This window comes from Monodelphis domestica, chromosome 4 (genome assembly GCF_027887165.1).
Source record: "Monodelphis domestica isolate mMonDom1 chromosome 4, mMonDom1.pri, whole genome shotgun sequence".
NCBI lineage: Eukaryota > Metazoa > Chordata > Mammalia > Didelphimorphia > Didelphidae > Monodelphis > Monodelphis domestica.
Genome location: NC_077230.1, coordinates 447,857,180 through 447,929,268, shown reverse-complemented (window position 1 = coordinate 447,929,268; position 72,089 = coordinate 447,857,180). Strand labels below are relative to the sequence as shown.

The 72,089-nt window shown below is 39.9% G+C and overlaps 2 protein-coding genes across 5 annotated transcripts in view; one reads left to right on the top strand and one right to left on the bottom strand.

Moving 5' to 3' along the window:
• The first annotated feature begins 18,633 nt into the window (after positions 1 to 18,633).
• On the top strand, positions 18,634 to 41,187 carry LOC103096198 (zinc finger protein 260-like). Of its 3 annotated transcripts, none has more exons than XM_007492565.2 (4): positions 18,634 to 18,917; positions 27,945 to 28,068; positions 28,910 to 29,008; positions 38,781 to 41,187. In XM_007492565.2, the coding sequence occupies exons 1-4, from the start codon at positions 18,738 to 18,740 to the stop codon at positions 40,388 to 40,390; spliced, it is 2,013 nt and encodes a 670-aa protein (XP_007492627.2). In that variant the 5' UTR covers positions 18,634 to 18,737; the 3' UTR covers positions 40,391 to 41,187. The 3 variants fall into 3 exon arrangements, with proteins under 3 accessions (XP_007492627.2, XP_007492626.2, XP_056652837.1); XM_007492564.2 differs by having other exon boundaries at positions 27,942 to 28,068; XM_056796859.1 differs by having other exon boundaries at positions 18,796 to 18,917; positions 24,573 to 28,068.
• A 20,205-nt stretch (positions 41,188 to 61,392) lies between these two features.
• The window catches only part of LOC100028806 (zinc finger protein OZF-like), an 11,488-nt gene continuing 791 nt past the window's right edge, over positions 61,393 to 72,089 (bottom strand). Inside the window, exons 1-4 of one of the 2 annotated variants that reach the window (XM_056796862.1) lie at positions 71,325 to 72,089; positions 67,695 to 67,821; positions 67,104 to 67,199; positions 61,393 to 63,996 (exon numbers count right to left, since the gene is read on the bottom strand). The exon at positions 71,325 to 72,089 is cut by the window's right edge and continues 605 nt beyond it. In XM_056796862.1, coding sequence (XP_056652840.1) covers positions 62,930 to 63,996; positions 67,104 to 67,199; positions 67,695 to 67,815 — 1,284 coding nt within the window. In that variant the 5' untranslated portion in view covers positions 67,816 to 67,821; positions 71,325 to 72,089 and the 3' untranslated portion in view covers positions 61,393 to 62,929. The remainder of the gene's footprint in view (positions 63,997 to 67,103; positions 67,200 to 67,694; positions 67,822 to 71,324) is intronic. The other variant, XM_056796861.1, reaches the window with a different exon arrangement.

The following is a 72,089-nucleotide window of genomic DNA, read 5'->3' as shown; positions in this document are numbered from 1 at the left end:
CCAAGTCCAGTGAGCCTGAACATGTCAATCTGGCTATTAAAACCTCTGTGACCTCAACTAGAAGATGGACCTGCTTGAGGGACCCACAGGGTCATTGGAGAATTTATGGAGCCATGAAAGGGGAAAAGAATATGCTTGGAAAAGGGAAAGAAAAGACCAGAAGGGGCTGGGGGGGGAGGGGAAAGGGAGAAGAGTCAGGGGATGGCAAAGGGCAGAAGTTTTCTCCCTTCTCCTTCCTCTTCATCTCCTCCCCCCCAAGTTAACTCCTACCATCTTTGGTACCTCCTGGGCCTTAAGCCCAGGCTCTCCAAGGTTAAGTCAATCAACCAATTAGCATTTAACCTGATAGTAACCATTATGTTAAATGCTGGAGATGGCAGGAAAAACAAAAGATCCCTCCCTACCCAGCAGACATTTACTTATAATGGGTTAAACCAGAATCTTAACTAGATTCCAAGGAGGAGGAAGTTCACCCACCCAGCAGGGGTGTAAAGCCCATGCCCCCGGGGGGAGGGAGCATCTCATGTGCCCTTTCTCTGGATTCTGAGACCACACCTCCTGCCTTATCTGAGATTTACATACTGTACTCCACCTCTGGGAGTCAGTTTCTCCATTTTGTTTTGATATCCCTAGGGCATCTCTATCATCTAATTCAATTCCCTAGTTTTCTGGATGAGGAAACTGAGTCAGAATATGATTAAATGGGGGGCAGCAGGGTAGCTTAGTGGGTTGAGAGACCAGAGGTCCTGGGTTCAAATTTGACCTCAGACACTTCCCAGCTGTGTGACCCTGGGCAAGTCACTTAACCCCCACTGCCTAGCCTTTACCACTCTTCTGCCTTGGAACCAATACACAGTATTGACTCCAAGGCTGGAAGGTGAGGGTTAAAAAAAAATGGCTGCATAATGACCAGAAAGTGGTTAGCAATGATTCCAAGATGGAAGGTAAGGGGTTAAAAAAATAAGAATATGATTAAATGACTAGCCTACCGGGGCATGATGGCATATGCTTTTCTTCCCTGCTGTTGGAGTGGCAGATAACTTTATTTCTGGAATTCTGAGTGTCACTATGGCTAAAGCCACCAAAAGACCCACAAATTTGTCATGGGGACCAGAAAGCCAACTGGTTAGCTCACCAAGGGCAGCTGTCCCAGGTTGGAAAGCTCCTGTGCCCATTAGTTTGGGGATCAAGCCTGGCTCTTGCCACTCCTCCTCTAATTGGAAGGAGAAGACAGGGAATTCAGTCTCAAAATGAATAACCAATGACTTGCCCCATCACAGAGCTGAACCCGTCCTCTTGGCTCCAAATCCAGCTCTCCTACCTCTCAAAGGATGGAAGCATCAGACATAGTCTTTTCACTTATTGAGCTTTCCAGGCTTCCTTCAAGTGCCAGCTAAAATCTCATTTTTTGCAGCAAACCTTTCTCAATTCATCTCCATTCTAGATGTTCTACAGGCAGATCTGGCCTTTCATGACCCCTTTTGGGGGTTTCCTGACAAAGATCCCAGTGGTTTGCCAGCTCATTTGACAGATAAGGAAACTGAGGCAAACAGGGTTAAGTGATTTGCCCAGGCTCACACTAGTGTGTGACTTAACTGTGTGAGGCTGGATTGGAACTCAGGTTTTCCTGACTTCAGGTCCATTGCTCTATCTACTACCCCACCTTCCCTCTATCAATTGTTTCCATTTCACCCTGTATAAAGCTAGTCCAGATATTTATTTATTGTCCCCTCCGTGAGACTGTGAGTTACTTGATGGCAGAGATTATCTTTTGCCTCTTTTTGTACCTGGAGCACTTAGCAAGTGCCTGACACATAGTAGGTCAATGTCAATGGATTGAAGAATATTGAGGGGAGGGTGCTCAAAGTTTCAGGTATATGAAGCCTGGAAAGGTAGAGGAGGGGGTTAAAGTTATGAAGGACTTAGAATGGCAAAGGATTTTGTATTTGATTCTGGAGGTAATAGGGAGCCACTAGAGATTATTGAATAGAGGAGGTGAAATGATGGACCCTGAGCTTGAAGGAAATCACAGATGGCTGAATGGAGGATGGAGTGGAGTGAGGAGAGATTTGTGGCAGTCAGAACAACCAGTGGGCTATTCCAGTGGTCAAAGAGTGAGGACACAAGAGTCTGCTTTAGGGTGGCAACAGTATCAGAGGAGAGGCGGCATCCTGGGGAAATATTGGGAAGGCAAAATCAAATAGGCTTTGGCCACATGAGTGAGTGATCCTGATGAGTTGTGGGATTGGGGCAGCTGGGTAGCTCAGTGGATTGAGAGCCAGGCCTAAAGATGGGAGGCCCTGGGTTCAAATTTGGCCTCAGACACATCCTACCTGGGTGACCCTGGGCAAGTCACTTCATTCCATTGCCTAGCCCTTACCACTCTTTTGCCAACACTAAAGTGTTAGGTAAGGGCTTAAAAAAAACAGAGTTGAGGGATGACACCTGGGTTGCCTCTACAGTAGTGGGGAAGGTAGACTAGGGGGAGAAAGAGCCTGAATTCAGTTTGGGCCTTGTTGGATTGTAAGACAATTAAAATGGGTTTCTGGTTTAAGATGTCTGAAATGTAGTTAGAAATGCAAAACTTGAAATCAAGGGGCACCTAAGTGGATCAGGGGACAGAGAGCCAAGCCTAGAGACAGGGGGTCCTGGGTTCAAATGTGATCTGACACTTCCTGGCTGTGTGACCTTGGACAAGTCACTTGACCTCCATTGCCTAGCCCTTACCACTCTTCTACCTAGAAAGGAATACTTAGTATTGATTGTAAGACAAAGGGTTTAAAAAAACCCAAAATCTTGAAATCAGCAGAGCAGTTAAGTAGGATGATTAAATAAAGATAAAGATTCCTGAAACATTAGCATAGAGAATAGGTAAAGCATTTGGAGCTGATGAGATTACCTAGTAAAGCAGTTTAGAGGGAGAAGAGAAGGCCCAGGAGGGATGCTGATGGGACACCATAGTTATTGGCCAGTGAAGTCCAGGGGCAGCTGGGAGGCTCAATGAATAGAAGTCAGGCCTAGAGATGTGAGGTTCAGGGACCAAATCTGGCTTCAGACACTTTCTAGCAGAGTGACCCTGGACCAGTCACTTAATCTTGCCCTTACTTGCCCTTACACAGTACTGATTCTAAGACAGGAGGTAAGGATTTTTAAAAAATAAAAATCAACCATTCTACAAAGGGAGCTAGGTGGATGTGTGGAAAAAGAGCCAAGTCTAGATATTAGAGGACCTGGGTTCAAATTTGGTCTCACCTCAGATACTTCCTAGCTGTATTACCCTGGACATGTCACTGAACCCCCATTGCCTAGCCCTGACCACTCTTCTGTCTTGGAATCGATCCTTGGTATTGATTCTAAGAGAGAAGGTAAGAGTTAAAAACAAACCAACCAACCCAGCAATCTACATCTTCACCACCTTCTCCCTAGTTATGAAGAAGAGCATCCTGCCAAGTCCATCCCCATCCTTGTATTCTCAGTATCATCTATTCCAATCTCCTCTCTCACCCCCTTATCCTGCCTCTGGACACTTGATCTTCAGGAATTTACTGACCCAGATTCCCCAACCAGAACTTGGGGACACTTTAAGCCCCCCCAGTTATCCCCTTCATCATTCTTTCATCTTGGATCTCTCCCTAACCGTTAACTGCCTTCCTGTTGTCTATATCCATTCTCAAAGCTGTCCATCTACCTTTAAATACTCTCCCTTGAGCTTATCTCCTGAAAAAGATGATCCCGTATTTCTCCTTCGCCCATCACCTCCACTTTCTCACTTCCCATCCATTACTGAGCCCCTTGCAAGTCACTTCTGGCCCAAACCACCGGAATGGAGCTTCTCTCTCCTAGATGGAGAGCCCTCCCAAAGGTGCAGGTCCTCCTGGAACACCCAGACAGCCCTAACTGCTAAGTGCAAGAGTTTTGGATCTTTATCTCCATTTTCTCCATTGTTTATGTCACCATTGATTGATCCTTCCTCTTGGGAAATCTCTGGTCCCTTCTGATTCTCTTACTCTGTCTGCTCCTCCTTGATCTCCTTGACTCTATCAGCACCCCTATCCATCCCATCTACTTGGGATATCTCCATGCTTAGTCCCAGGACCTAATTATTAATCTACTCATTGAGTAAGTCTTTATTTAGCATCTCCTACGTACCAAACACTACGCCAGGGGCTGGGAATGCCAAGACAGGAAGAGTTTCTATTTTATTGGTAGAAAACAACAAATTGGCAGGAAAATAAGGGCATCCCTGTGTGTGTGTGTGTGTGTGTGTGCGTGTGTGTGTGTGTGTGTGTGTGTGAATTGGTTTGGGATCATTCCAGTAAGAGAAGAGACAAAGGACTGACCACCCTCAACCACTCCCAGACACACTCACCATTTGCTTATGGTGGTGGCCCAGTTTTGCCATTACTCGTCGTCCTGGGTGCCATTAGATGGTAAGTTCCTGGACAGCCAGGACCCTCTATGCCCTTCTCACTTTTTGCCCATCCTCATAGGAACAGGGAACTTTGGGGGCTCCAACTTACAAGCTAGTCCTAAAACTTGGGGTTCATCAGATCTTATTAGGCTACAAATTGGGGGACTCTAGACGCCACATGGTCACTAGACATTAGGCTAAGTGCTGGAGATGCTGAAAGAGGCCAGAGCCAGTCCCTACGCTCAGAGAGCTCCCAAACTCCTGGGGAGAGAGCAAGAAGACAGATATGGACAGACATGTTGGATGTGGGATGAAGAGAGGGAAAGCCACTGGAAGGAAGAAAGCTGGGGAAAAGCTTCCAATGGAAGGCAGAGCTCAGACCCTAGCCCTTCTGGTGCCTTCCTTCTCTTCTTTGTCTTCCCAGGTGAGTCTCTGCTCCCTGGGGCTCCAGAATCAAATCTATGCAAATGACCACAATTCTCTTTTTTCCCTCTCTGGACTCCCAGCCCAGAATCACAATGTACCAGTTGGACTTGCCCTAGGATGTCCCCAAACTCAATAAACATCTCTAAAAAAATGGAATGAATTCTTCCCCCACCTCCCCCAACTATCCTCTTCTGAATCTCTATTTCAGTGTCAAAAAGCATTTATTAAGACCTACTATGTGCCTCGAACTGTATTCTGTGGATCCAAAAAGAGGCCAAAGGGAGTTGCTTTCAATCAGTAGGCTTACAAGCAAACTGGACAGACAAATGGGTGAACAAATGTAGACAAATCAAGCTCTATGAGGGATAAACAGGAAATAATGATCAGAGAAAAGGCACTAGAATTAAGAGTGTTTATGGAGGTACTCAGGGGGTTCAGAGGACAGAAAGCCAGGCCTGGAGCCAGGAGGACCTGGGTTCAAATTTGACATGACCTTCTCTAGCTACATGACCTTGGGCAAGTCACTTAACAATTGCTTTGCCCTTAGCACTCTTCTGCCCATTCTAAGAGAGAAGATATGGGTTGGGTTTTTTTTTTTTTTTTAAGAGGCTTTTCCCCTACCTTTCTCCTAGTCTCCCAGACTACCAGCCTCAAATTTAGACTTTTCCTTTACTGTTACCTGACTCAGTCTACCTGGCATTCCTCTACTGTACTCCTTACCTCTGCTTCTCACTATTCCTAGTGTTACTCAAGGCTCAGACCAAATGTTCTTACTGATACCAGGTATTGCTTCCAAAGCAGAAGAGTTAAGTGCCTTACCCAGGGTCACATAGCTAGGAAAATCCAAGATGGGATTTGAACCCAGGACCTCCCATCTATAGGCCTGGTCCTCTATCCACTGAGTCACCCAGCTTCCCCTTCCTGATTCCTCCAGCTGTTACTCTATAGCCCCATCCCCAATAAAATCCCTTATATCTATTATGCAGGTACCTGTATGTGTTCATTAAAATTGGTCCCCTGGACCTGAGGCTTTCATGTTTTTCTTTGTGTCCCCAGAGACTTGTTACTGTTCTCAGCCCTGAACCCCTTGGACTTTGGTCCTCGGGATTTTCTCCGCAAGGGTACTGGAGTGGTGCGCCATTTTCCCCCCAATGGGTCCCCATTTGAGAAATGAAGAAGTGACTTGCTCAAGGTCACACAACTCCCAGGAGTCCAAGGCTAGATTTTAACCCAGACCTTCCAGACTCCAGGCCTGAGTGCTCCATCTACTGAACCATCTAGCAGCCCCTCCAGGCAGATAGTAGCTCCACCTTCCTGAGCCCTCCTTTCTCAAATCCATTCAGATGCCAAATCCTAACCCAAGTTAATGGGACAAAGGCCCTGGGAGTGGCGCCCTGGTGGATTGACTGTCTTTTTTTCTTGGAAACAATGGAAAGGAAGGCAAGGACAAATCTGGAGGGTGGGGAAGGGAGGAAGAAGGAGAGCATAATTGGGAAATGTAATCCCACTAAATGAGAACTCTATACAAATCTGGAGGATCCCAAGAAACAAGCCTCACCCTCATCCCAATTTGTGAAAGGAGGGAAGAATCCACATTAAATAGAAATACCTTTCCCAGGGCCCTGGAGGGAGAACCAGGCATATAGATGATCCTGGGTTCAAATGTGAACTCAGACACTTCCCAGCTTTAACTCCCTTAAGCCCAATTGTCAACCCTTATCATTCTTCTGCCTTGGAACTAATCCTTAATATTGATTTTTAAATGGAAAGGAAGGGTTAAAAAGCCCCCAAAGTATCAGTCTGGTAGCTAAGACAGACACATGCTAACTAAGACCAAAGATACGGGCTAAAAAATGACAAGAAGAAATCGATTTCACTTGGGGAAATCGAGGGAAAAGGGGAGAAGAGGGAACTAGAAAAGGGTACATTAAAGGCAGAGAGTAGACTGAAGCCAAACAAAAAAGGCACCAAGAAAGTACAAAAAAGTCCCCAAGAAAGTAGAAAAATGTTCTTGGGTCTTCCTGGAGAGCCAAAGAATTGGGCGCCATTCAACGGGGGATTGGCTGAACCAGTTTTGACATAGAAATTGGGACGGAACTTTTAATTTCAATTTAGAATTTGTTCTAAGAAACAAAGAAGGGAATGATTTCTGGCAAACTTGGAGAGACTTGTATGAACTGAGAGAGAGAGAAGGGAGTAAAACCAGGAGAACAATTCACACAATGGCAAGGAGATCATAAAGGCAAATAGTTTTGAAGGACTTAAGGAGAAAAACAAGACTCATGATTTGAAATCAGTTACCTGCTTCCTGTCGGAAGTGCAGAATGAGCCTTTTTTTGGACTTGGCCGATGCAGAAATTTCTTTCCTTGACCATGTCTGTGTGTGTGTGTGTGTCTGTTTTTCTTTTTCGATGGGGAATAGGGAGGTGGAAGAAGAGAGGGTAGATTTCTTTCTGATTAAAATAATACAATTTCATTCTAAAACATTTAAGGACCACATCTCCATACAAATGTGACAGTTCATTGTACTGTAAGAAATTATGAGGGGCAGCTAAGTGGCCCAGGGGTAGAGTGCTGGGCCTGGACTCATCTTGCTTAATTAAAATCTGGCCTCAGACACTTATAAGCTATGTGACCCTGGACAAGTCACTTTTCGCCTCTGTAAAGTGAGCTGGAGAAGGAAAAGGCAAAGTGCTTCATATTTCTGCCACAAGAATCCCAAATGGGGTCATGAAGAATAAGACAGGACTGAAAATTACTGAACAGTAGCTCAGTGGATTGAGAGCCAGGCCTAGAGATGGGAGGTCCTGGGTTCAAATGTGACCTCAGACACTTCCTAGCTGGGCAAGTCACTTGACCCCCATTGCCTAGCCCTTATGCTCTTCTGCCTTGGAACCAATACACAGTATTGACTCCAAGGCAGAAGGTAATGGTTTATATTAAAAAACAAAAACAAAAACGGAGGCGGCTAGATGGTGAAGGGAATAGAACACAGGACCTGAAGTTCAAAAGTCCAGAGTTTAAATTTGGCCTTGTGCAAGTCACTGGACTTCATCTGTAAAATGGGGATAATAATAGGCACCTACCCCGACTAGGGCTGTAGTAAGGATCAAATGAAATGATACTTGTAAAATGCTTTGGAAGCCTCATGAATCCCTCATCTCCCTAATTTCTACCTGAATCCTTTAATAAATAGCCACATAAAGACTAGCTCTAATCAGTACAGCTCACTAGAACAATCTCCATTGGTTCCAAAGCCCCTGCGAGAAATCTCCCAGAGGCTTGATTTTCTGGACATGCTGAACCAGGCTCCTTGGTCTTCCTCAAAATGACTTTGTTCTTGTGCCCTAAGAGCCATGGAGGTCTTTCCATCTGACTTACAACTGAAAGACCCTCCATAGACTGTCTTGGCACAGGAGCTCCTTGAGGGCAGCCTTGCTTTTCTAGAGTTTTCCCAGTGCTTAAACAGTTCTTTTCATATAATAAATATTTCTCATTCGTTGTTCATTCATTCATTCATTCATTCATTCATTCAGTTAAACAAACAGGAAAATAAATACATGGAATAAATCAAGACGCTTCAAGAAAAAGAAGGCACTATTTTAGGAACCAGAGGGGAAAGGGATCTGAGTTCGACCTGTAATGACTGATCTTTGACCAAGAAAATAGGTAATTAAAACGCCTTCCCCTTGTCTAGTTGTAGGTACATAGTCAAGTATTTGTGTTGAAATGTTCTTAGTCCTGGATGGGCCAAGAACCAACCCCTAAATAACCCGTCCTGTCATGCCAAAGGGCAAGGGTCCCGGAGTGAGTAGGGGTAATGCAAGAAGGATTCAGAATTGGATGGATGGTAGCGTTGGGGGCTGGGAGTGAAGAGATGCTCCCCTGGGGTTCCGGAAGGATATCTTTCTACAAGGATGTAAGACTCCAAGACTTGGCTCCAAAGCAGGACTCAAAGATTCCTTAATGGCTCAAGGTCAACAAAGCATGAGCTCCCTATTGGCATACTCTAGAGTGTAGGCTTGTTCCCTGGTGTTTAGCATCATTATCCATGGCTTGGATAAAGGCATAGATAGTTTATTCACCAAGTTGGACAGTTTCAGCAAGATGGAGTGACAAGTCAGTGGATGCTAATGGCAGGATCCAAAAGAATCTCAATAGGTTAGAGAGAGGTTGGGCTGAATATCATATGATTAAATTTAGTATTGAAAAATGGAAAGTTTTATGGTTGGATACAAAAATTGAACTTCATGAGTCTAAACTTAGATGGCAATCGTTCTCAAAAAGAACCAGCAATTTTAGATCCATAAGAGGAGGCAGCACAGGAATGATCTCTTAGTCTCCAAATCCAGTGATCTTTTTTCAGGCTCCATTCTTCCTGCCTTCCCTGGAACTTTTGACACTGTTGATCACTCTCGATTATCAGGTTTATTTACAGGTCTTTTTTTCTCTCCTAGAAAACAGAAAGCTGAACCAAAAAGAAATAAGGATTAAAATGGAATCTAGTGACTTATTCTGGTTTAGCAAACACAGAGGCTAATATGGAAACCTCTCTGGTTGTTTTGGTCCTGTCCAACTCCTGATGAATCCATTTTGGGGTTTTCTTGGCAGAGACAATTTCCATTTGTCATTTGCTTCTCCTGCTCATTTGATGGGAAAGACAAGATTATCAAATGTAATTTTGGAGATAAGACTTGTCATCTCTATTCCTTAAGGTCTATACATCAAGGACTGATTGAATTGTTCTGGAAAGATTTCCATTAGAATGGTTCCCCCACCCCTTCTAGAATTTCAAAGAATGCTAAAGCTCTTCTCTACTGTAATGGATTTAATGTCTTAGATGCTGTCTAAAAGAGCTGAGTTTTTTAAAGAGTTTCTTCCCTCTGTTACAAGGGTGTCCTGGCCCTTATAGATTCTTGGTATTGTATGGTATTACTTAATGAACAAATGATTCTCAATACCTATACTCCAGGTGGATGCTGGAACACACAAATCTCCACTCTGGTGGCCTAATAAAGACTTGATGACTTTATCTCCTAATCCCATCCTCACTTGGATTCCTTAAAGCCAATGGCAGATTTTATTCCACCACACCCACCACTCCTTTCTCCCAGAAGGAAATGGAGGGCTGAGGGATGTCTCTGGAGAATATGGATGAGTTCCAGCCCATTAACTAATGAAAAGGCTTTCAGTCATCCAGAATACAAATCCCTGAGTTCTCCTGGCCTCCTGGAACCAGAAGCTAGCTATACCTTTTTTGAAAGGAGTTGGGGAGATATTTGAGACATATTTGGATAATTTTAAAGGTTTTCCAGGTATTTGATTGGAGACCAATTTATCAGTTCTGAAGGGCAGAAAAAGGCCAGTAGGGATGGTCCAGGTGAATATTCTCCCTACCACAGGATTGGAAACAGATCTGACCTGGTAGAGGGAAACCATTTGACACTGCATTATAAATGGGATACTTGTTGTTTGTCCTTCCTTTTCAAGTAGGACCCATTATATCATGGGATAATGACTTATGCAAGAAATAGGTTTTAGGGGGCAGCTGGGTAGCTCAGTGGATTAAGAGCCAGTCCTAGAGATGGGAGGTCCTAGGTTCAAATCTGGCCTCAGCCACTTCCTAGCTGTGTGACCCTGGGCAAGTCACTTGACCCCCATTGCCTAGCCCTTACCACTCTTCTGCCTTGGAGCCAATACAGAGTATTGACTCCAAGATGGAAGGTAAGGGTTTAAAAAAAAAAAGAAATAGGTTTTAGTGATTTCGAGTTGCACAAAGCCATTAGTCTCAGTTTCTCATCCATGTCCAGTGGCAAGGCAAAAGTCCAGAGAACTGGGGAGGACTGGAGATGCAGTGGCTGCCCTTGGCTTCTCGGATACCTAACCAAGCTCTGAGCACTCCACAGTTTTCTGCTGCCTTCATGGCCCCTGGAAGAAATGGCCCTCGATTCCATTCCACTGGGGAAGTCTTCACACTCGCCTAATTCATTCAAGATGGGTTTGTGGCCCATCAGTAACTCTTGTCAACGTGGGGATCTCTAGATTTCCACGTTGACACTCTCAACCTGGTTTAGCCCATCTGCTTAGATGGTTTACCAGAGTGTGGTTGCTACACCTGCTTCAGCTTCTGGGAGCCACCCTGGAGAGAGAAGTGCCAGGTGGACAGGAAAGGAGGGGAGCAACCCTGATACTCCTTACACCCCATGGAACCCCAAGAAAAAGGCCTTGTTTCCCCAGGAGGGGTAAAGCAAACTGCACATGTGGGACTTCCTCCTTTCCCTCCCTCCTCTTCAGAGGTCCAGGTCCTACTCAGACACCCTCAGGGACCTCCTGCTCTGGAGCAAGGGCAATGGCAAGGGTGAGGAGGCCCTAAGGAGTTTCCTCCTTTGGGGGAGCAACCCAGCCCCAGACTGACCATTGGGCTGGAGGAATGGGAGGGGATACTATGCATTCATTCCTTTATTCCCATTCTGATTCATTAGCTGATTTATTCATTCAGATTTCCTTCATCTCTTCAGCCATTTGTTTATTCATTCTCTCCAACCTAGACTGCTTCATTCAGCTTATTATTGGTTCCTCCCACAGACTTTTCCCCATTCATTCATTTCACCCAGACATTCCCCCAAGCAGCCACTCTTTCCTCTGGGAATTTAGTTGGGGTTTACTGAGTGCTCTGGGGGGACTTTTATCTCCCCTCTGATTTGGGTGATTCTGTTGGAGAAAGAGTGAGATTGATGACTTTGTGTAGCTCTGCCTCCCAGAAATGTTCTTGCCCAAGCAAAGACATCCCATGACATCTCTGTCCTCTTTGGAAAAAGGAGGGCAACAGGCCTGGAATCAGGGGACCCGGATTCAAATCTTTCTTCAGACATGTCCTTGCTGTGTGATCTTGGACAAGTCACTTAGGCTTTAGAACTGACACTGAGACCAAAGATAAGAGTTTAAAAAAGAAAGAAAGAAAAGGAAGGCAAACAATAACAAGCATTCATTTCTCCAGACATTCACTGGTTCAGCCTTCCTTCATTCAGGCAGATATTCATTCCTTGCTTGCTTCCTCCATTCCTGCTGGGATTCACTCATCCCTTTAGGGCTTCACTTACTCATTTATTCCCCCAAACATTCCTATTCACTCATTTCTTTGAGCATTTGCACATTCATTTCTTCTTGGCCATCACTCCTACCTGGTCCCACTTATTCCTTCTAGCAGATTTTCTCTCCCTCATGAACTCCTCCAAACATTTACTCATTTATTCATTCCCCAAAGCATTCCCTCATTGAAGAAGGAAAAGACCAACCATTCCAGTACCTTGGCCAAGAAGACCCCCAATGAGGCTACCTGAAATGTCTGAACAATAACCGAAAAGGCATTCACTTGGTGGGCAAGTCTAGTCAGAAAGATGAGTTCAAATCCTGTTTGAGACACTAGCTGTCTGACCCTGGGCATGGCACTTAACCTCACTCAGCCTCAGTTTCCTCATCTGTAAAATGAAGGGATAATAGCCACTGAGGTAGCACACTACCTCGCAAGATCTAAGGAATTTGGGGCAGCTAGATGGGTCAGTGAGTAGAGAGCCAAAGATAAGAGGTCCTAAGTTCAAATCTGACCTCAGACACTTCCTAGCTGTGTGACCTTGGGCAAGTCACTTGACCTTCATTGCCTAGCCCTTACCACTCTTCTGCCTGGGAAACAATACACAGTATTGATTCTAAGAAGGAAGGTCAGGGTTTAAAAAAAAAAGACAGAAGAAAACAAACAAAAAAGATCTAATGGGATTGCATTTATCAGCTTCACAATATTATATAAATGCTAGCTATTAATATTCCTCAAAGGGTCAGCTAGGTGACTTAGTGGGTAGAAAATATACATGTCTTTTCCCCCTCCATTGAGACAAGTTCTCCTAGGAAAGGGACTGCTTTGGATTTTCTTGTATTCTTGTTATGTAGCACTGTTTCTTATATAAATGTATTATATAATTATATAATGTAAGCTTAATATATAATAGAAACTTATATAAAATAAACTAATATAATTATCTAATATAAATTATATATTATAAACTTATATAAAATAAACTAATATAATTATATAATATAAGCTTATGCAATATAACATATAAAATAAACTGATAATTATATAATATAAGCTTATTATATGACAAGCTTGTATAAAATAAACTAATTATATTATATAAATATATATAAATATATAATTGACGCTTATTATAGAAATTATCTAAAATTTTAAAACACGAATTAAATTATTAAATGTTGATTGACTTGAATTCTTAGAATCAAAGTTTCACATCTGGAAGGAATGGTGGGGTTCACATAGTTCAACTCCTTTATCTTAGAGAAGCAGAAACTGAGTTGGAAACAAATTTAGTGACCTGCCCAGTCATATATAGGAAAACCATTTCTTTGGACTCATTTGCTATTTAAGAGTAATCTTGAAGGGCCAGTTAGATAGAAAAGTGGATAGAGTACCAGGCCTGGACTCAGAAGGATTTAAGTTCAAATCTGGCCACAGATACTTCCTTGCTGTGTGACCCTGGGCAAGTCACTTAACCCTAATGGCTTAGTCTTTACTGCTCTTCTGCCTTGGAATGGATATTTAATATCCATTCAAGGACAGAACTTAAGGTTGAAAAAGAAAAAACAGTAATGAGTCTCATTTTTTAAATATACAAAGAACTAAGTCAAACTTATAAAAATATAATTCATTCTTTAATTGATAAATGGTCAAAAGATATGAATAAAGTTTTCAGATGAAGAAAGCAAAGCTTTCTATAGTCATATGAAAAAGGGCTCTAAGTTACTTTTTGAAAAACCCTTACCTTCTGTTTTAGAATAAATACAATGCATTGGTTCCAAGGCAGAAGAGAGATAAAGAAAGATTAGGCAATAGGGATTAAGATTGGGCCCCTTCACACAACTAGGAAGTATGAGGTCAAATTTGAACTCAAGACCTCCTGTCTCTAGGCTTGGCTCTCTATCTGTTGAGTCACCCAGCTGTCCCTTCTAAATTACTCTTGATTAGAGAAATATAAACTAACACAACTGAGCATCTCCCTTCCCTCCTGAGCAAAATTCCCCTAAGAGATTTCACTCCATGTGATTTCTCGATGTGTTGAGAATGGCCAATATGACAGAAAAGGAAAATAATAAATGTTGGAGGGAATGTGGGAAAATTGGGACACGAATGCATTGTTGTTGGAGAGTCATGATCTGATCCAACCATTCTGGAGAACATTTCGGAACTCTACCCAAAGGGCTCTAAAACTGCCTCTGATCCAGCAATAATGCTGTTAGGTCTTTATCCCAAAGAGTTTTTAAAAGGAGAGATGGGGGGGGGGGGACTTCTTTGTATAAAATATATTCATGCAGCAATTTTTGTGGTAACAAAGAATTTTAAATTGAGGGGTGCAATTGGGGAATGGCTGAACAAGTTATGGTATATGATTGTAATGGAATATTTAAGATAGGATGAACAAAATGCTCACAACAAAACTTTGAAAGATTTCTATAATATGATGCAAAGTGAAGTGAGCAGAACCAGGAGAACGTTGTACTCGGTAACATCAATACTGTATGATGATCAATTGTGAAAATAAACTAATATAATTATATATGTAATTTAAGCTTATTATAGAACATAAACTCATTAATTGATTTATTAGTAGGTTCCTCCCACAGACATTCACCCATTCATTCATTTCACCCAGACATTCCCCCAAGCAGCCACTCTTTCCTTCAACAATTTAGTTGGGGCAAAGGGAGTGCTCTGGGCGTCTTACATGATTCAACTGTGATCAGCCATATAGGATCCAGGACAACGCCAAGGAGCTCTCCGCTACTACAGAAGGAACTGACAAGTCTGAATGCAGATTGAAGCAGCCATTCCCATTTGCTACTTTATTTCCTCTTTGAGTTTTTCTCTAGTGTAAGTGATAGAAAAGTGTCTTCTTTCATAATGTGATGAACATGAAAATATGTATTATATAATAATACTCATACGACCTATCTCATATTACCTGCCATCTTGGAGAAAAGGATGATGGAGTGGGAGTGAAGAAGAGAATATGAATCACGAAATGTCAAAAAATGATTATTGAAAATTGTGCCAACAAGAAATATGGGGAAAAATTAGAAAAATAAAATAAAGACCAAAAGCTGGAGTCACCATGAATTAGGAACTAAGTTCATGGAATGTAGTGTGGAGAGATCTATGGTGAACTAATTCATCCAAGAAAGAAAGTCTTCAGATATTTGTTGAATAAGGTAATGTGTGCAAAATATAGTTGTGTTTGAAATTAAATTGTGTTGAAGTTTGTGTATATAAGCGATTGGGCCAAAATAAAAATGAACTGATAATATTATTCTAAAGCCTGAAAAAAAGAGTTATTTCTCTTAATTTAGGTAAATGAAGAGGTAAGTTGGCATAGCTGGTTCTCTGAATGTCTCTGAGGGGAAGCTGCAATGAAATGAGTGAAAAACCATTTATTCAACCTAATAGGTGCCAAATGCTGGAGATATAAAACAAAAAACAAAGGAGTCACCATAAAGGAACTCAGATTTTTTAAAATAAGTTTTCATTGTGAATTCTGGCTCACCTACCTCCAGAATATATATCCAATTCCAAGAAAACATTTTATCATCCAAGTTCTTGTGATCATTTCCTGGTAAACCCCTTAAAAAAACCAAAGGGGCAGGTCTTGGGCCAGGGGGGCGTAAGTGAGAGCATAGGGCTAAGTCATATTTATAATAGGTGATGTTGAGATGAGCAAAAAGATTTTTATTCCAAAGTGTCCAATGCTACATCATTGAAAAGAGGGACAAGTATGACACTGGATCTAATCTGAATGCATTCTTCTGTCAGTTGGTCAGTAAAGTTTTATTAAGTGTCTACTATATGTCAGGCACCAGGCTAAGTTCTGGGGACACTAAAGAGGCAAAAGATAGTCCCTGTGCTCAAGGAGGTCACAATCTAATGGGGGATAAAATAAGAAAACAAATTTATAGAAATGAACTCTATACAGGATAACTGGGAAACACACAAGAGAAGGAAGACACTAAAAAATTCAGAGGAGTTGGGAAAGGCTTCCTGTAGAAGATGGAATTTTAGCTGTGACTTAAAATAAGCCAGAGAAGGCAGACAGTAGGCAGAGACAGATGAGGATGGAGAGCACTCCAGGCATGGGGGACAGCCAGAGGAAATGTCCAGATCCAAGAGACAATGAAGAAAGTGATGTGATAGTTTGCTTAGAAAACCCTAGAGAGTCAACTAAAAAACTAACTTCAACAAAGTTGCAGGATAACCACACTAATGAATCATTAGTATTTCTGCATATTATCAAGAAAATCAAAACAGGAGAAGATAAACTTCATTTAAAATAACTGCAGGCAGGGGGCAGCTGGGTGGCTCAGTGGATGGAGAGCCAGGCCTAGAGATGGGAGGTCCTAGGTTCAAATTTGACCTCAGACATTTCCATTGCCTAGCCCTTACCACTCTTCTGCCTTGGAACCAATACACAGTATTGATTCCAGGACAGAAGGTAAGGGTTTAAGGAATAAAATAAAATAATTGCAGGCAGTATAAGATATTTGGGACTTTCTCTGCCAAGAAACACACAGGAATGATTAGAACACAATTACTAGGTAGTTGTCACACAAATAAACATGACTCTAAAAACCTGGAGACATATTAATTGTTCATGCATAGGTCAAGTCAATACCACAAAAATGACAACACTACTAAATACATATATTTATTCAGTGCTATTGCAAAGTGCCAAAGAATTATTTTGTAGAACTAGAAAAAGAAATAAAATTCATGGAGAAATAAAAGGTCAAGAATATCAAGGGGATCCAGAGATATGAAAAAAAAAATGGGAAAGGATCTATTTGTACAAAAATATAGCTGTTCTTTTTGTGGTGGCAAAGAATTGGAAATGAACTGGGGAAATGGTTGAATAAGTCATTGTATAAGAATGTAAATTATGTTCTCATGTTATATGTTATGAATTATGTTGTGAGAAATGATAACGGAAATGTTTCTAGACATATTTGGGAAGACATATTACCTGGTGCAAAACTAAATTAGCAGAACCAGGAGCAAAATTTACATAGTAATAATGATATCGTAAATATAGTCAACTATGAAAGCCTTAATAACCAATCAACCCAATGACCTACCACAATTCCAAGAGCATTATGATGAAAAATACTATCTACCTCCGGATAGAGAATGGATGGATTTGGAGTTCAGATTGAAGCATATTTTTTCCCTCATTCTTTCTCTTATCTAATGTAGTAATTTGTTTTGTATGACTTCATGTTGATAATGGGTTTTATAATTCTTCCCTTCTCAAGGGGGTGGGGTAGGGATAAGAGGAGGGAGATAATTTGGAACTGAAAACAAAATTGTATTTAAATATATTTATATTGAATACATATATAATTATATATAAATGACATGCATATATTTAAATTAGATTTTTATAACTTATGATTTTATAATTTTTTATTAAAAAATCCTCATTTGAGGAAATCTAGGAACTAGATCAAAGGCAGAGTCAGGGAAAGCATTTGGGAGGTCAATGGAGGGAAAATCAGAAGTGATTTTTATCATTACAATAAACTATTATTCATCTAGACAAAAGAAGGAAATAGACAAAGTATATGGAAAACAGATTATGAACCTGGTACAGCACTTCAATTATGTATATATTTTCTTTATCACTCTTCTTCCCTCTAAAAAAATCTCCCCAACAGAGCTGCTGCTAATTTCATAATGTGTTTTAGTAATAATTTAATGCTTCAGAAAGTATAAAAGCCATCAAGTGAAAATTCTATCCTGAATCTGATTGTCACTAACAAAGATTTGTTTGCTGAGGTTGAAAGGATGGGAAGTGAAGCAGGAAGAAAGAGATTGATAAGAACCCCAGATTATGGGCAGGAAGATTTAAAATTTCAGAGGAAACATAGGAAAGATAGAATCTCATGGAGTGAAATCTCTTAGGGGAATTTTGCTCAGGAGGGAAGGGAGATGCTCAAGAATGAAATTCTGAATGCAGAAAGAGTGACAAAGAGAGCAAAATCAGATTTGTTTTGAAGATTGTGATGTCGATGCATAAGGAGCTTAGCGTCCAATTTTGGCTTAATAAAGAAATGAACAGAACATGGATATAAGGCTAGATGATGAGAATGAATATGATTGGTCTCATAAAAATGTCAAAACTAGCATGATGATAACATAGTCTGACCCTGGTTAAAGTTGAGTCAGTGGTGCTTTTCCATGTTCTGATATGACAAAAAGGCAAGATGTTGGTAAAACTGACAGTTCGGTGGCTCAGTGGATTGTGACTTGCCCAGGGTCATACAGCTAAGAAATGTCTGGGCAGTTTTGAACCCAGGATCTCCCATCTCCAGATCTGGCTCTCAAACCATTAAACCATCTAGTTGACCCTCTTGCGTTACGTTCTGCTGAGCCTCTGGATGGTATGTAGGATTCAGTCTGTGGAGATCATGACTGTGTACTTTGGGCCAGGGATAGCAAGCTTATGAACGTGGCCACGGTACGGAACTGGCCCCAGCCTCCTCTTCCTCCTCTGTCGCACAGTAAAACACAAGCGTGGAGGAACTACTTTCTTCAAGACAGAGTGTCCTGGGCATGCATAGAACGCGTCTCGCTGCCCTGGACTACGTTTCCCAGAAGGCCACGGTCTTTGCCTCTGTAAGGTTTCACTGGGGCGGTTAAGAGAGCTGCACCGGTAGTGTACGACCGGAAGTGGCCTGTGGAGAGCTTCCGACAAGCTGTGTGTGTGTGGTGGCCCAGGTTCTGTACTCCCCGAGAGACCCCGGCCTCGCTTCGCCCCGCCGCCTTCGGGCCCTCCAGCTCGGGATGGCGGCGCAGCCCTGGGCCAAGTCGGCCTCGGAGCCCAGGGGGGCATGCGTGGGGGCGGCAAGGGCCGGGGTAGAGGGTCCCTCGGGGCTGGGGGCGGCGGAGTGGCCGGGACCGCCCGGGGCTCGGGCCCAGGCCCAGGGTGAGGTGGAGGTGGCCTGGCCAGCCCCAGCCTGCCAGGTGAGGGGCTCCCCGGGGAGGGCGGGCCACGCTGCTGGGATGAAGGGGACCCTCCCGGCTTTCACTCATCCAGTCATTAGCTCACTTTCGGGCCGGCTGGTTCATCCCTCTCATCCCCGGAGTCGCAGCCTCCTTGGGGCTAGGTTTGAAGCCGGGAGTTCGGAGGCCTCCCAGGTAGCCGAGAAGCTGTTCCCACCCAGAGCCTTCCAGGCACTGGAGAAACAAGACTGGCTCCAGCCCTCGGCGTGCTCAACATGCATATTGTCCTGTCGCTTAAAAAAAATTAAGACCGTCCTTTGCTTTTCTGTCACCCACATTTCTAGAGGAAGCTTTCCTCATTCTCCCCATAGTCAAAGAGAGGAAGAAGAAAATATCTGACAAAGCCAACTACCACAAAGGCAGACCCAGAGAGTGATCAACACCCCAATCGGGCCCCTTCCCCCAAGGAGAGGGGGACGGAGGTGTTCCTTATGTCTTAGCTGAGGCCAAATTTGGCCACTATATTTTCAAATTTCCAACATTGTTGTAGCCCTTTTACCTAGAAGTTTTTCCATAGTAGTCATCATATTATCATTTCATATCGCTGAGGGTAATTTATTACATTAGTATTTTACTTATTTACTAATATATTACATCCTACAACAACGTGTTTAGCACGTCACTCTATCCATGGACATCTACTTTGTTTCCAGTTCTTTGATACTAAAAATATTGCCTCTACAAAAGAGTCTTGTCTTTTTGTCATTGCCTTCCTTGGGGTTTATTCCTAGCAATGGGCTCTTGAGACCAAGGGACATGGACATTTTAGTCAAGATTCTTTGCATAATTCCAAATTGCTTTCCAGAATAGTTTGATCAATTCACATCTCCATCTGCTGTGAATTACTGTGCCCCATCCCTCCCTCCAACGTGGACGATTCATTATCTCTGCCTATTTTATTAGTGATTTGGAGCATTCTTTCACATGATCGTTAATAGTTAATGTACTTTTTGTCCTTTTATATTCTTGGGAAAATCTTTTGGGCCTATTTACCTTTATTTGACCCTTATTAGAAATATTTGATATGCATTTTTTCTCCTTTGATGACTCCCCTTAATTTTGTTTGTTCAAAAATTTTCATGGTGTAGTTGAAATTATCTTATCTTTTATAATTGACTGTATCTTGCTTAAGATTTTACCAACTGTGAAAAGAACATCATCTGATTCTCTCCTGATTTTATTTTTATTTTAATCATTAATATTCAGGTCATGTGTCCATTTTAAGTTTACCATGGTATCTGAAATAAGATGTTAAGCTAAACTTAGTTTCTGATAGACTGCTTTCCAGTTTTCCTAATTAAACTTGTACTTTCCCTCCATATTACCTATGTTTTATGTTCCTTGAACATTGTGCTTTAAAATCAGTTATTTCTCATTATTCATTTTCCAATGTGTTGTATTGACTCCTGTTTTTTAAGGAGTACTAAGTAATTTTAATGATTACTGCCATTTAATGTAGTCTAAGTCTAGCAGTGCTAGTCTTTATTCCTTTTTTTAATAAGTTTCTTTGGTATTTTCAATGTTTCTCCACATAAAAATTTTATTTTATATAGTTATTTATTTTGCTTTGTATTTGTATCACTGTAAAGTATCTACTTGGTGGAGGATGGATGGAGAAGAAAGGAATAAGCATTTATTAAACACCTGCTATGTACTAGGCCTTATATGTTACAAATGTCTCATTTTATCTTTACAACTTTAGGAGCTAGGTGCTGTTATTATCCCCATTTTACAGTTGAGATACACTTTTAAAAATTCTACATTCAGTTTATTAAATATCACTTAAAATTTTTTTTGATATATATATTCAGGGATAGAATAATTTCCTCTGAGAACAGCCTTAGCTGCATCCCATTTAATAAGTTGCCTCATTATCATTGTCTTTCACATAGTTATTGGGGTTTTTTTTTTCATTTATTTTGTGGTCCAATTATTTTTCAGACTATCAGCTCCATTAAATTCTGTTCCTTTTGTTTCCTCTGTTATTACCATTTTTTGGCATCACATTATATAGAGAATAGACACTTCAATTATTAATATTTTCAAGTTTAGTAAAAGTATTTTCCCTTTTTTTACACTTATCTAGAATTTCCTTTTCCTCTAGTATGTGTTCTTTTTTCTGTAGAGATGCCATGTAATGTTGAGAAAAATTCATATTCTTTAATGTTTTCATTCAGTAATTGTCAAGTCTTTCACTTTTAAATTCTCCACAATTTTGCTTAATTTTATATTTTCCTTTTTTGTATTAGATTCACTCACCTTTGAGCAAGAAGCATTAAAGTCACTATTACTGTATTATCTCTGTTGCAGTTAAGCTAATTTTTCCTTTATCAATTTAGATACTCTGCAATTTGGTGCATGTATGGTTAATCTTGATCTAATAATTTTCTTGTGGTTCTTTTAAGCATAATAGAATTTCCTTGTTTATCTCTTGATACAGTGTTCACCGTGTATTTCTTTGTTTTCCTTTTTAAGTTTAAAAATGAGTAGATAAAGGCATAGAGAGCTATAATTCTTTTAAGAAATGAATTCATAGAGTTTAGATTTTAGTTGTCACTCATGCTGTTTCAACGTGGAATCTAGAAACCCCAATATTCTAAGAAGATTTTGGTGTGGGCTAAATGAGTAGGGAAAACTTCATGGGGAAGGTGAGATTTTAGTTGCTGAAAAATGGGTGGAATTTGCTTGGTTCTGTAGGTGGGAGAAATGGATTTAAGGTAGGAAGAACTGCATGAGCAGGGACTTTTATTCAGAAGCAGTGTGTTGGGAAAAAAGATTGTGAGTCAGAGAACCTTGGTTTGAAGCCCATTTTCTTTGCTTAATTTCTGTGTGACCATTAACAAGTCTTTTAACCTCACTATAACTCATTTTCCTTGTTTGACTTGTGTATAGGTATGTATTTTGGAGGGTAAGGAAGTGGTGAATAAGAGAGCCAGGAGGCAAGTTGAATGTCCCTCTCAGATTTCACACTTTCAGCTATATCTGAGAACAGCAGAGAGGCTGAGCTGGCCAAAGAAAGCTGTATTTGAGGGCAGCTGGGTAGCTCAGTGGATTGAGAGCCAGGCCTAGAGATGGGAGGTCCTGGTTTCAAATCTGGCCTCAGATACTTCCCAGCTGTGTGACCCTGGACAAGTCATTTGACCCCCATTGCCTAGCCCTGACCACTCTTCTGCCTTGGAGCCAATACACAGTATTGACTCCAAGATGGAAGGTAAGGGTTTAAGAAAAAAAAAAAAGCTGTATTTGTTAGTCAGTAACAGGACAAATATTGGGTATGATCTAGATTATAAAGAATTGTGAATAATAAGAAACTTTTCATTTCTAATTCTTCAGTTAGAAACCTTTCATCTGGGAAAGGGGAGTAAAAAAGACTTGTCTAAAAGGGAGGTTCCTGTTCAGTCATTTTTTAGTCCTTTCCAACTCTTCATGACCTGATTTGGAGTTTTCTTGGCATGGGGATACTGGGAAGGTTTGCCATGACCATCTCTAGTTCATTTTACAGGTGAGGAAACTGAAACAAACAGTTAAGTGACTTGCTTAATAAGTTTTTCTTGACATTTTCTGTTTCTTTACATGTGCTAGAGATTTAACAGTAGAAATAGGTGACTTCTGTAGCTTTTCAGTAGAATGTTGGACATCATGAATTTTTGTTTGCGCTGTTTTGTGCCTGACTACTATAGTTGTCTGATATTAAGAAGATATGTGAACTAAAGGGACATTGGAGTTTGTAGGTGATTGCAGAGTGTATGATATTCCACTGAAGAAGGGTTAGTTGGTATTGTGGGAGTCCAGCAGAGCTGTGATGAGGCTGGTGTGAGGGTTTTGAATAATTGGCAGTATCACTGGGAATGCATTGCCATGGCTGTGGATGTTGCAAAGTGGGAGAAAGGAGCAGAGGTGCAGTAGAGCTACTGAAGATGCAGAAAAGAAAGCTCTTGCCACTGAAGCCCTTGGCCCTGTCAAATGATCCAACACTTGCTGTTTTGCCAGTGCACCCTAAGAATCCTGGGGCCTTTTCATCCCACTTGCAGCTGAAATCTTCCACATTTTTTTAAACCCTTATCTTCTGTCTTAGAATCAATACCAGCACAGAAGAGGGGGTAGGCCATGAAGATTAAGTGACTTACCCAGGGTCACACAGCTAGGAAATGTCTGAGGTCCTTTTTGAACCCAGGACCTCCTGTCCCTAGGCCTGGCGCTCTATGCTCTATCCCCTGCTCCACCTAACTCCCCCCTTTCTTTATGTTTTATTTTATCTCCCTCATTAGAATGGGAAGTACTTTTGAGCAAGAGCTTCATTACTTTTCTGTTTGCATCTCTAACTTAGTAAAGTGCTTAATAAATGTTTTATTTATCATAGTGCCTCTGTCATGCCCAGCTGGGTGGATATACTTAGAATATTTTGTACCTTCCTTTCACCTTAAAACACCAAACTATTTTAATTGCTTTTCCTCCCTCCCTCCCTCCTTCCTTCTCTCTGTCTCTCTTTCTCCACACATATACTATTATAAGCAATAGGCTTATAATATAAACAAATATAAATTCTAAATTTTTAATCCCATTTGTTAGCTGCATTCCATCCCTGGCTAGGAACCGACCATAACTGTAATCTAGAAATCTAAATCCCTTTCTCAGCTTCTTAAGGCTGTGCCCTTCCCCCGGCCACCTTGCCTTTCTGAAGCTCTTGCCTGTGTAGCCAGACTTTGGTTTATTGTTGAGATCTTTAATGCAGTTTTCTAGCTTCCTTCTTGATTGCTTTTTTAATAGCTTTATTCTTATGTCTCCAAGTGGTCCAAATCTAATAAGATAACTCTGCTGCCAAGTAGTAATAGTCCCTTTACATTTGTGTACCCCAGTATGTTTATTGTTACTTAGGGAATGAACTTTTACTTTGTTTCTAATTCTTTGCTGCTGTGTGTGTGGGGGGGTCTGTGTTCCTACTGCTAGGCATATACTCCAAAGAAGTTAAAGACGGGAAGCCACCATATATACTAGCATTTATAGCAACATTTTTTTTTGACTAGCAAAGAACTGATAACAAAGTAGATGCCCATTGATTAGGAAAGACTAATCAAACTGTCATGTGTACATTTAGTGGAGTATTATTGTACCCTAAGAAATACAGGAGGACTTCATTTTATGTGACCAGGATGTTCCAAGCCCCTTTGTGTCAGCTGAAAATTGAACCCAATGGTGAATCTCATTATTTAATAAGTATTTCTTACACAAACATCCATAGGCATTTTAGGTCATTTCCTAGGCTTATCAGAGCTACTTCCATCCCTATTCTTATACTTTGGGGCCATTATTAATAACTAAATAGCTTCAGTGAAACTAAAAGAAGTACTGCTCTGACATGGACATGACCTGTTACAACTGAGGATTCCAGACAAAGACTGATGTAGAAAACGAATGTTTGAGGCAAAACAATGTAATGACACACACTAATACTCAGAATGAGAATGAGTGTGATTGAATGAACTGCTGTGGGACTTTATGCCACTTGGGAAAATGGAGTAGATTTAGTGCATAATTAAACATTTTAAATTTTACTTCTTTTTCTGCCTTTATTTTATTTATTGCTAATCATGTTTATTTGAATTTTTGTGTGTTAAGTTGGTGTAAAATGAGGACCTACTGAAATACAATAAAGATGGAGAAACCAGGAAGACTTCTGTGAAGTGATACAAAGGAAAGCAGGCAGAACAATAAACATAACAACCAGGAGGGTATAAATAAAAATAAAGAATAAGACAATCAAAACTGAGTACCCTGAAATAATGACAAAATTTGGCCCCAAAAGAAAAGATAATGAAAATGCACCTCTCTTTCTTCTTTGAAGAAATAGGGGCCATGGGTATGGAACATTGCATAGTACATCAAACTTGGATGAACTGTTGGTTAGTTTTGCTGCCAACTTTTTTTCTCTTTTATTTGTTTAGTGGACTATTCTCCAGGAAGAGGGGAGAGAAAAAAAAATATGCTGAGAAGTGTAGATTATGTAAAAACAAAACGTTATGAATAAAAATCTTTTTCCTCAAAATTTTTGACTTTTTTTTTTTCATTTAAAGGTGAAAACAATTTTTTATAATTGTTTTCTGACATTTTATGGTTTAGATTTTCTCCTCCCTCTCTCTCCCTCTCCATCTCCCCAAGCCGGAAAATAATCTGTTTTAGGTTATACCAGTGCTTTCTTGTGATACATATCCATATTCTCCATACCGTGACAGAAGACATATATCACATAAACAAAAAGAAACTCCTGAAAGAAATAAAGTGAAAGATGGCATGCTTTGATTTGCAGTTAAATTCCAACAGTTCCTTCTCTGGTTTTGGATAGCATTTTTTTTTTATCATGAGTCTTTTGAAGTTGTCTTGGGACCTTGTTTTGCTGATAATAGTTTAATCCTTCACAGTTCATCCTATAATATTCCTGTTATTGTGTATAGTTCTCTCCTGGTTCTGCTCACTTTGCATCAGTTCATATAAGTCTTTGCAAGTTTTTCTGAACTCATAGTACTATTCCAGTACAACCGTGTACCACAACTTATTCATCCATTCCACAATTGATGGACACCTCAATAAAAATCTTTTTAAAAAAATATAGGGGCCATCTAGGTGACACAGTAGATTGATAGAGTCGTACTAGGCCTGAGTTCAAACCTGGCCTCAGATACTTCTTAGCTGTGTGACCCTGGGCAAGTTGCTTAACCCCAGTTGCCTGCCCTTCCCTTCCTGTTTTTACTAAGACAGAAAGTAAGTGTTAAAAAAAAAAAGTAACAGGATTAGAACAGCCTTGCTTATAAAATATCCCTTTCTTATCCCTTATAAAATATCAGATTTCTCCTTGACTTGCTACCATGTTCATTCTCATCAGACTAATTCAGGGATATATTTGGATTTTTCTTCATTAATTGCTAAAATGCCATATCTCATTAAATTATTCAGTGTTAAGTTCAGAGTCTCCACTGCATTTTATTAACTGGGGAAGGAAACCTCTTTCACCCATACCAATTGCCCATATCTCTTTGTATACAAAGGCCCCCAGTCTCTTAGAATTAAAACATAAAGCTATTAGCTATGTAACTTATAATAACACAAAGACCTAATTATGATTATTTAACTGATAAAGATCACAAACAATGTCATTGCAACTATAGCTTAGACCCACTATTCTGTATACTCAACATAGGATGTAATATGCTTTCTCAAGAGTTTGTTTCATCTTTTCAAAAATAAGTTAAAAAAATTCCATCAGGAGACATTTTCATCTTCCTTACCTCAAGGTTTTACCAAGCCATCATTAAAAACTTTTTTTTCAGGTAATATGCATTTTTTCCCCTCTCCTTACACGCCTCTTCCCCCTTTTTGGGAAAAGGAAAGAAAATCAAAACATTTGTAACAAATATACATAGTCAAGCAAAGTAAATTGCTTTGTTGGCCACATCTAAAAATGTATGTCATCTTGAGTTCATCACCTCTCTTAAGAGGTAAATAATATGCTTTATAGTCATTGCATTGATCAGTCATTTTGTCTTACACTGTTGTCACTACATAAATTATTTTCCTGGTTTTCTTAATTTTACTCCATCAGTTTGTACAAAGTACAAGTTTATTTTCTCTGAAACCATTTTTGTCATATCTTTTGACTCCACAATTTTATTCTGTTTCACATCACTGTCATTTATGACTGATTAAAACAAAATGGATTCATATTTTCTGTACCATGATTCATCTTCCCTTAATCTTTCGTCTAACATTAAAAAATAAAATTACTTTCTATCTTAGAATCAATACTATGTATTTGTTCCAAAGCAGAAGATTGGTTAGGGCAAGGCAATGGGGATTAAATGACTTCCCTAGGGTTACACAGCTAGTAGGTATCCAAGGGCAGATCTGAACCCAGGACCTCTCATCTCTAAGGCCTGGATCTCAATCCATTGAGCAGACTAGCTGTCCCCTACCCCCAACATTTAAAAAATATATTCTTTGTGTAATGAGCTCTGATTTTTTTTTCTCTGTACAAATATCTTGTTTTTTCATTGGTAGAAGGTAAGTTTTGTGAGGGCAGGAGCTACTTTGTTTTTGTCTTTCTGTTCCTGTCATAAAGTACTGTTCCCATTGTAGAATAGATTCTTAATAAATATTGGTTGAGTTCATAGTTCATAGGATTGTAGAGCTAGAACGACTAGACCGTAAGTCATCTAATTCAGCCCATTTTCCTTGGAGATAGAGAAGGCAGAGAGAACTTAAGTGATTTGAACATGGTTCAAAGTCATCAAAAGACAGAATGAAGAATAGACTATGTTTTCCTACCATCCTGTTGCTTTTCATAGAGATTGTATCATTATGAAGGGAAGAAAAGTAGCATGGTTAGGTACGTTAGAAATAACTGCTATGGGGCAGGTGGGCGGCTCACCAGATAGAGAACCAGGCCTGAAGATGAGGGATCTTGGGTTCAAAATTTGGCATCATATACTCCTAGCTGTGTGACCCTGTGCAAGCAACGTAACCCTCATTGCTTAGCCCATGCCATTCTTCTGCCTTACAACTTGTATTTAGTATTCATTCTAAGCCAGAAGGTAGGTTGTTTTTTAAAGAAAAATAAATAACTGCTTAGTAATGGAGAATGATTGCTATGTTGTATATACTAACGAGTTTCTAAAATATGACTGCTGATAGACATTCTGTGAGTCCCAAGAGATGTGTTTATTCTGTTGTATGGTTTGAAAGTTGAAGAGTAAACAGCCTATTGGCTTGAATTCATTCTGGAAGGTGATGCCTGAAAAAATGTGGCGAAGCTCCATGCACACCACAGTTTTGTTAGGTAATGAGGCACATGCCAGGCCCTCATGATCGTCTTGGAACTCTAAAGTTCTGAGTGCTGTGAGAAGCCCTCCCAAAGCAGCCTGCAGACTTCATTCTGTGTTTACAGTCCATGTAAGAGCCACCCTTGGGTGAGCAGAAATGTGTTTGATGTTTCAGCAGCTAATGACTTTCAAAGATGTCACTGTGGACTTCACGCAGGAGGAGTGGGATCACCTGGGCCCTGCTCAGAGGGACCTCTACAAGGATGTGATGCTGGAGAACTATCAAAACTTTCTCTTTCTAGGTAAGAACTGTTTATGGTTAAGAATCTGTCTGTGAGAACCCAAGGTGGGTTTTTGCATGCGCCAGGTATTGGTCCCAAGGCAGAAGAGGGGCAAAGGCTGGGCAGTTGAGGTTCAGTGATTTGCTCAAGGTCATACAGGAAGTCTCTTGTGATCAAATTTGGAGCCAGCATTTCCTCTCTCTAGGCCTAGAGCTCTTATCTATTGAGTCACCTCCCTGCCAGGTTTTGACTGATTTTAGCTAGCAAGACTGAAGAAATTTATTGTTTATTCTTGTTTTGATGGGATGTTCAAGAATACTTGGAATGTGGAGTTCTTTCTAATTCCTTTTTAGTTAAGAGACAGAGTGTTTCTCTTCCTAGGTAAAAGGTTTTCTTTGTGCTTTGGAAATCCATAACATCATTGTCCTCCTCCTGAGCTTATTGCAGTTTTATACTCTTCTTATATTTATATTCTGTTTTAGAACAAGTAAAATAACTTTTTTAAAAAAAATAAACCCTTACCTTCCATCTTAGAATCAATACTGGGTGACTTGCCCAGGGTCACACAGCTGGGAAGTATCTGAGGCCACATTTGAACCCAGGACCTCCTATCTCTGGGCCTGACTCTCAATTCACTGAGCCACCTAGCTGCCCCCAATAACTTTCTTTTTGAGCCAGAAAAACTCCTTGGTTTTGTTCCATACTTCCTGTGACCCAATATAGAGGGGTTCTTCAGAGGTGTTTTGTTATTACCCCAAGATCTTCCTAGGCTTCTCATTTTCCTTGAAGATAAAGGGATTAGAATTGAATTCTGTATTGACCTTGGTAGCCAGTACTTTCCCATTTCTTCTCCCATGAGCAGGGTTTCCAATTTCCAAACCAGAGGTGATCTCCCAGCTAGAAGTAGATGAAGCAAGATGGTTGATGTTGGTGAAAGAAATTCCAAGAAACTTCTCTCCAGGTGAGTAAGTGAGAATTGGGGAGACGAGAATTGTTGCAAGCCATAGTTAAGCATTTGGGGGCAGGACGTTTGAACTCTTCTGCAATTGTCCTGGATCACTGCCCGTGTTTCTGAGAGGGGATAACTGTGACATGAGCTCCCTTAGTCACTCCTCTTTGGTTTTTAGAAATTGTCTTTCATTTAATGCGAGAGCCGCAAAAAGACTTCCAGATAACTGAAAAGGGAGTAAATGGCTGGGGCAGGGTTTCATGACTAGAGAGAACAGGGATGTGAGTGGAGCCCAGGTTATCTGACCCGCAGAGCTAAGGGGGACACACATACCTCCCCCTGCTCTCTGAGCGATACTCATTTTAATTCTTCAGAGGCTAAGATATTCTGTATTTCTTGGTCCTATAACAAGGGTGGTAGACTTAAAAAGATTGACCTTTGCTTTCATGGAAAGTATAGAGCTTTGCAGTTTCCCAGAGCCAGTCTTGCTTGTTCTTTTCCTCTTTTTGAACCTGTCAGCATGGAAGTCTAGAGACCCCCAGTTTACTTAGTTTGAGGGTAGAAACCCCAGGTTTTGACCTTGTCCCAGGAGAGTTTCCCCCTGAGGGAAGGCCCCACTTCACCAGACAATAGACACCCACTTCAGGTGGGAGGTAGACCCCATCCGAAGTCAAGTAGCTCTTTAGTCTCCAGAAGCCTTTCCCAGTATATCACACCCTCCTTCCGAGAATCGAACTCGGGACCTTCAGCTTGGAGACTGACGCGCTACTTACTGTGCCAAAGCTGAAGTGGGTGAACCTCTCCTGTGACAAGGTCAAAACCTGGGGTTTGTACCCTTAAACTAGGGATCTCTAGATTTCCACGTTGACAAGCCCTACTCCCAAATATACCACTGATGAACAAGATGTACAATCTGTGTGATATGGGCAGTAAGGATTCGGCACCTACTTAGGATGGATGGTTAGGCTAATTTTGAATGAGTGCTTCTCTTCATGGAGGCTCTCCAATGTTCTGGAATTTAATCTGCCCAACACAGTGCCATGCCCCGGACCTTCCCCTACACAAGGGAACCCACTCTTGAACCTAGACTCCGTGCTAGATCTCCTCCATCACAGTGGCAAACAATTTTAGCAAGCACACATCTCTCTCTTTTATGCCTCAAAGTTTATTTTTTTTAAACCCTCACCTTCCATCTTAGAATCAATACTGTGTATTGGTCCCAAGGCAGAAGAGCAGCAAGGGCTAGGCAATGGGGGTCAAGTGACTTGCCCAGGGTCACACAGCTGGGAAGTGTCTGAGGTCAAATTTGAACCCAGGACCTCCCATCTCTAGGCCTGGCTTTCAATCCACTGAGTACCAGCTTCTCCCCCCCTCCCCCCCTGCAGTTTATTTTTGATCAAAGGTCATTGAACAGTATCATTTCTTTCATTATACTTTTTAAGGTGACTTGAATGCTTTTTTTTTTAAACACTAACCTTCCATCTTAGAATCAGCACCAAGTATTGGTCCCAAGGCAGAGGAGGGGCCAAGGCTGGGCAGTTGAGGTTCAGTGATTTGCTCAAGGTCACAAAGGAAGTCTCTTGTGATCAAATTTGAAGCCAGCATTTGCTCTCTCTAGGCCTGGAGCTCTTATCTATGGAGTCACCTCCCTGTCAGGTTTTGAATGATTTTTATGGAAATTAGATTCTATTTGAAAATTCCTTTTAGGGGGCATTTTGCTTAATCCAATCAGATGCTTTTACATATTCAACAGTAAGCACTGATGAACTCCTGATTCTCTACATTAGCCCATTGTTAAAAGGTAAATGTGTTGCTAAATAATCACTTGTTTTCTAGACATCCCCTCCTCAGGGATGTCCTTGGCTAAAGCATGGATGGCCAATAAGTATGTCATTTAAATGGGAGGGTGGTTAAGTCATGCATTTACACAGTTCCTAAGGTGGACCAGGCGTTATGCAAAAACAGTTTCTGCTCTCAGGGAGCTCACCATCCAATGGAGGAGCGGACATAGAAAGAGATCTAGTGCCTAGATTAAAGGTCACTCCAGAGTCTAGGTTCTAGCTGCAAAGGGCGTCAGGCTGGCTTCTTGCAGAAGATGGGTTTTGACCTGGGACTGGAAGGAAGCCAATAAGTGGAGTCAAGAAGGGAGGGAACCCCGGGCCTTCGAAACCGGACCAGACAGCAAGGAGGCTAGAGTCACTGGGTCTAGAGTGTACATAAAGGGCTGGAAGGAGACTGGAAGAGTAGGAAGGAGCCAGAACAGCATTTTATATGTGATCTTGGAGGCGATCGAGAATGTGGTTTATTGAACAGGGGAGTGCCATGGTCACGTTGAGAAACTGAGGAAAAAAGGAACTAAAATCACAGAGATGCTCGAGATGGGAAGAGCAGCCAGAAGGCCAAAGTCTTACAGATGAAGAGTGATTGACCGGTGAAGCCATTTTGTCCAGTATTAGTAAAGTTTCAGATTTACCCCCTACCTTTGGCATCTCCTCCTTTGGGGTACCTTCTACATCTTTCTCTCAACACTCTCACATCTGTGTTATTGTGAGCAGTATTCTTCTACACACACACACACACACAGAGTCCAAATTGACTGATTTACTGATATGGTATAAATATGGTGGTTACACTTCCCTTGATGGAGAAAATAATTTGTTATAATAATTTTCATATCTTATTTTAAACCCTGACCTTCTGTCTTAGGATCATTTTTAAGACAGAAAAACAGCGAGGATAAGTGACTTGCCCAGAGACCCACATCTAGAAATGTGTGAGGCCAAATTGAACCCAGGACCTCCCATCTCTGGGCCTGCTTCTCTATCCACTGTGCTACCAAATGCCCCAATTTTCACAAAATCTTTCCTCTATTTTTTGTCCTACTGTTTTCACCCTTAAAGGATTTCTTCCTTGGGGTTAGTTGTAGGCCTTGTCATGTTTCCACTAAACTGATTTCACTTTTCACTATTTCTACTTTATGAAATGATGTTATTCGTCTCCCTTGATGATATTTTAAAAACAAGTTTTTATGTTACTTTTGTGTTACTTTTGCCAGCAAGCTCTCATTTGGCAAGTAAAACAGATAGTTTACTAAATTAACTTTTCTGGGCCCTGCTTGCTGTTGTGGCAATTAATTTCCATTGGTTAAGCTAATGAGGAAAGTTACTCTAGTCAGTGTTGTGATTTCTGTTGCCCATTTCACACTTGTGGTTTTATTTACTTGCTTAAATTAATTTGGCCTTTGATTTCTACGCCACGTCTTTCTCATCATCAGTTCTTCTTTTTAAATTCTTATTCCAGCTTTAAGTTGATACGACTGTATTCAAATAGCTAATTCAGCAATAGCTGCCTCATCTGTACCAAATCTTATCCTCTCTGTTAAAAATATGCTTCATTTTTTGCATTGTGTTCTTTGGTGCTTGTCATGTCTAGCATCCCCCAATAGTTTCCTTGAAGAAAGTGTTTATGATATCAAGTCACGAAGTTTCCATACTTTACCATATATTTCTTCCTTATCTTTTCTCACTTTTGCATTGACATTTTTGAGGAACTTTTCATGTTCTTCACAGACTTTCTTTCTCTTTTTAACCTCAGCAACTGGTGTTAGTATTGTCAACATGGAAATCTAGAAATCCCCAGTTTACTTAGTTTAAGAGTAGAAACCCCAGGTTTTGACCTTTTTGTATGTATTTGTGATTACTGCAATAGATCAGGACTGAATATCCAATGAAGTAGTGTTTGTCATTGGGCATATGATTAAACATTAGTCCGGGGGATAGCTAGATGGCTCAGAGGATTGAGTGTCAGGCCTAGAATCAAGCAGTCCTGGGTTCAGATCTGGTCTCAGATACTTCCTAGCTGTGTGACCCTGGGCAAGTCACTTAACCCCCATTGTCTAGCCCTTACCACTCTTCTGCCTTGGAATTGGAACCAATTCTTAGTACTGATTCTAAGATATAATCTAAGGACTAAGAAAAAAAAAAAAAGAACCCTATCAGACTTCGTGACCTGATAAAAATCTATTCCACTGATTCCTTTCTTTACTTCTCCAAGTAGCACCTGTGACCCATCCTACCATATAATTGTAACTTCTTTATTTTTTCTGGTTATGTTTGTCATAAGAATCAAGAGGTCTGCATTGCTTGCCTTTCTAGGGACCCCTGTGTCTCAGACTTGGGGATTGACCTCTTTCCACACAGAGGTGGGAAGGTGGGGATCTGCTAAAGGTGCATCAGAAAGCACAGGAGGATCCTCTGGCAAGGTTGAAATGATTCCCCTTTTAGCTCCTCCAGCAATATGTACATTCATTTTGATCATTGGAAGGGGCTTGCATTTATAATTTTAAAAAAAAGCCAAATCAAAGGGTATAAATGAGTGATTCTCAACACCTTCAGCTTCCTTTCCCACCACTCTGCTGCTGTCACTGCAGAAATGGTAAAAGGGTCCAGATTAGTGATAGCAAACCTTTTAGAGACCATGTGCCATGCCCTTCCCCCACCTGCTGTGCCCCACCAGTCTGAATGCTCCCTACCCCCACCTCCCACCTGCAGAGGAGGGAGGAAGTACCCCCAATGGGCTACTGGACAGAGGGGCAGGTGAGGTGGGGAATGTCCTCAGGTGCATGGAGAGGGGGAGGGGAGCAGCTCAGCCTGTCCCTCTGGCTTTTCTAGTAAGCAACTCTGGCGGGCAATAGTGCACATGCCGACAGAGAGAGCTCTGCATGCTATCTGTGGCATGTGTCCCATAGGTTTGCCAGCACAGGTCTGGGTGGAACTGAGGGAGGTTTTTGTTGTTTTCTTTGCCTGCTGTGTCCTATCTACTGGTGATGTAGTTTTGGATAGTCCTCAAGAAACAGATTCAGACTGACACCTGCAACCCAGGGAGTTAGATGTTGCCCAGTAGTATCTTAGCCTTTGAATATCCACAGTTATCTGTAATTCAGGATGGTAACTGCTGAATTATTCAGTAATAGAACTGAAGCTTTTGAGTTTGGTCTCTAGAATTAGTTTTGGAGATCAGTTATAGAGTAATTAAAGAACTTGGGCCCTAGAGAGTCTTGTCTCTGTCAGTATTCATTCAGCTGGCTTTTAGCATCCTTTACTGAGTTTCCTTCTTCTCATCCATAAAACAAAGGAAGTTGTCAAAGCTGTCCCCATACTTGGAATAGACCCTCTTCAGCTCCGTCTTTGACAATACTTATCTTCCTTTAAATCTCAGCCAATCATCGGTGACACCTTTCGTGACTCCTCTTAATTGTTTGTGCCCTCCAAAAATGACTTTGTTTTTCTTATGTATATGTTAGTTATTGATTTGTTTCTATACCTATTGTTCCAATCCATAGAATGTTCTTTAATGCTTGCCAGGTTTATGGCATTCAGGCTGTTTGTAGGTCAGTGACTTCGAATTAGCTTACTAGCCTTTCACTTTTCATTTCTTGACGCCCTCATCTGTATTTTCCAACATACTTTTTTGCCATCCTTCCCTGTGCCCCTTTCATGAGCTAGTTCTGTTTTGGTGATGTTTGATGTTTGATTTTACCTCATTGTGCCCTGGCATTGGGCCTGAATTCTAGAGAATGCTTAACAAAATGCTTTTTAAGTGCCAGATAGTTGATTGATTTTGCTTCCCTCTAGATTTTAGGTATTGCTTGGTCCCAGTTTTGCTTTATAGAACTAACAGCCTCTTTTAACAAGTTAGCTCTTCAAGGAGATAAAAATATATTCTCAAAGCTAAACTTTCTCAGTTTTTTCCATTCATTCCTCATAAGAATGTTTCTAACTAGAGGAGGCCAACAAACAGAATAAAGGTGAAACAAATCTGCAAAAAAGAGCGTATTGCTAGAGTTATTCAATTATTATTCTACTAGCATTCCTAGAGCAACATTTCAGTTGGTCAGTTACAAACCTAAAAAGTGTGAGAGAGAAGTGCACATCAACTCCAAATGTGATCTGAATAGTACAGGACAGTTAGTCAGCTGGGTGGTATGGTCTGATCGCTCACTGTGTAGACACTACATCAGGCTAAGATTGAGATTATGAAGCAGTGTGGATCTATTTTATTTTTACCTGGTCTCTCCCAATTCCCTTCTCTCCCTCCTAGAGAGCCATCTTATTATCAAAAAAAGAGCAAAAGGGGCAGCTGGGTGGCTCAGTGGATTGAGAGTCAGACCCAAAGATGGGAAGTCCTGGGTTCAAATCTGGCCTCAGACACTTCCTAGCTGTGTGATCCTGGGCAAGTCACTTAAACTCCATTGCCTAGTCCTTGCTACTCTTCTACCTTAGAACCAATACACAGAAAAAAAAAATTTTTTTAAGAGGAAAAAAAGACAATTCAGTAAAACTAATAACATATCAGAACTGCTCAGTGAAACTGGAGAGTCTCATTGCCATAGTGACTGGCCACACTATAAATTCCCATTATCCTACCTCTGCTGGATGTTGTTTGAGCAAGAACTCTTTTATTTCTCTCTGATTGATTCCCTATCTGATTTTCTGCAGAAACTATTCTAAACTTTCTTTTCCCTCTTTATCCTCCATGTACCTTCTCCCTGGCTTTTTCTCAGCTGGGGACTTGCCTCTAACTTAATTGAAAAAATTTAGGTCATTTGATTATGAGCTCTGGATTTTCCCATTCTCTTCATCTCAAAACTAATTGACATTATTTCCCATTTTCTTCCTTTCCTTCACCCTAGTCTCAGAGAAGTAACCCTTCTGGCCAAATGGAACCCTTCTACAGGTTCACTTGAAAAACCTTTCAACCATCCTCTCAAGGGAATTCATTCTTCCTTTTCTCTGCCAGTTTCCTTGGAAAACTTGTCTGTACTCACTGCCTCCATTTTCCTCACTTTTCTTAACCCTTACCACTTCAGCCTCTGATCACATCATTCTGATGAAACCAGCCTTTCTGGGGTTATCAGCAATCTTTTACTTATCTGATTGGATGGTTTTTTCTCAGGCCTAATCCTTCTTGGCCTGTCTGCTGCATTTCCTACTGTTGAACACTCTCTCCTCTAGAATGCCATCTCCTCTGGGGTTTGGGGGCACTGGTCTCCCCTGTTATGTTTCTTGTTGGCATGATTGCTCCTTTGCTGCCTAATCTGCCAGCTGAATGTCCTAGAGACATTTTAAACTCCTAAAACCTAACTCATCTTTCCCCTCAAATCCTTTTCTCTTCCAAAACTTGACATTGTTCAGTTTTGAGATGTTAAATTAAACATCTTAAAACTGAACTCGTTATTTTTTCCCCTGGATCTTCCCCTCTTCCAAAATGTTCTCTTATCTGTTAAAGGAACCATATATATATTTAACCTAGCTTTAGTCCTTCACCACCTGGACTTCCCCATTTTTATAGCCTTATTAGATGTTTACTCCTCTTCCAGCACTCTGTGGTCCAGTTAAACTAGTCTTTTTTTCTATTTCTCACACAGGACACTCTGTCCTCTGTCTTCATGCCTTTGTATTGATCATCTTAATGTGTGGAGGGTTCTCTGTACCTCACAGAATCCTTTCTTCCTTTAAGATGCAGCTCAGGCACCATCTTCTGCATCCAATATTTCCTTAGCCCCACAATAGTTAATTCTTTCTCTCTGAAACAAACATTATATTTAATCACTTTGTATACTTTTATACTTATGGTAAATATAGTTATTTACTGCTCTTCTGCCTTGGAACCCATATCCAGTATTGATTCCAAGACAGAAGGTAAGGATTAAAATAAATAAAGGAAAAATAAGCATACATTTTTTCTCACTTCTTTGATATCACAAAAGGTACTGTTATAAAATTTGGAGCTTTGGAATTATGCTAGGAAAGTGACTATAGTGTCCATTCTTTTTGACCTTTGATTTGATATTCCAATGCTATACATATATTGTAGCAAGGTTAATAAAAAGAATAATAAAAAAGAAATATTCCATATCAACTAAAATATGTATAGCAGCACTTTTTAGTAGTAGCAAAGAACTAGAAACAAAACATATCTCTAGATGGCCCAGCCTAAACAGAAGGGGTATTTAAGCCCTATTCCCTTCTCTCCCCTTTCTCTCTCTCTCTCTCTTTTTCTCTCTCTCTCTCTCTCTCTCTCTCTCTCTCTCTCTCTCTCTCTAATTCCTTTCTTTCTCCTGTTTGTAATTAAACTCCATAAAAGGTTGACTGCTGACTTGAGTTTTCATTTAGGAATTACATAGCTGAATTCCTTGGCGACCTTAAATTAATATATGTCAGTCTTTTAAAGTGATTTCCTTGTCACAGTTTAGGCTGTATATCCATCTGGAACTTATTATATATTGTGAGATATATACCTCTGACCTAAACATCTTTTCCATTTTTCTCAGGAGTTTTCATTTAACAGCAGTTACCTAATAAGTATTTATTATGCGTTAGGTTATGTTTCTTGGTTTATTATGAACTGAGATATTATCAGTTCCCCTCTTTCTCATTTTTTATTTTCTGTGATATAGTCATCTCTTTTCCATTCTTGTGACCATATCTTAAATGTTGATTAGTTGTTCAATGTACGGTCTTTAACAAAAATGAAATTTTTACATAAATTGATATTGAACAAAAATAAGTTTTTTCTAGGTTCCTAACTCATTTTGTGTCATGGACCCTTTAACATTCTGAAGAAACCTATGAATCCCTTCCCAGAATATTTGTTGCTTACATTAATTGAAGAAAATGCTAAATGTCAGTTAGAAATGAGCAATTTTTTCCCATTGAAAAAAAAAATTTTTTTTAAACCCTTACCCTCTGTCTTAGAATCTATACTTGGTATTGGTTCTAAGGCAGAAGAGTAGTGAGGGCTAGGCAATGGGGATTAAGTGACTTGCCCAGGGTCACACAACTAGGAAGTGTCTAAGGCCAAATTTGAACCTAGGACCTCCTGTCTCTGGGTCTGGCTGCTCAATCCACTGAGCTACCCAGCTGCCTTGCTCCCCCTTCCCCCACTGAAATTTGTAGACCCTCTGTGAACAGCAGAATGTGGAGATAGTGGAGTCAAACAGTTCACAAATGCCTTGGTGATCAATGGAAAACAGATTAAGAACCTCTGATAGGGCAGCTAGATGGCACAGTGGATTGAGAGCTTGGCCTGGAAATGGGAGCTTCTGGGTTCAAATCTGGCTTCAGATACTTCCTAGTTGTGGGCAAGTCACTTAACCCTAATTGCTCTTATCCCTTACTGCTCTCCTGCTTTGGAACCAATATCTGGTTTTGATTCTAAGATGGAAGGTAAGGATTAAAAAAAAAACCTTTAATGTCAGGTTTTGACAAAAATGTGAAATAGAGCCTGGCTAATTATAGAGAACGTACGTCATTTATGTTTACTCAGAGAGCCTAAATCTTCCTGGTTCTTCTATCATTCAACCTCTATTTTTCTAGCATTAACAGCAAATATGTTGCTGAAATTTAAATATCAAATGTTTATAGTCTGCTTTGTTAGGCTTGTTTTAGTTGGCTTTGTTTTCTGGTAGAGATCGGAATTATATTAGGATTAGAAACCCATCATTGTCAGAATCAACCTGTTTTAATTTCTCAAAATTTACTAATACATATTTTATTATGATATTTATAAATGCCTTCAGATAGATGAGAATTCCTTTGATATTGGCCACCTCATTATCTTAATCACTTTAATTCTTTAGATCCATGTTACTACTGATGGTTCTACACTTTACAGATTGAATATCATTCTAATTGATATAATTTGTCATTTATAATGACAGATAACAGTAATTTCCTTTTGGAAAAATGAGAAGGAATTATTGATATTATCATATTTCTTTCAGATCCTCTTTGTCAGGAGAGTACATTTGAAACCAAGAACTCAACCCTAGAGGAGAGTGATTTTATGGGAGAATCATCCATGAGAAGATTTCCAGTAAATACTAATGAATGTGGTGAAACCTTCAGGCAGATGGAACACCTTATTATACATCAGAGAACTCAGACTGGAGAGAAATCATATCAATGTAATGAATGTGAAAAAGCCTTCAGCTGTAACTCAGGCCTTAGTGTACATCAGAGAAATCCAACTGGAGAGAAATCCTATCAGTGTAACCAATGTGGGAAAACCTTCAATTATAACTCATACCTTACTGTACATGAAAGAATTCATACTGGATTAAAACCATATAAATGTACTGAATGTGGAAAAGCATTCAGAGAGAGAAGATACCTTACAATACATCTTAAAATTCATACTGGAGAGAAATCCTATAAATGTAATCAATGTGGGAAAGCCTTCAGCCAGAGGGGAAGCCTTAATTTACATCAGAAAATTCATACTGGAGAAAAATCCTATAAATGCATTGAATGTGGGAAAGCTTTTATCTCTTATTCAGTCCTTACTATACACCAGAGAGTTCATACTGGAGAAAAACCATATAAATGTAATAATTGTGAGAAAGCCTTTAGACAGAGAGGACACCTTACTGATCATCAGAAAATGCATACTGGAGAGAAATCCTATAAATGCAATGAATGTGGGAAAGCCTTCAGAGATAGGGGATACCTTATGATACATCAGAAAATCCACACTGGAGAGAAATCCTATTTATGTAATGAATGTGGTAAAGCCTTCAGAGAGAGAGGACATCTTACTATACATCAGAAAATTCATACTGGAGAGAAATCCTATAAATGTAATGAATGTGGGAAAGCCTTCAGGCAGAAAGGGAACCTTGCCGTACATCAGAAAATTCATACTGGAGAAAAACCATTTAAATGTAATATATGTGGGAAAGCCTTCAGGGATAAGGGATATCTTGTTGTACATCAGAGAATTCATACTGGAGAAAAACCATTTAAATGTAATGTGTGTGAAAAAGCTTTCACAGATAAAGGATACCTTACTATACACCTGAAAATTCATACCGGAGAGAAATCCTACAAATGTAATGTATGTGGGAAAGCCTTCAGAGATAAGGGATACCTTGCTGTACATCACAGAATTCACACTGGAGAAAAACCATTTATATGTAATATATGTGGGAAAGCCTTCACAGACAAGGGTTACCTTACAATACACATGAAAGTTCACACTGGAGAGAAGTCTTATAAATGTAATGAATGTGGCAAATCATTTAGCTCTAACTCTGGCCTTACTATGCATCATAGAATTCATACTGGAGAGAAACCATATATATGTAATGAATGTGGAAAAGCCTTTAGACAGAGAGGAACCCTTAATGATCATCAGAGAGTTCATACTGGAGAGAAGTCCTATAAATGTAATGAATGTGGTAAAGCCTTCAAAGAAAAGAGATATCTTACTATACATCACAGGATCCATACTGGAGAGAAGTCTTATAAGTGTTGTGAGTGTGGGAAAGCATTTAGGCAAAAAGGAAATCTTGCTGTACATCAGAGAATTCATATTGGAAAAGAATCTTTTTAATTCAGAGAATATGAAAAAGATTTAGATGCAAGACATCCTATGTATAGAGAGAACCTCATTCGGGCAGTTTACACTGTGTAGAAAATCTTTCACTTAGAAAGGAAAAGTTATCAAACGCTAAATCATGGAATTATTGGATGTGACATTCGAAACCTAGACTCTAAAATTTGACAGATGGCAGAGCTGATGGATAGGAAGTCAACACACTGAAAGTGAGTAGCAGACTTCAGAGTAGAACTGATGTCTTAGCTAAATACAGGTTGTAGTTTCCCGTGTTATTCCATGATACCTCTATAATTCATAACCTATACGTTCAGAGAATATGAGCAAGTCTTTATCAGTCTGTCATATTATATAGAAGTGGCATTCATTACTTTAGGAATTTCAGAATAGGAAAGGACTTAAGAAGCTATTTAGTCCAACCTGTATATGAAAGCAGTCTCATCATACCATATTCAACAAGGGATCACCTAGCCTTTGCCTGAAAATGTTCAGTGAGGGGTAAGACACTGCCTCCCAAGGCAGCTCACTCTTCATCAGAATAGCTTGAGCGTGAGAAGGATACGAATGTGTGTGTAGATAGATATTTTGAAATGAATGTGATGTAAAATAAATGGCATCTCTTGTATTTAGGGAGAAACTGCTGATCTGTGCTGGTAAAGGGAGTTTTCTCACTGGGAATTCCCTACATCAATGAAATCGATCTGTTCCCAAAAAACCCTAAAAACACTTCTGTACATCAAATAACATGTAAGTGCTTTGCAAACGATAAAGTGCTACATAACTGCTGGCTATCATTATCTATGTGAATATATCTGTATATATTATGTAATATAGCCCAGAGCTGAATACAGTACTAAAGATGTGGCCTTGCCAATATATAATTAAGCATCATCCCATCCTTACTCTTAGAACTTATTTTGTCAGTGCAGTACAGGACAGCATTGGCTTTTTTTGGCTCTCTTATTAAATGGGTGACTAACTGAACTTGCAATTAGCCTAAAGCCACCTATTTCTCCCTACTTAACTGTACTTCCCTTTGAATTGTGAAGCTGGTTTTCTGACCCAAGCGTAAAACAATTTTATGCGCCCTTATTAAAGCTAATTTTCTTAGATTGAGCCCAGTGACCTTTCAAGATCTTTTTGAATCAAGGCGTAAGTTATCCCACGTCTTAGCTATTATTTCCAATGTTGTGTCAGCAAATTTGATAAGGATATTATCCAAGCCTGTAGAATATAAATTAGAGGGCAAGGGAATATTTTGCTTATATGTAATTTTTGTGTGGTCAGTGCCTATCAGATCAACCGACCAACAAAGCATTCCATAAGCTTTTACTCTGGGCCAAATGGGCATTGTGCCAGGTGCCAGGGACACAAATACAAAGAATGAGGTCATCCCTACTGTTACGCTTAGGTTCTGAGGGAGAAAATAATGAAATGAGGACCTGCATTTCAGGTAGACGACGGGCAGCAGAAAGGCTTAGAGAAGGGAGATGATGTTTCACGTAAAAGGAAGCGAGAAGACCCAGTTGGCTGGATAGCAGAGTGGAAACTGGTGTGGGATGAGGCTCATTGAAGGCTGAGACTAAATTCTTACTGATTGTCTAGGACAGATCCTGGTCAGCATCTAATCACAGGGCTTGGGTGTTGCATATCTTGCTCTGGGTAACTGGTGGGTATTTTCAATGGTACGATGATACCCAACATGCCGTCCTAAAAGTCTGTGATACTCCCATAAGTACATATGGGGTCTAGGGGAATACAGACTTCAGGTTTTAGAGGGTAGTGCTCCTCTGTGGACGCTGTGGCTTCTCTGCTGGGTCTCGTCTCTACAAAGGCAAAGAAATAGTCCCTGGTCCCCAGGAACTGTGGAAGGGACAATATGCAAAACAATTGAACAAATGACATCTGATAAATGGAAGATAATCAGCAGAGGGAAGGCCCTACTATTCAAAACTCTGTAGAAAGGCTTCCTGTAGAAGGTGGCACTTGTAGAAAGCTGGAAGCTAGACAAGCTAGCAGGCAGAGATGAAGTGGAGAATTCCAGGGATGAGGGTTAGCCATTGCAAATGCATGAATTTGGGAGATAAAGTATCTCATTTAAACAAGGAGGCCAACCTTGCCAGACTGTAGAGGATCTGGCCGTCCTGGGGGTGATGGCATAAAAGAGAGTGTGTGGCCAAGGCATTCTGTCCCCCACGTGATTTCTTCTCAGGAGGCCTCCGTTCTGAAGGCTGTGAAATGTTTAAATCCCTGATTTTATAAAAGCCCCACAGAGTGTGGACGAGTTTATTAGCTAATCAAACAAACTTTGTCGGAAAGGTTCCTGCACTTCACTGAAGGTATTTCAGTGACATAAATTGATCAGACTTTTTACGCTTAATCTAAAACATTAATTAAGCAAGAATCCAGATGTATTCTTACCTGGTTAAGATGTCCGTACATCTTGTCACATTTTTTACATGAATCAGGTTAATTATCTAGGCTTTAACTTGGAAACTGTTAACATATCTAAAAAAATATTTCCTTTCAAAACAATTATTTTCCCCTTGTAATTCTAAGAATTGAGGAAACTAGGTGGTGCAGAAAATAGAGAACTAGATCTAGTTAGGGAGACCTGAGTTGAAATTCAGCCTTTCGCACTTAGTAGCTCTCTGACCCTGGGTATGCTACTTAAATTCTGTCTCCGTTTTCTCACCTATAAAATGGGGATACTAATAACATCTACCTCCCAAGTTTATTGTGAGAATGAAATAAAAGTATTTGTGTAGTGCTTTATAAACCCTAAAATACTAGATAAATGCTAGTCCATTATCACCTCTATTGTATTTTAGAGATTTAACAATATTATGAGAAGGGGACACTGGGCAATAAGTCTGGCTGAGAATATGGTTGAGAATCCAAGGACTAGCCTGACCCACCCCACCCCTTTTTCATTTACATAGGTACTTTTTCTTTTTTAAACCCCTCTATCTTAGAATTGGCCAATTCTTAGGTCAAAGAGTGATAAGGGATTGGCAGTTGAGTTTAATTCAGCTAGGAAGTGTCTTTGGCTCCTTTCGAATCCAAGTCCTTCCAACTCCAGATTTGGTGTTCTATCCATTGTAGTACTACATAGCTTTTCTTCATTTACATAGATACTTAACTATTTCTTGAATGAGTAGATAGATATTAAACAACAGGAGACAAATCACTTTATTCCCAAGATAATCCACCTATTCAGGAGGCATTATTACATAATTCATGTAATTCATTTCAGTAACTCTTTAAAAGTGTAGTTTGATGGGGGTAGCTGGGTAGCTCAGTGGAATGAGAACCAGGCCTAGAGACAGGAGGTCCTAGGTTCAAATCCGGCCTCAGCCACTTCCTAGCTGTGTGACCCTGGGCAAGTCACTTGACCCCCATTGCCTAGCCCTTACCACTCTTCTGCCTTGGAGCCAATACACAGTATTGACTCCAAGATGGAAGGTAAGGGTTTAAAAAAACAACAACAACAATACAGAGTATTCATTCTAAGACAAAAGGTAAAGGATTTTTAAGAAAAAACCCCCAGGGGGCAGCTGGGTAGCTCAGTGGATTGAGAACCATACCTAGAGACTGGAGGTCCTAGGTTCAAATCTGACCTCAGCCACTTCCTAGCTGTGTGACCCTGGGCAAGTCACTTGACCCCCATTGCCTAGCCCTTACCACTCTTCTGGTATTGACTCCAAGACGGAAGGTAAGGGTTTAAAAAAAAAGTGTAGTTTGCTATGGCTTTTTGATGACTCCATACTGGTTTTTATTTGTTCCCTTCCTTATCTAGATGTTCATTAACCAATGGACAGTAATGTCAGCTCTAATAATACCTTCTGGAATATTGTCAGGCTCATGTACCATTCTTTTTTTTTTTAAACCCTTACCTTCCGTCTTGGAGTCAATACTGTGTATTGGCTCCAAGGCAGAAGAGTGGTAAGGGCTAGGCAATGGGGGTCAAGTGACTTGCCCAGGGTCACACAGCTGGGAAGTGTCTGAGGCCAGATTTGAACCTAGGACCTCCCGTCTCTAGGACTGGCTCTCAATCCACTGAGCTACCCAGCTGCCCCCTCATGTACCATTCTTGTCAGGACATTTGCCCTCCAGCCCTGTGATTCCTCTTGAGCTACCCAGTTGGGTGGCACAGATTTAGATCTCTGAGCCTGGAATCATGAAGATCTGAATTCAAATCTGGCCTCAGACACTCAGTTGTGTGGCCATGAGCAAGTCACAACATGTCTGCCTCAGTTTCTTCAACTGTAAAATGAGGATAATAATAGCACTGACCTTACAGCATATTGTGATGATCAGATGAGATAGTACTTGTAAAGCCCTTAGCACAATACCCAGCTGGTAGTAGGCACTATATAGACAGCTCTCTATTTCGACCCAACCTTGTCCACAGAATTTTGGATTTCACTAACAGTGACTCAGTGATGACCAACATCTGGCAAATATTAATCACCAACTATGCACCAGGTGCTATGTTAGGTCTTGGGAATAGAAATATAAAGGCGAGGATGACCGCCCTTTTAAGAGTAAATTCTAGGAAGAGACAAGGGAGCTGCTTACTGTCATTCCACTTCACACTGCCTACAGATGACTAGGCCATCAATGCCCCCTCATCATTTTTTTTTCTGAATTGAGAACACTCTACCTGATTCTGCCAAGACCATCAATATTCCTGTATGACCTTTTCTTAATGGAATTTGGGGATTATTGGAAACCAAAATGGAAGGATGGCTAGCATACCGGATGATATGTCTCAAGATCCAGATCTTGGCAAGGTGGGTCAATGAGCCAAATTTAACACGATAAAACTTAATAACTGAACTTGTGTCAAAGATGGTATTGGGAAGTTTTGGTCCAAGTTCATTTCTCTTTAGAAATATCCCAAGAAAGACTGAGTACCAGATGAAGCAACAATTCAACGAAAATAAGTTAGGACGGCTATATTTTCTCTCTAGGAAAAAAAAGTGACTGGAAGCCTCCCACTATTATGTTTGGGTATCTGAGGCCAGAATCTTCTCTAGTAAAGAAGACTTGAAGCCTGGGATATCTCAGTTCCTGGCTTTTAGGAGCCATTGCAAGGCCTGCCCAAGGAAACATGGGAAAAAGGACCAAGTCGGCAGGATGAGATCTCTTCTTCTCTGGAGATAAAGAGCAATCTTCATCTAGTGGAGTTTTTTTCAGGACACAAAGAAGACTGATTAGATTGAGATCAGCATGCATTTGGGCCACCAGAAGGCAAGGTCTAGCTTTAGTTCTTTATCTCAGGTTGCTGCCACAGAAGAGGATATGGCAGGAGGCCTTGGACTAGCCACTCTGTAGAAAAGATCATAGTATGGTAGTAGATAGAGCCTGATGCTTACACCGAAGATATGAGTAAAGCAAAGTCCTAATAGAGTGAAGAAATCTTGTGAGTTAAACAGATGCCTCAGAGGTAAAGTCCACAAGTAAAGCCTCCTTTAAAAAAAAGAAATGGCTTCATCCCAAGGACTCCTAGAGGTAGCTTATAGGAAATGCAGCAGATTTTTTCCAAAGGAAAGTCTAGCACAGAGAAAATGGGAAGCTCAGGACAAAAAGGGGAAAGTTTATGCAGGCAGTGGACTATCTCAAAAATAGAATGGGGCAATGAGACAAAAGACTGAACAATCGAGGAGTCTTCTATCAAAAACACCTAACAAGGACGGGAAGAGAGAATTTTAACATACTCACTCTGGAAAACAAAACAGAAAAAGCCATAGTTAAAATTGCCCAGACCATTAGAAGCCTGGGAGCAAAGCGAAAACAGAATTTACCAACCAACCCTTGAAAGAAATCTGAATTGAAAATAATAATAATTTAATTGTGCCTGATGAGTCTAAAAAGGTGACATTCGTTATCTCAGACTAAGAAATTAAACATGGTTTTAAGAGATCAACAAGGACACCTATAAAGTCTTGACAGGTAATAAAATAATACTGATAAGCACTAGATCTGTGAATTGATTGTTTGCTTTTAAAAAATCCTTACCTTCTGTCTTATAGCCAATATAAGTATTAATTCCAGGGCAGAAAAGCAGTGAGGGCTAGTCAATTGAGTTTAAGTGATTTGCCCAGGGTCACACAGCTTGGAAGTGTCTCAGACCAGATTTGAATCCAGGACCAACCATTTCTAGGTCTCTCAATTCACTAAGTGTAGCATCCAAAGCATATTCACATCTATGAAATATAAATGACTGTATGGCGACTGTGTCTCCAAGCATAAGGTTATACCAATGAGGTTTGTGAATGTAACCTTGAACTGGCCATGCGGCCCTTGGCTAAGACAAATTCATTAACATGCTCGGACTCAATTCCCCCGGAAAGCACCACGGTTTGCAATCTACACACCCAAAAGTGTTCCCTCTGCCTTGCCACCCAATCCTAATTGTCTATACTTTGTGATGTGGGTACTATGTCCTTGGGAGTACCGCCCAGGCAGGACAGGAATAAATCCAGAGGCAAACCCATGAACTTCCTCTTGGCTCTTGGCCTTTCTCCCTTCCATGGAGCTCCACTGGGCTCCTCAATGACTATGTCTCTCTCCTCTTGACCTTCTCCTTCCCCGAGGCTGTAACCATCTCGGCCTGCATTTCCTACCTTAATCTCCTCCTCCACCTCGTGTTCCTTTGTACTCATACTCTCCTACCAAAGGGTGTATCATAGGGATTGCCTGCCCTATCCTACCACTGACTTGTCCATGTCTTCCATTTCCACCCTGGTTCTCGGTTCCTACCTCTCCTCGGGTCCCATCACAAAGGTGAGCCCCTTCACTTGTGGGACCCTGCTGGTCAGGGAAGTCCATTAAGGAAAACCCCACACTAAGCCACACATCTACCCTCAGTGAATTCATTATTAAAGAAAAATCCAAAATTAGGAAACTACTCATTCAGGCTGAGACTTCTCCAAATTAGAATTACTAGGGGGCAGCTGGGTAGCTCAGTGGATTGAGAGCCAGGCCTAGAGACGGGAGGTCCTAGGTTCAAATCTGGCCTCAGACACTTCCCAGCTGTGTGACCCTGGGCAAGTCACTTGACCCCCATTGCCTAGCCCTTACCACTCTTCTGTCTTGGAGCCAATACACAGTATTGACTCCAAGACAGAAGGTAAGAGTTTTAATTAAAAAAAAAAAAGAATTACTAACAGCCCCTATGAAGTCGAATGACTTGATCAGTCAGTATATGAGAAGCAAGACTTGAATTCAGGTCTTCCTGGCTGCGAAACCCATTTTCTATTCACTCTACAATATGGCACCTCTGGTGAAATGTATCCAGTGTGCCAAGTAGTACAGTATCTAGTTAAAGTTTAAGCAAATTGTATTAATCAGGGAAATAGCAACACTATAATAGCAGGGAAATTCAGCATTCACCTTTCAGATCTAGAAAACAAAAATATAAGAAGTTATGAACCTTACTAGAAAATGTAAAAGTTAGATTTGATAGACCTCTAATGATTAATGAATTAGAGAAAAGGCCATGACTACTTCTCATTTTTTTCATGGTACCTTTACAAAAATTGACTATGGCTAGGGCATACAAAACTCATCAATGCAAAAAGGCAGAAATAGCGAACATCCTTAAAGCACAAAACTTATGATCAATAACTACTGTATCCAGCAAAGCACAGAGAAGTGGTGTGACCATGGGCAAGTGACTTAATCCAGTTTGCCTCAGTTTCCTCATCTGAAAAATGAGTTGGAGAAGAAAAAGGTAAACCATTCGAGTATCTTTGCCAAGAAAACCCCCAAAGGGGTCATGAAGAGTCAGACATGACTGAAAACTAAACAACAAAAATTCACAGTCATGTATAGAATATCATTGAGGAGCTTATGTTCTTTTCCTGCCTCCTCTAGCTAGTCTACTAAGTTAGTTATATCTGGCTGCTTCAGAAAACCATCTTTAGGCTTATACTTAAGGTACAGATAGCTATCTTCTATATAGTCGGAGATTCTATTAACATTTGGTGGCTTTTCTTCCGCTTTCAGTACCATGGACAGAGCAAGTGTTCAAAACTACCATCCACGGGATAATCAAAGGACACTGAAAGTTTTCTTGTTTGTTGTAGAGGAATAGCTGGATTGAAATCAAGCATAACATCCTCAGGAAGTTTCTTTCCAATATCTTCATCTGTTTAATCCACATAAATTGTGAAAGTCGGTTACTTACTGGTAGCATTCTGGGGTCAGATAATCCCTTGTTCATTATTAACAGGAACATTCCTAAGAAGCAACAACACACTGGCTTTTGGACTTCTGCAGCCGCAGAGCTATGGCCAAACATTGGTCCACAGCATGCCCAGAACACCCACACATATACATACGCTGGGGGCTCTGGAGAGCTGGGATCCTGGCAATGATGCTATAGTATGCAAATGAAAAACCTGGCAGAAGGATGGCAATATCTTGAGAAAACTAATGGTCTGGGACCCAATTGGGTAGAATAAAGAAAGGCACATGCATTGAGGTTAACAGTGGTTTGAGTTAATATGTAAACCGAATCTGAATGAAAGATGATAAATCAGTTTCTACTATTTTAGCAGGCCATAATTATGTCCTCTTTTAGTCCTTTTAGAGGAACATTATAAGTAATGCTCTTGTTATATCATCAATATTTATGTATATAGATTCTAGGTTTGTTATTCTATATTATTCTTTTTTTTTAAACCCTTACCTTCCATCTTGGAGTCAATACTGTGTACTGGCTACAAGGCAGAAGACTGGTAAGGGCTAGGCAATGGGGGTCAAGTGACTTGCCCAGGGTCACACAGCTAGGAAGTGTCTGAGGCTGGATTTGAACCTGGGACCTCCCATCTCTAGGCCTGGCTCTCCATCCACTGAGCTACCCAGCTGCCCCCTATATTATTCTTAATATTTATTCAGAAGGAAGTTTCTGATTGGAATCATGATGAAGTGTAGCTTGGGTATGTTTTTTAAACATTAATTGAATAACTGACATATATATCCCCTGTAAACTTTCACAAAGTGCTTTTCCTACATGATTTATTTTGCCTTTCACAATTCCCTTGTGAAGCAAGTGCTATATGAGGAAGCTGAGACTCCAAGAGGATGGGTCAAAGATCAAAGGAAGAGATCCTAAAAATTAAAGGAGAAATTAATAAAGTTGAAAGTAAAAGAACTATTGAATTAATAAGACTAGAAGCTGGTACTTTGAAAAAACAAATAAAATAGATAAAGTACTGGTCAACCTAATAAAAAAAGGAAAGAAGAAAACAAAATTGACAGTATCCAAGATGAAAAGGGAGACCTCACCTCTAAGGAAGAGGAAATCAAGACAATCATTAAAAACTATTTTGCCCAATTATATGGCAATAAATATGGCAATCTAAGTGATATGAATGAATACTTACAAAAATATAAATTGCTTAGATTAACAGAGGAAGAAATATAATACTTAAATAACCCCATATCAGAAAAAGAAATTGAACTAGCCATCAAAGAACTCCCTAAGAAAAAAGCCCCAGGGCATGCTGGATTCAGAAGTGAATTCTATCAAACATTCAAAGAACAACTAATCCCAATTATACAAACTATTTGACATAATACGCAAAGAAGGAGATATACCAAATTATGACACAAACATGGTACTGATTCCAAAGCCAGGTAGATCAAAAACAGAGAAAGAAAACTATAGACCAATCTCTTTAATGAACATAGATGTAAAAATCTTAAAAAGAATACTAGCAAAAAGACTCCAGCAAGTGATCAGAAGGGTCATTCAAAATAATCAAGTAGGATTTATACCAGGAATGCAAAGATGGTTCGATATTAGGAAAACCATTCACATAATTGACCATATCAATATGCAAACCAACAGAAATCACATGATTATACCAATAGATGCAGAAAAAGCCTTTGACAAAATACAACACTCATTCCTATTGAAAACATTAGAAAGTATAGGAATAGAAGGGCCTTTCCTTAAAGTAATGAACAGTATATATCTAAAACCTTCATTAAGCATCATATGCAATGGGGATAAACTAGATGCATTCCCAATAAGATCAGGAATGAAACAAGGATACCCATTATTACCTCTATTATTTAACATTGTACTAGAAACACTAGCAGTAACAATTAGAGAAGGAAAAAAATTGAAGGTATTAAAATAGGTAATGTGGAGATCAAGCTATCACTCTTTGCAGATGTTATGATGGTCTACTTAAGGAATCCTAGAGAATCAACTAAAAAGCTAGTGGAAATAATCAACAACTTTAGCAAAGTTTCAGGATACTAAATAAACCCACATAAATCATCAACATTTCTATATACTTCCAAGTCATCCCAGAAGCAAGAGTTAGAAAGGGAAATTCCATTTAAAATCACCATAGACAATATAAAATACTTGGGAATCTATTTGCCAAGGCAAACGCAGGAACTATATGAACACAACTATAAAACACTCTCATATAAAACAATTAAAACTAGATCTAAATAATTGGAAAAACATTAATTGCTCATGGGTAGGTTGAGCTAACATAATAAAAATGACAATCCTATCCAAATTAATCTACTTATTTAGTGCCATACCCATTGAATTACCAAAAAACTTTTTTTTACTGAATTAGAAAAAACCATAACAAAGTTCATTTGGAAGAACAAAAGATCCAGGATATACAGAAAAATAATGAAAAAAATGTGAAGGAAGGTGGCCTAGCAGTACTAGACCTCAAACTATACCATAAAGCAGTAGTCATCAAAACAATTTGGTACTGGCTAAGAGACAGAAGGGAGGATCAGTGGAATAGACTTGGGGTAAGTGGCCTCAGTAAGACAGTCTATGACAAATCCAAAGATCCCAGCTTTTGGGACAAAAACCCACTATTTGACAAAAACTGCTGGGAAAATTGGAAAACAGTATGGGAGAGATTAGGTCGACATCAACATCTCATACCCTACACCAAGATAAACTCAGAATGGGTGAATGACTTGAATATAAAGAAAGAAACTATAAGTAAATTAGGTGAACACAGATTCGTATACTTGTCAGATCTTTGGGAAAGGAAAGATTTTAAGACCAAGCAAGAGTTAGAAAAAAATTACAAAATGCAAAATAAATAATTTTGAATATGTTAAATTAAAAAGGTTTTGTACAAACAAAACCAATGCAATCAAAATTAGAAGGGAAACAACAAATTGGGAAACAATCTTTATAATAAAAACCTCTGACAAAGGTCTAATCACTCAAATTTATAAGGAGCTAAATCAATTGTAGAAAAAATCAAGCCATTCCCCAATTGATGGGCAAGGGACACGAATAGGCAATTTTCAGATAAAGAAATAAAAACTATTAAAAAGCACATGAGAAAATATTCTGAATCTCTTATAATCAAGAAATGCAAATCAAAACAACTCTGAGGTATCACCTCACACCTACCAGGTTGGCTAATATGATAGCAAAGGAAAGTAATAGATGTTGGAGGGGATGTGGCAAAATTGGGACATTAATGCATTGCTGGTGGAGTTGTGAATTGATCCAACCATTCTGGAAGGCAATTTGGAACTATGCCCAAAGGACACTAAAAGACTGTCTGCCCTTTGATCCAGCCATGGCATTGTGGGGTTTGTACCCCAAAGAGATAATAAGGAAAAAGATTTGTACGAGCATATTCATAGCCAAACTGTTTGTGGTGGCAAAAAAAAAAGGAAAATGAGGGAATGCCCTCCAATTGGAGAATGGCTGAACAAATTGTGTTATCTGCTGTTGATGGGATACTATTGTGCTCAAAGGAATAATGAACTGGAAGGATTCCATGCGAACTGGAACAATTTCCAAGAATTGATGCAAAATGAGAGGAGCAGAACCAGAACATTATACACAGAGACTGATACATGGTGGCACAATCAAATGTAATGGATTTCTCTACTAGTAGCAATGCAATGATCTGGAACTATTCGGAGGGACATATGAGAAAGAACACTATCCACTTCCAGAGGAAGAACTGTGGGAAAATAAACACAGAAGAAAAATAACTGCTTGATCACATGGTTTGATGGGGCTATCACTGGGGATGTAGACTCTAAAAGATCACCCTAATGCAAATATTAATAATATGGAAATAGATCTTGGTCAATGACACATGTTAAACCCAGTGGAATTGTGCATCAGATATGGGAGGGGGGTGATGAGAGGGGAGGGAAAGAACATGAGTCTTGTAACCATGGAAAAATATTCTAAATAATCTAATTAAATAAAAATTTTAAAAATCAAAGGAGTCTAGACCTGCTAGTTTGATGTACTTCTAACAACTTTGCATTCTGCAAAGGGTTCTGGGTAGCTTAGGCACGGAAGCTATAGAAAACTCTAGAGAAAGAGGCTTCTATATCTTGCATAATTGTTGATAATCCATTATTTCATCTTTCTTTGGATGGTCCAAAGGTTTTGGCAGAGCTTTCCCTGCCTCAGTGTTTTTCTTTTATATAGGTGAATTACCACATCTACACTGATTTAAGTTAAAGCAAAGGTAAAAGTGCTCTTTGTGTCCCCTTCAGTTCTATAGATACATTGATTTATACTTTGCCTCTATGTAATAGGGCAGCAAGGTGGCACAGTAGATAGAGTGCCAGACCTGGAGTCAGGAAGAATCCTCTTCCTGAGTTCAAATCCAGCCTCAGACACTTACCAGCTGTGTGTGTGTGGGCAAGACACTCAACTCTGTTTGCCTGTTTCCTCATCCATTCAATGAACTATAGAAGGAAATCACAAACTATTCCAGTACCTTTGCCAAGAAAATCCCAAATGGACTCACAAAGAGCTGGACATGACTGAAAATGATTGAACAACACAACTCCCTATACTGCATCTTCCATCATTTGATTCTCCTGCTTCCATTCCTTGATTCTGTTGTAGGAATGTACGTAAGGGATAGAGTAAATTTCATAGATTAGCTTTAAGAGGAAAAGAGGAGAATTTGGATACAAGCCCTGGGAGAGGATTCTGAGGAGAGGATTGTGGGAGTTTTGTACTGGCATTAACTGTCATTTCCCTCTCTGCCCTGTTTCCTTTGAGCTGGAAGGAGCTTTTGCTCTGACAGATTTTCCATTGATAGTCATAATCTCATGGAGAGATTAGTGACTCCTTTGCTGAGAATCTACTTTGGAGTGGACTGTTTTCCCTGAGTACAGAGACCATTTGCCAGCGATCCATCTGCCAGAAATCCTCTTGGCCAAGGTAATCCAAAGATTGTCACCTGGGACTTTGGGTTATATAGTGCAGCCAACCCTAGGCTTTAGGTAAGGGCTCAAATTCACCTGTGAGTCTTTTCCTTTTCCTCTTTTTGTTAATCCCTAGTAGGTAGATTAGTTTAAAGACAGATAGTTTGGGGGTTTTTTTAGATAAGAGCAGGAAGATAGAAGAAGGGCTTGAGAAGACAAGAAGAGTGAGACCCATGAGGGGAGATGTAGATTGGGGGAGGAGATATAGCTGGATAGATTTAGGACTGTATTTATAATTTCCCTACCCTTAATAAACTTGGTTTTAGGGCAGCTGGTAGCTCAGTGGATTGAGAGCCAGGCCTAGAGACTGGAGGTCCTAGGTTCAAATCTGGCCTCAGACACTTCCCAGCTGTGTGACCCTGGGCAAGTCACTTGACCCCCATTGCCTAGCCCTTACCACTCTTCTGCCTTGGAGCCAATACACAGTATTGACTCCAAGACGGAAGGTAAGGGTTTTAAAAAATAAAAAAAAATAAACTTGGTTTTACTATTTTCAAGGTTTGTGCTTTACTGGCCCTGGGGGTGTTCGTAGGTGGAACTATCATCTCACATCCATTTAGGAAGGTTCCTTATTTCACTGTTCTCCTAATATTACAGTTTTGCCTTGTTCCATTGTTTTGAAAAATTCTTGCTGTCCAGATACTCTTGGAACTAATGTAAATTAAATAAAATAAAGATGCCCAAGTCGTATAGTTACTAAAGTACTCAGACTTCTTTTTTGAACAAGAGGCTAAATACATCAGTGGTGGTGAACCTTTTAGGGACTAAGTGCTCAAACTGCAACCTTCATACTGCATGTGAGCCCCTGCCTTACAGGGGAGGGAGGAAGTGCATCAGTTATTGGGCAGAGGAGCAAGTGATGTGAGAAGTGTCCTCAGGTGCAGTTGGAGAGAGGGAAGGGAATAGTCCTACATGTGCCATAGGTTTGCTAACATGGACCTAGATAATAAGCATAAGACACAGGTAGATTTTAAAATTAATATCCAATACTTCAAATATTATATGTATAAGATTTATTAATAATAAAACTTGAAGCAAGGGAAAAAGAAAAACCTCAGTAAAGAAAACCCACTAACCTTCTGATTTTTAATAGGACATTTTGTATTTAAGTGACGTATCCATTTCATTGTAACACATGGTGTGAAACATTGATCTAATCCTAACTTCTCTCAGACTGCTTTTGTTTTCCCAGTTTTTTTTCAAATAAATAATATTCACTCCAGTAGTTGATGACCTTATATTTATCACTTATTAAGGTGTTATGTACAATGATTTGGGTTCTTCTTTACCTAATCTATTCCTTTGGCCTACTTTCCTACCTCTTATTTAGTAACAAATAGTTTTGACAACCATTGATTCAGTCAGTCAACAAGGATTTAGGCATTGTGGTAAGTGCAAGGGGTACAAAAGAAAGGCAAAAGTACTTCCTGTCTTCAAAGAGCTCACATTAAATGGTGGAGACTGGATGTAAATAACTAAGAACATATAAGACATATACAGAGACAGTGGAAGGTAGTCTTAGAAGGGAAGGCACTAGGGCTTGGGGTGCTAAGAAGACTTCCTGTAAAAGCTAATAAAATATTTGAGCCAAGTCTAATGGAGCCAGATATCCTAAGACATGGAGGCAAGAAGGGAAGAGTCCCAAGCATGGAAGCCAACTAGCATAAAAATGTGGATTTGGGAGCTGAAGTGTCACGTGGGAGGAAAATCTATCGATTAGTGTAGGTAGGTCATGGAGCATGTGAAGGGAAGTAAAATGTAAGGAGACTGGCAATATAGAAGGGTATTATTTATAAAGAATTTGAAATGCAAAAGAGGGGGATTTATAGTCAATCCTGGAAGAAACTAAGCAAAGGCATGACACGGTTTGATAAGTTTTATAAATATCATTTTGACAGCTAAGTAGAGGAGGGATCAGAATAGAGGAGCTTGAGGTCAGGAGACCAGTTAGAAAGCTGTTGCAATAATCCAAGAAAGGGGTGATGATGAGGTCCTGAACCAGGTTTTATGAGTAGAAGTGTATAATTGAAAATCTGTTACCCTAAAAAAGAACTACATTTTCTGGGAGCCCACTGACTTCCTGTCATTACGTACTTCCTGTAGACAGGTGATAAAGTCAGTGAGCATTGAGGTCTCCCTCTTTTTGGCATGCAACCAACATCGTGATGGTGGTCAGTGGGATTTTTGAAAATGGACGATCAGCCATGGGCACGTGGTCTTCATTTTGTATCTTCTTTATTCCTTGATTTCTAATGATCATTTAATAAATCTCCAATAATATAATATTTTTACTATTAAGATTTAATTTTAACTTTTACAGAGGGAGGGACCATATATGAAAGATGTTCTAAAGGTAGAGTGATAAGATTTAGCAACCGATTGACTGTATGGAGTGAGAACGAGGAGACAAGGATGATACTAAGATTGTGAGCCTGAAGGACTAGGAGGCTGGTGGTTCTCTTAGTAACAGTAGGAAAGTTATGGCTAAAAGATGAATGTTCTGGACCTATTGAGTTTGAGGTGCCTATGAGAAAGCCAATTAGCAAATCCAAAAGTAGTTGGTGACATGGAATTATATATGGGAGTATCTCTAAGGCTTTATGTGCCAAGCTGGGGATCATATGCATAGATATGTAATAACTGAATCCTTGGGAGCTGATATCATCATATAGGACAAAAAAGGAAAGAAGGTCAAGAAGAGAGCACTGGGAGAAGTAACTGTTAGTTGGCATGGTGCAGATGAAGCAGCAGCAAAGGAGTCTGAAGAAATGTTAGGCAAATAAGAGAACCAGGAGAGAGGATCACACAAACCCAGAAAGGAGAGAATATGGAAGAGGAGTAAATGAAAATTGTCCAGTGCTAAAGAAAGGTCAAGAAGAATGAAGAATGAGGAAAGACCATTAGAGATGACTAGAAAGAGCAGTTTCAATTGAATGACAAAGTTGAAAGCCAGGTTATAAAATGTTTTGAAGTAAGATGAAAGGAAAGTGAAGGCACAGAGTTTAGATGACTTTATCAAGGAGCAGAATACAAAAAGGAGAATATGAGCTAGTGGGAATGATGGGATCAAATGAAGATTAAAGATGGAGGAGACCTGGGTGTGTTTAGAGGGAGCAGAGAAAGTCAATATATAAGGAGACCAAAGGTGAAAGAGTAGGAATGAGAGTGGGAACAATCTGCTGGAAAAGGAAGGAGCCTGGGCAAAGAGTGCATATAGACGGGCTGGTCTTGGCAAGAAGGCCTTCCTCAAAGGTAGGTCTCATCCAATTTCCCTCCCCTCCCCTTTCCTGTCCTCATCACTGTCCTAAAGATTCTTGGCCAGTCTTTCCATTTGGTAAATTAGTATTTCATTTAGTTCTAGAAAGGAATTTCTTGGTAGTTTTTTTTTTTAACCCTTACCTTCCATCTTGGAGTCAATAATGTGTATTGGCTCCAAGGCAGAAGAGTGGTAAGGGCTAGGCAATGGGGGTCAAGTGACTTGCCCAGGGTCACACAGCTGGGAAGTGTCTGAGGCCAGATTTGAACCCAGGACCTCCCGTCTCTAGGCCTGGCTCTCAATTCACTGAGCTACCCAGCTGCCCCCTTGGTAGTTTGTTATGGCCCCAATCCTGCAAATGAATTTGAGTAGTTTTGTCATTTCTATTATATCGATGTAGTTCAACCATGAAGAATTGGTATTTTTCCAATTATCTGTCCATTTGTGTAAAGGGTCTCTTGTAGCTGTATTTACATATACATCCTGAATACCTTGGAAAGTTGATTCAGATACCCCAAGTGTGTCTTGATTGGTAGGTTGATTTCATGTATATTATTCATATTGTAGTTGTGTGGAATGAAATCATCTCTTTCCTCCCACTTGATTTTGCTAGTGAGATACAAAAGGATTAATGATATTGTGGGTGTATTTCATTTCACTAGCGTGAACTGGCTTTTTGTTTAATCTCCAAGTTCTCTTAAGTAAACCATCAGATGGTCTCCAAAATAGCAATAATCTTGCTTTTTGTCTGCTTATTCCTTCATTTTCTTTCTTCTCATTGTTAGAGTTGGCATTCCTAAAACTCTATTAAGTAACAGCCTTGACAGTGGATATTTTTGCTTTACTCCTGATTTCATTGGAAAGGTCTCTAGTGTTTTTCCACTAGAGTTAATGCCAGTTCTTAGTTTTAGATAGTTTACCCTATCAAGGAAATGACCATTTACCTTCTGGTCCTGTTTCTTGGTGTTTTTAATAAGTTTAATTTTCACCAAAACCTTTTTTTGTATTTGATATAATGAAGGGATTTATTGATGTGTCTAGTTCTGAAAGGCATACGTCAAAGTCCTCAACAATTGTTGGTTTACAGTATTTCTCCTTATGGTTCCATTCTTTTGACTTGAAGTTCTTGGATATTTCACCATTTGATGCAGATGTGTTTAGTACTAATGCTGCAACTTTCATAGGGACTTTAAGGAGAATCCTTCTTTTGCTTATCTCTTAGCCATTTTTCCTCTACTGTTGCCATGTCTGAGATTATGATTTTCACACTTTTTTGGACTCACCTGAGACATAATAGATTCTATACCATCCTGTCACTTTAATTCTTCACAAATCTTTATCTCAGAGTAGATGTAAACAATAAATGAAGATCTGAACTTATTCTTCTAATAGTTTCTCTTCTAATCCCCTTCATTTTGCCTATAAACACCCCTCTTTCACCTGTAAGGATCTGTCTTCCATTTACCCAAGCTTCCTACTGGAATGCTCACTCATAAGTCATCAAGAAACCAAACTCCAAGCCCCTTTCCTTCCAGTAAACATTGTAGATGTTTTTGACGATTCTTCCAAGCACAACCACTGAAGAAACTCAGCACTCATGAATGTTCTTTTTTTAAAGAAGAAACAAATGTGCAATTATTCCTCAAGAGGATGGATCTCTGTCTTCTGATGAAAAAGAATCCACTTGCTCTCTGTGTAATTAGAAATTGGTTACCCTAAAAACTACGATTCCCAGAAGCCACTGACTTCCTGTTATTATGTGCTGATGTAGACAGGAGAATAAATAAGGTGGTCTTTTGTGGCTAGTTCTCTTTCCTTCCTGGGTCAGGACATTGGTGGAGTGGGCTGTTTGAACAGGTAGATTTGCCATGGGCACATGGTTTTATTTTGTTATCTTCTTATTCCTTTACTTCCAATGATTACTAATAAATCTCACAAAATACAATATTTGAAATCATTGTACATTAATTTTAATTTTTACATCTCTAAGACATAAGCAGAATAAGCAAAACCACTGAAGCTGTCAGTAAAAAGGTGACCTATTAATGCTCAGAAGAAAAAGTGTATGAAAAAGAAAGCAAAGCCAAACATAGTTTAACATTCATTCTAGAGACTTCAAAGAATTCAGAGGAAGGGTAGGAAGGGCCACATGGACTAAAATTCTGTGGGCACACAAGCCAGGATAAATAGGAAACTACCAAGAATGAAATTCTAAAGATACAAAAGGAAATCATTCCAATGAGAAGGACAAATGGGAGCTGAAGATTGATAGCTGTTCAGAAACCTCACCAAGAACATATTTTCTTCCAAAAAGATATCCACATAAGATAAAAGAGGATGAATAAAACTCTTTAAGATTCTCCAAGTCTAGAGGTAAGAGGAACAAAATTAAAAATGAGAGCAGGCTGGTAAGAAAAGTTAATAATTTTTTTAAAAAGATTTTCTTAGTCATACTGTGAAAAGGGAATGCACGGGATAGGACTATTATTCTAGGTGGACGGGATAACTGACAAAAGAGAGAAGGTAGAGTTATTTAATTTCCTGTTCCCTGCCAAAAAATAATAACCAGGGGACTAGAAAGAATGGCCAAGGGGAAAACTAGATAGAGTGGTTTGAGGCAGGCCTGGAGATGGGAGGTCTTTGGTTCGAATCTATCTTCAGACACTTCTTAGCTGTGTGACCCTAGGCAAGTCACTTAACCCCTATTGCCTACCCCTTATTGCTTTTCTGCCTTGGAACCAATGCAGATTATTGATTCTAAGACTGAAGGTGAGTTTGTTTTTTTAAAAAAGGACAAAAATAGCTTAGGGAGTTAATACTCAAGACAGATGGCAAGAGAACCCTAGAATCCCTTGAAGAATTAGTATCAACAGGTCCTGATGAATTTACTGTCAGTGATCTTTGAAAGACTGAATAAATGGGGAATTGACAAACTGGATAAAAGCAAAAATTGCCTCGAGAACAAAAATGATCAAGGAAAGCTATCTGAAGATAATTAGCAAATATGCAGAAAAGGAAAATGTGATCACAGAAAGCCAGCATAGCTTCATCAAAAATGGGTAATGTCAGAATAATTTGAAATCCTTTTTAGAAAGGTTTATCAACTTGATCAGGTTGCTCTAAGTTATAACAAATGCTCTGGTCAAGAATCTCATGCTACTTTTTCGGAAATGGAGACATGAGCTAAACGCTAGTAAATTTGATGGATTTGAACTGATCAGATGTCTCATCTCAAAATTACAATTCTGAATCTGCAAGTTAAAAAGGACTGTAGCAGTCATCAAGACCAACCCAGACCCAAAAGAAATAGTCACTTTTATATACAGTTATCCATCACTCATTCAAAGACTCACGTGAACTTACTGTCTCTCAGGATAACTCATGCCACCTTCAGAAAACTCTATTCTTAGCTTTCCCTGAAATCACACCTCTTTTCAATGCTCCTGTGTCTGGCTTTTGAACAGGCCTTTAAATAATTGAACACAACTATTAGGTCTTCCATTCTTCTCAAATTAAGGCTAAAAGCAACGCCACGACTTTTGATTAATGATCATATGACCTTGACTGAATCTCATTCACCCCTCTTGTCGATCTTCTCTGGACAGCTTCTACCTATCAATGTCCTTCTTAAACTGTGGTGGCCCAAAGTAATGACAGTACTCCACCTAGAGTCTGATGAGGGCAGAGTATAGGACTATTGCCTCCTTATTCCTAGAAATCAAGCCTCTTAATGCACTCTGAGAATGCTTTGACTTTTTGGCTGTTACATCTCAATACTGACACATATTGAGCTTGATGTTCACTAAAACCTTCAGATCTTTCTTCAGCTGCTATGTATTCCTGTTCCTGAACTTGTCTTGAAGTCAGTTTTTTCCATCTTAAAAGGGTAAAATGTTACATATATCTCTACTGAATCAATCACAACTCAAAACAGTCATTAACTATTCAATATCGACGTGGCATAAGGTATTTTGTGAAATGTCCCTGGGATGAGTGCTTGGCTTTGTTCTAGTAACATTTATTCATCCAATGAATAGTTATTAAGTCTACTATGAAATAGGGTTGTGGCTACAGATAGACTCAAAATTAAATAGTTCTTACCTCAATGACTTCGCATTCTATTTTTACCAATGACTTAGAGAAAGGTCTAGATGACATCCCTATCATATTTGCAGATGACATCAATCTGGGAGATAACACCCTGGATATTTGGATCTGAATTCAAAAATATCTTGACTAGCACATCAGGCTAAATGTAAAAAGATGGAACTTTTATGTGTATGTGTAAACTCTTACTCCCAAACGTGAAATTCATATGAATATATTCATATAAACGTGAACTATATCCTTACTTACTTATATTTGAAAGACCAAATAAATGGGGAAGAATTGACAAACTGAATAAAAGCAAAAATTCATATAAATTTCACATTTGGGAGTAAAAAAATCGACTTCATGATTAAAAGATGAGGGAGGCATATTTATGAAGAGCTGGGGGTTTTAATGGTCTGCAAACTCAATTGGCCAACAGTATGATGACAACCAAAACAGTTAATGCGATTGTAGGCTGCAGTAAGACAGACATCAATCCCATGAAAAAGGAGGTGAGAATTCCACTGTACTCTGGATTGCTGAGACTATATCTCAAGTCCTGGGTTAGTTCTACGTACCATGCTTTAGAAAATACATAAATAATATTTTACATGTATATTACATATATAACTGTTGCTTTGTTTTCCAGAGTCTCATTTTGATACCTCTCCACTGAACTAATCCAAAGAATGGGCTGCCTCAGGAAGGAGTGGTTGGCCCCTTATGAAATATCTTCAGGTAAAAGCTGAATGATCACCTCATGAGTGTATGTGTGGCAGTTAGTAGTGGTAGTCTCTCGGTGATCGAGAATGACTGTTGTCTTTGTGCAGTTTCATCTACCGTGTACCCTCATGTGGCTTTGGAGTCCAGAGGCTGAGGCGCAGAGTTTGTGGCACATGAGGCATGGTGAATGTGGGTTTGCCAGCTGCTTCTGTCACAGGCAGCGAGTTCTAGTTGCTTTGGTGTAATGCCAGCCCACTTAAAGTTTGACTTTAGCTGATCCTTGAATCTTTTATTTGGTCAACCTTGTTTCCTGAGTCCAGCTGACAGTTCACCATAGAATACCTGTCTTGGTATTGGCTGTGGGTCCATGCGGATGACGTGTCCAGACCATCGTAGCTGGGTTTTGAGGACCAGGACTTCAATGCTGGTGGAGTTGGCTCTGTCGAGGACTTCCTGATTGGTGATTCGGTCCTGCCATCGGATCCTCATGATTGACCAGAGGGAGCGTTGGTGGAATTGCTCCAGCTGCTTCATGTGCTTCCAGTAGTGTCCATGTCTCACAACTGTACAGGAGCGAGCTGAGGACCACTGCGTTGTACACTTTGAGCTTCATCGCAGTGCTTACACCACTTTGTTGGACTTTGCAGCGCAGCCGCCCAAGTGCCTGGCTGGCCTTTTGGATCCTGGCATTAATCTCATGGTCTAGGGACCCGTCGTTGGCGATGGTGCTGCCCAGGTACTTGAAGGTGTTGACCAGGGCTTTGCTCATCCAGCATGTGTGGCAGTTAGATTCCTTTTAAAGTATAGGTTATATTAAATGGTTCCTGAGTCCATTTCCAATTCCAAAATTATTTGTGGACTAAGCATGAATTGCTGCTGAAGACCAGCCAATAATCTGTATTTAAATGTTTTCTCTCTTAATATGAATTCTGAGGTCAACATGGTATGATGGAAAGAAAACTGGGTTTGGCTCAGATCTCAGTTTCAATCCTAGTTCTGCAACTTACTAAGTGATGTTGAGAAACTCAGTGAATTTCCGGCCCATTTACCCCATCGTCTATAAAACTCAATAGACTAGAATACATGATTTCAAAAGTCATTCCCAAGTCTAAAACTATGATTAAGCATTCAGTAAGTTTTCCACATTGGGTGGAGACTCTCCCATATTCATTATATGGAATGTTTCTATCTTGCATGAACTGTCATGATAAATAAAGAATATCTTGTGGTTGGAGTCTTTCAACATTCATTGTTTTAAAAGGATTTTCTCCAATATGAATTCTCTGGTGTACAGCAAGGTGTCCAGTCTTTCTGAAGGCTCTCCCACATTCATTACATTTATAGGGTTTTTCTCCAGTATGAATTCTCTGATGTACAGTAAGGTGTCCCTTCTGCCTGAAGGCTCTCCCACATTCATTACATTTATAAGATTTCTCTCCAGTATGAATTTTCTGATGTATTGTAAGGTAACTTCTCTGGCTGAAGGCTTTGCCACATTCATTACATTTATATGATTTCTCTCCAGTATGAATTTTGTGATGTTTATTAAGACTTCCCCTTTGGCTGAAGGCTTTCCCACATTCATTACATTTATAGGATTTCTCTCCAGTATGAATTTTATAATGTTTATTAAGATTTCCTCTGTCAATGAAACCTTTCCCACATTCATCACATTTGAAGGATTTCTCTCCAGTATGAATTTTCTGATGTATATTAAAGCTTCCTCTCTGGCTAAAGGCTTTCCCACATTCATTACATTTATAGGATTTCTCTCCAGTATGCATTGTCTGATGTACAGTAAGGTGCCCCTTCTGGCTGAAGGCTTTCCCACATACATTACATTTATATGATTTCTCCCCAGTATGGATTTTCTGATGAATGGTAAGGTATCCCCTGTCTCTGAAAGCTTTTCCACATTCGTTGCATTTATAAGATTTCTCCCCAGTATGATTTCTTTTATGTTTAGTAAGGTTCCCTTTCTGGCTGAAGGCTTTCCCACATTCAGTACACATATATGGTTTTAATCCAGTATGAATTCGTTGATGTACAGTAAGGCTTGAGTTGGAGTTGAAGGCTTTTTCACATTCATTACATTTATAGAGTTTCTTTCCACTATGAATTTTCTTATGTCCACTAAGATATCCATTCTTTCTCAAGGCTTCAGCACATTCATTGCTATTCACTGTAAGTCTTTTCTTTGATGAAATATAATTACACTGCTTTGGAGTGGTATCCTTGCTTTTACCCCTAATCTTCTGACAAAGTCGACCTGAAGGAAACACAATAATGTCAATGATAAAGATTCTTTGTAGTAAATTGTAAATTCCTGGTACTTTATCAACAAAAATGAAAATCATCTAGAGTGACTAGAACAAAGACAGGTAACAGGAAACTAAAGCCTCATCTAAATGATAAGATACTTATCTATTCAGCACTAAAGACACTGTTTCATAGTACTTAAGGCATTTGGTCATGTCATTATAGAATTATTATAGGTAAACTCTGGGAAAATGTCTAAGTTTCCAGAAAAGGAAAACAGGTTGTGTCTGAAAATGATAGGCTACTAATTCCGACAGTGATCTCCTGACAAAAGAAAAGTCTAAAACAACCCTCCCCCCCCCAAATGGAATAAAAACTCATGTTTGGCTAATTTTAAATACTTGAAAAAAGAAAGCAAGAAGGTCCAAAATTTAGGGGGGAAAATTAATAAATCATACAAAACTGAGAATTTCTCATATCCATAAGATTTTAGAATTGGCTAATCAGGTCAGTTAGTGAGTTCGTATTTTAATTTCAGCAAATAATTTGAAGTCAAAGTTAAGACATCTTAAGAGAAGATGTTTTGAGAATTATAAATTTCATAACAGAAGAGTTAAGAAGATTTAAAGTTATTTGAATAACCTTAATCAAGGAGTTCTTGATTAATGGATTAATGAAAATCTAAAGGAAGTTCTTGGTATTTGGCCCTATTCCACATTTTATCATCACTCTGGAAAAAAAGAGTACCCTTATAATGTGATTCAAATAAATTTAGCCCATTCTTTGACAAGCCCAAGAATATGACCTACTTTTAGGGAAGGAACTTCCTATTTAAGAACTACTGAGAAAATAATAATAAAAATAATAACAGTAATAATAATGATAACAATGAAAATAGTAGTTAGAATTTAGATAGTGCCTGAAATATGCCAGTACCTATGCTAAGATCATTACAAAACCAGAAAGTTGAAAAGTAGCGAGGTACAAAGTACATTTAGATCAGTAACAACATTCTCCATGATGGGAACATACATTGGGTTCATATGACTTGGGTTCTCTGTCATAGCACAGAGCAGGAATTCAAATGCTTCCTGACTGAGGGAACACATTTTTCGGAGGCATTTGAAGAAGTCCTTGAGCTTAGACATGCTGGAATCCACTCATGGTGATGGCTAGAGGTGAAGAGAGAGGGCATCTAAGCACAGAGGTCAGCTTTGACAACCTTCTTTACTTCACAATCAGGCAAGGAAGCCAAGGATGCCAGCAATCAAGAAAATGAAGAACAGCAGAGCCCAAGAGCTCTCAAATCCTATAGCTCATGTTCATCTGATCTCAAAAAACTAATTCTGGGCAATAAAATCAAAAATTTTAACCTCTGTAATGCCCCTCAGCTCTACAGGAATTTTCTTATTCATGAGGCAGTAAAGGGTAATATTTTTGAGAACAAAGACAAGGGCACAGGCTACCTAGGTTCAAACCATGGTATTGCTACTTCAAAATGGCACAATCTTGCCTATATCATTTTACCTTTCCTAATAGCTCTTGAGCTAGAAAGTATCTTGGAGGCCATTCGGCTCAACATTTTCATTTCACAAAGTAGGAAGTTACACTTCTACGATGAAGGTTTTGATTTTTAAGGTAATTTCCAACCCTATCATGTCACTGAAAGGGATTTTAAAAAAATCAAGACCCCCTAGAAAGTGTCCCTCAATTGGGGAATGGCTGAACAAAGTGTGGTATATGATGGTGATGGAATACTATTGTGCTATAAGGAATGATGAATAGGATGATTTTAGAAAGAACTGGAAAGACCTCCATGAGTTGATATGGAGTGAAATAAGCAGAACCAGGAAAACATTATACACAGAAACTGAAGCACTGTGGGATGATCAAATGTGATAGACTTCGCTACTAAAAGCAATGTAATGATTCAGGACAATTCTGTGGGATTTATGAGAAAGAATGCTATCCACATCTATAGAAAGATCTTGTGGGAGTAGAAATGCAGAAGAAAACACGATTTATCACTTGTTTATATGGGGATATGACTTGGTAAAAGAGTAAAAAGATTCCTCTATTACAAAAATGAATAATATGGAAGAAAGATTTGAGTGATAATATATGTAAAACCCAGTGAAATTGTTTGTCATCTCTGGTCTGGGAGAGGGGAGGAAGACAACAAGAATCATGTAACCATGGGGGAAAAAATGACCTCCTAGAAACTAAAGAACTATGTTCTCTCTGTGACAGAGGCTGGCACATAAGAAAAGTGCCAGACTGAAGAGTGTGTGGAACTGATCACCTTGACAGGGGAAGGGCCTCAAAGGATTGGAATCTTGAGGAGAAGACTCTGGCTGGTAGAGGAGTTGGTCTCTGTCTTGAGAAGCTGAAGAGGGAAGGTGGAAAAAGACTTTCTCCTGAGGGTTACCCATCTTTCCTGATGGTTACTGGAAATCTTTCCCCCCAACATTTCCCAGTTGAAAAGACTATTGAAGAGGAAGCCTGAGAAAGACATTTTAAATCTCTGTCTGACTTTACTTCAGCTCCTGTTGCCCTGAGTCTGAACTGTGGCCAAGAAGCCAAACCCTGGGTGAGTCAACCTGATTTTCTCTCAGGGGGCTCAGGCTGCCAAGGCCTGAGTTCCCCCTAAACTCAAGGAGGGAGGGAAAAGGGTTTTAGATAGAGACAGGGACCCCCTTTTCCCACTTTCCTTTCCTATTCTTTCCCCACTAGTTATTCTTTGTTAACCCCTGATTGAGTTGACATTAAAATAGTTATCTGTTCCCCAGGCTGTGAATCAAGTGTGAGTGAACAGATCAAGGAGAGACCCTTTGGTCTTGACTAGTGAAGGGGGGACAAGAGAGACAAGAGCAAATCTGGGAGAGCAGCCTTAGCTAAGTAGGGCAGGCAGAAGGGGGAAAATCTTCAAACCGCCTCTCTTCTCTCTGAGCCAACCTTAAACATCAGCTGTCTCACCTGAACCACACTTTGAGAAGGGGAGTCTCTACTCTCTTTCCTCTCTCTATATACTGATTTAACCATCCCTCGAATACACCTCTGACTTCTAGGCTCCTGACAGCAAGGCATTCTTATCTGCTGGCCTTTTCATTCACTCACCTGGAAAGGGCCTTCTCAGAACTTTTTCCCCAAGCATCCATTGTGTACTTCCTCTTTCTAATTTGGAGATCACCTTTGGTTTGGACATTGGAAACCCTGCTCATGGGAAAAGAAGTGGAAAACTTTTGGGTACAAAGAATCATTCAGAATCCAATCCTAAACCCTTTATCTTCAGGGAAAGGAGGGAATCATAGAAGAACCCAGGGACAATAAAAAAGCACCCCAAAGGACTCTCTGTTGTAGGTCACAAAAGTATGAAACAAAATTAAGGAGTCCAACTGAAAAAGAAAATGAATTCACTGGACCTAGTCTATGACTGGTATTAGACTGTGTTCTTGGAGGGAGAGAAAGGAATAGAAGGTGTAAAAAGAGTAGGGTCAGAAGGGCAATAATGCTACAGATTTCCTCTGAACAAAGCAAATACTTTTCCACAGGAACAGAAACTTTTTTTTTAAACAAAAGGATTAAGAATAGCTTCACATTAAAATTATCCTTAAATTAATTACCCATTGAACCAAGAAAAAACTACTTCAGGTTTTCTGGCTAAAAGCTGAGACATCTGCAAGAAGTCCTTCACGGACAGATCCTTACCCAGGGAGACGAGGTTCTTATAATTCTCCAGCATCACATCTCTGTAGAGATCTTTCTGAGCAGAATCCAGGTGCTCCCATTCTGCCCTGGTAAAGTCCACAGCAACATCTTTGAAGGTCATTGACAGCTGAAATTCCAAACACATTCTGGCTCACCCAGGGACATTTCATGGCATGGACCCTGACCAGTGTGAAGCCCACGGGTTATTTCGGGATGGTCATTACAACTTTTAGGATTTGGAACCTCTCAGGACAAACATAGGAACACTCATCACAGCAGAGTAAGGCTTTTTTCTTTCTTAATGTGGCCAATTTGGGAATTTGTTTTGCTCAATAGGAAAGAAATCGAGGGGCTTGCTTTTCCTTCTTTTTCAGTGTTGGAGGGAGGAGAGATGGAAGGGAGAGAGCACAGCTTTTATTCATTGAAAAAAACTATTACAAAAAAAAGAAATGTACCTTAGCTTGGTTAGAGCATGTAACCCTACTGGAAGGGGAGCTCCTTGCTAGTTACTAAATCTTGCTTTTATCCTTTTGTACTTTTTTTCCCAGTGCCTGGCACATAGTAGGTATTTATATAAATCCTTGTTGGTGGGTTAATTTATAGGAACAGTACCTTAGTAGAGAAGGTGACCAACTTATGATGTAGATGGCTGAATTAAGGTTTTAGACATTTCCACTGAGGAACAATTAGGTGGTTCAGTGGATTGAGAGCCAGTCTAGAGACAGGAGATCCTAGGTTATAATCTGGCCTCAGACATTTCCTAGCTGTGTGACCCTAGGCATATCACAACCTCCCATTGCCTAGCCCTTACCGCTCTTCTGCCTTAGAACCAATGCTTAGTATGGATTCTAAGACATAATGGTTAAAAAAAATTTTCCATTGCTTCATGCTCTTTCATAATACAATACCATCTTGCTAATACAGCCACTGGTCAATGGTTAAAGCAACAGAGATTAGAGTCAAAAAGCCCCGAGTTCAAGTTTGACCTCAGATACTTGGTAGCTCTCTGAAGCTAGATATATTGCCTAACCTAGCTCAGTTTCTCCATCTGTAAAATGGGGATAACAATATGTACCTTGCAAGGCTGTCATAAGGACCAATTGAACACAGTGCAGACCACCCAATGGGCACTGGATAAATGCTTATTTCCTTTCTCTTTCTTCCTGGCCTCCCATTACTCAGCTTCCTTCTTCCCACTAGTTCCTCCTGTACATGTTTAACATTTAGAAATGCCCCTTCTCCTTTCCAAGGCCAACCCTGCTACCTGCACAAATGACTCCATTCCATGCTTTCTCATTCAAAAAACTGCAATCTGTCATTCCCTCTTTCTCACTAATCCCCAGTCTTTCCCTGTCCACCAGTTGCTTCCTGCCTGTCTACAAAAATGCCCGTCTTTCCTCCACTTGAACCATTCCTTCTCTTTAGCTATTATCCCACAGATCTCTTTCCTGTGTAGCTGTTGTTCATCCTTTGTTTTCATTGAGGACCAATGGCAGCACAGGGTGATGTCTTGACTTGTGGATGAATTAGACTGAAGACAGAGCTGCACATCCCCACTCTATCTTCTAGTCATTGAAGTCCAGTAGTAAGACAAGTTAGGATGACTGGCAAATGGGCCCAGATTCAGCAGCCGACCTTGTCAACCTCCATGTCTGAGCAGGTTCTAAGCACTCCACAAAGCCTGCTTCAGCCACCTTATGGCTAATTAGCCTCCTGGAGAAAGCTAAGGCTTTCTACAATAGGTGTCTTCACTTCTCCTCTCTCTTAACTCTCTTCTTTTGAGCCTTACCACTTAACTGAAATTGCTCTTTCCAAAAAACATTAAAAAACAAACAAATCCTTACTTTCTGTCTTGCTTAGTCACACAGCTTGGAAGAGCCTGAGGCCAAATTTAAACCCAGGCCCTCTGGTCTCTAGGCCTGGCTCTCTATCCACTGATAGAGAGCCACTTTCTCCACTTAGCTTTTCAATCCTTCTTGGCTTCTCTGCAGGTTTTCACAATGTCAATGACCTCCATAATCTGGATATTCTTTTCTTTGAGGGTTTGGGGGATATTATTATGAAGGAAATGTAGAAAATTTGTGTGGTATGATTTGGGGGGAAGATATCTCCCCATAAATACAGGCTTCGAGGTCAAAGAAATGTAGCTTGCAGGGTTGTATAAATAAAAGATTCTCAATCTCATTCCACAACTCAAAGGGAGGCTTCCACTCTTAGACCTTGAGTCTCACCTAGCCATTCTTATGAGATTAACTAAAGATCTCCTACCCCACCAAGATGGTCTGATGAGTTTAACTATAAGGAAACACACACTGGGACAGTCTACTCTTGGTTATTCCCAAATTAAGACATTGTTACCTCCTCCCCCAAATCACTTGTCCCAAACTCAATCTTTAAAATAAGGAAAAACCCAATATTACGGGTATATTTCCCCCTATTTTGAGGAACTTAGTCACTTGACCATCAGCTGATATTCAACTTTAATCTTCTAGCCGTGATCTCCTTTCAAAAGGACCTAGACAGAAGGAACTACTCTCCAGGTAGACCTTAGGATCTATGGGCTGAGGAATGCCCCCTTCACTACTCTCTCATGGCTCTCCTACCTCTCTGACCAGTCCACAGTCGCCTTTGCTGGATCTTCTTTCAGATTGTGCCTGATAATCCTAGGATTTCTGCTCTTCTCTCTGTATACTATTTCACTTAGTAATCTGATCAGCTCTCATATATTCAATTATTATCTCTATGTAGGTGATTGCCAAATCTAATTATCTGAACAGCTCTCCTGACTTTCAGGCTAGAATTTCTAACTGCACTATGGATATTTTATTTTATTATTATTTTAAAAACCCCTCCCTTCCATCTTAGAATCAAAACTGTGTATTGGTTCTAAAGCAGAAGAGTGGTAAGGGTTAGGAAATGGGGGTCAAGTGACTTGCCCAAGGTCACACAGGAAGTGTCCGAGGCCAGATTTGAACCCAGGTCCTACCCATCTCTAAACATGACTCTCAATCCACTGAGCCACCCAGCTGCCCCCACTATGGATATTTTAGATTGGACCTCCTGTAAACATCTTAAAATCAACACACCTGAAAGATAAGTCATTATCTTTCTCCCTCAATCCCTCCCCCTTTCCTATTACTTTTAAGTGCATCACTATCCTTCTGGTAAACCCAAGTACAAAAACTAGGGGTCATCCTTGACATCTTACTTTTTCCTTTTATCTCCATGGGCCAATCTATATAGATTCTAACTTTATAACATCTGTCATATACACTCCCTTCTCTCCTGCGACATTCACTGCCCTTCATTACCTCACATCTGGACTATGACAAAAACTTGCAGGCTGGTCTCCCTGCCACATCTCTCTTGACTTTGATCCATCCTCCATTCTGCTGTCAAACTGATCTTTCTCAAGGGCAGCCACACACAGGTCTCCATCCAATAAATTCCCCTAGTTCTCTATCACCTCTTAAGATCAAATATAGAATCCTGTTTGGTTATTAAATCCCTCAAAACCTGGCCACTTCCTACCTTTCCAGTCTTCTCATACCCTTGGCCCCTCCACGTCCTCTTTGCTCCAGTGACATGGCCTCCTAGATGTTTCTTCAATAAGAAACTCCCATCTCCTACCTGGAATTCTCAACTCCTGCTTTCCTTCCAAGTTTCAGGTCAAGTCCCATCTTTTGCAAGAAGTTCTTCTCAATCCTCCTTTATTTTACTGTCTTCAGTCTGGGAGACTTACCCTCCGATTTATTCTATGTTATCAGAACATAGTTGTCTGCATGTTGCCTTCCCCATTAGAATGTGAGTTCCTTGAGAGCAAAGGCTGCTTTTTATTTATTGTTTCCCCAGCCCATAACACAATCCTTGATACAAAAAGAAGAGTTTAATAAATGCTGGATGTGGACTAACTCATCTTCTCCTTGTCATTTCCTTCAAGGGTCAACTAAAGTTTCAACTGCTTCAAGAAGCCTTTTCCTTTTTTCTTCTGAAACACTCCCCAACACATCTGAGGACATCTTGTCTGAACGTAGCTGTTTGCATGTTGTCTCCTTTATTAGACCCCATATTCCTTCTGAACAAGGGCTTCTTTTGGCCTTTCTTTGTATTCCCAGTGTCGTGGGCCTTTTATAAATGCTGGTTCATTTGACTGGACCTCAGAATCACTTTTTGACATGTTAATATTACCACTTGAATTTAAAAGTCTCTAGTCAGCAGGCAGTTGGGTGGCTTGGTAGATGGGGAACCAGGCCCAGAGACAGGAGGTCCTGGGTTCAAATGTGGCCTTAGACACTTCCTAGCTGTGTGACCCTGGGCAAGTCACTTAACCCCCACTGCATAGTCCTTACCACTCTTCTGCCTAGGAACCAATACACAGTATTGACCGTGAGACAG

Bases quoted from the DNA above. Each gene is read 5' to 3' on its own strand.
- LOC103096198 (XM_007492564.2), top strand. From the start codon at position 18,738: ATGGCGGCGCAGCCCTGGGCCAAGTCGGCCTCGGAGCCCAGGGGGGCA. The intron at 28,069-28,909 runs GTAAGAACTGTT...TCCCATGAGCAG, and splicing joins TCAAAACTTTCTCTTTCTAG to GGTTTCCAATTTCCAAACCA. The intron at 29,009-38,780 runs GTGAGTAAGTGA...TATTTCTTTCAG, and splicing joins TCCAAGAAACTTCTCTCCAG to ATCCTCTTTGTCAGGAGAGT.